The sequence below is a fragment of the Dama dama genome, chromosome 7 (assembly GCF_033118175.1).
Source record: "Dama dama isolate Ldn47 chromosome 7, ASM3311817v1, whole genome shotgun sequence".
NCBI lineage: Eukaryota > Metazoa > Chordata > Mammalia > Artiodactyla > Cervidae > Dama > Dama dama.
In genome coordinates this window covers 22,434,919-22,507,007 of record NC_083687.1, presented here as the reverse complement: position 1 = coordinate 22,507,007, position 72,089 = coordinate 22,434,919, and the positions used below count along the sequence as shown (strand labels likewise).

Here is a 72,089-nt window from a genome sequence, read left to right as displayed (position 1 = left end):
CTCCAGAAGGAGTCTTGCCTGCTTCTTTAAACACAAGACCTTTTATTGGCATGGCACCCTGCCAATCTGACAGGAAGTACACAACACAGAAGCAGTTGCCTTTAGGTCCCATACTGACCAGCACTAACTGTTTTCAGGCTAGTTTTTAGCACGAAGTTTCCCCTTCAGGGGGGAAAAGCTGAACTCAAAGAATACAGGTGACATGTCCCTTTGTCCTGGTAGATCAAACGCATTTACTTCTATCAACAAAAAACAATTTTTAAAATGCATCAAAGAGCTTGCAACTCTAAGTACCCCAATGCATACTTTTCTGACATGAATCATCTGACCATCCCCACTTCCCAAGTTTACCTATTTTGCAAGCGTACGTGATCTATACTGGGGCTTTTTCAAAGACATATAAATTTATCTTCAAAGAACAGGGGGCAGGCAGTGAAGTACAGGAGGTTAGGAAAACTCATTACGCTTTGGAGAATGTTTCAAACTTGACCTCAAAGCAGTGACCAGAAAGCTTGCAGTTCAACCTCAAGGTCACTCTGTCCCACGCTGCTGTCAGCCAGGAAAGGTGAGAGTTCCTTGGGTTGGGGTCAGGGTGGGGATGGGGTCAGGAGAAGTTCTGGGCATTCACAACCGTAGGAAGTGCTTGTTCTCTCTTCATTTTGTTTGCCTAAGAAGACAAAAGATCCCCACATGTCTCTTTGAAGCCCCGCGGGGCTGTTTTCTCTGTGAAAGCAAAGCTCATGATTGTTCCTGGAATGCTGGTCCCACCATTTATTGTCCTTGGATTTAATGCCTGCCTTGCATTTGGAATAAAGATTCATTCATTCCTGTGCCAAGAAATAAAGAGTTCTCTTGTCTCCCTGCCTGAATTGTTCCAAGACGATCTTTTATTTTTTTTTTTCTTTTTCTGAGGCTGACGAGGCCAGATAGCATCTCGTCTGGCCCCATGATCTGGTCTCCAGAGGAGATGTTGTGCCCCTTTTTGATCTGAGCTTCTCAGCCACAATACTGCCACACACAGCGGTTCTGTCCCCTTGGTACCAGGAACTTCGCCCCTTTCACAAGGACCCTTAACAACCTCTGTGGATTGCCAAATCAGACTTACTCTAATTCTCCACCATAAGGACAGCTGTGTCACTCAAATTAGCTGAACCTTGGGTGGCCGCTAATTCCATCCCGGGGGAGAAATGAGTGTAGCTGATTTGCATGCTGTGACATGCTCCATCCCAGAATATTCCTTGATGATTTACCAGAATAAAGGCCGATTTAATTAAAACAAACACAGAAGTGTGAAAAAATAAAGGGCAAAAGAAGTTCGAAGGAAGTTGGTTATCACTTCAGAGGAAAACTACCTCCAGGGGCTGTAGCCTAAACAGTTCCTAACAGAGTGTTCTCATTCATTTAGGAGGTTTACTTCCAGCACATCTGCCCTCCTAAACCTTCTGCTTTCCTCTTAAGTCTCCTCTGCCAGCAGACCTCCTGGCCTCCAGCCTGGGAGAGAAGATGAATCCACTCCCCACCCTATACTTGCTTCCTCTAGTTTCAGACAAAGGCGACCTTTCTCCAATTTACTGCTTGTCCTTCCTGTTGAGTTCTTCATCCAAATGTCTCTTTCCAGAGCCAGTTCCAAGTTATGTCTGCTCTGCATTGTAGCGTCCTTTTTCTTAGTTAGTTGACTCCATTGCTGTATCCTATAAAAATACTCAAGTGTCTCTAATCTTTTGAAAACATCCTCTCCTAACCCATCTTTCTATCTCCCCCACCCCAATCACTTCTCTTTCTCTTCTCTTCCCAGATAAGATCCTTCAAAAGATAGTTTATATTGAACATCCCCACTTCTATCTGCACTTTGCCTGCTTCACTTTTCATCACTGTGGTTTCCTCTTTTTTTTTTTTTTTTTTTTTTAATTTGCTTATTTATGTTTGGCTGTGCTGGGTCTTCATGGCTACATGGGCTTTCTCTAGTGCGGTCCATGAGCTTCTCTTTGACGTGGCTCCTCTTGTTGAGGAGTGCTGGCTCTGGGGCACACAGGCTCAGTAGTTGTGGCTCTCGGGCTTTCTTGCTCCGTGGCATGTGGTATCTTCCCAGATCAGGAATCGAACTAGTGTCCCCTTGTCTTGCATCGGCAGACAAGTTCTCAACCAACGAACCACGAGGGAAGACCCTATGATTTACTCTTTAAGCTCTCTACCTCCCGGACAGCAACTTTATTATTTCCAGTCCCCAAGCCAGGAAAATGATTGAAATAAGACACGAAGGACCTACTTGTCAGGGGCAAAGGAGTCTATACTCAACTTGTTTGACTTTTATGTAGCACTTGTCTCCATAGTCAGTCCTGGCTTCTTGAGATTCTACTCTGGATTTTTAAGATATCACCCCCTCTTAATTCTCCTTCTTCCCTCTCTCTGATGATTCCTCTCCACCTCAACCCTCAAATGCTGATGTTCCTCAAGGCAATTTCTCCTATGTACATGGTTCTTACTTCTACCTATGTACTGCTGATGCCTATATTTATATTTCCATTCCATGTCTTCCCCTAAGTTCCAACTGCTTCTTTGCAGATCTCTTCTCCTGGACACCACACAGGCAACTCAAACTCGACATACTCAAAGTTGCATGTATCTTTCCTATAGAACCTGGTCTTCCTCCTGTATCCCACCCAGGAAATAATGTCACCATTCATCTACTCACCCAAGTCAGAAACCTGGGTGGTTATCCTAACTTTCTCTCTTTCCCTCAGCTCCTACACCCCATCTGTTACCAAGTCTTGTAGACTTGACCGCCACAGCCTCTCTGATATGTGTCTACTCCCCTTTTTTTCCCCATCCCTGACTTTTCTCCTGGGTTATGAAAATACTCTTTTTACCTCCAGTTTTTTCATCTGCAGTCTACCTCCCACAAAGTAGCCAGAGTGAACTGCCTTCAGTGGTGCCCTATTGCTTGTGAGAGGAGGCCCATACTCTTTCAGTTCAGTTCAGTTCAGTCGCTCTGTCGTGTCTGACTCTTTGCAACCCCATGAATCGCAGCGTACCAGGCCTCCATGTCCATCACCAACTCCCAGAGTTTACTTAAACTCATGCCCATTGAGGCGGTGATGCCATCCAGCCATCTCACCCTCTGTCGTCCCCTCCTCCTCCTGCCTCCAATCCCTCCCAGCATCAGGGTCTTTTCCAATGAGTCAACTCTTCCCATGAGGTGGCCAAAGTACTGGAGTTTCAGCTTCAGCATCAGTCCTTCCAATGAACACCCAGGACTGATCTCCTTTAGGATGGACTTGTTGGATCTTCTTGCAGTCCAAGGGACTCTCAAGAGTCTTCTCCAACACCACAGTTCAAAAGCATAAATTTTTCGGCGTTCAGCTTTCTTCACAGTCCAACTCTCACATCCATACATGACCACTGGAAAAACCATAGCCTTGACTAGATGGACCTTTGTTGGCAAAGTAATGTCTCTGCTTTTTAATATGCTATCTAGGTTGGCCATAACTTTCCTTCCAAGGTGTAAGCATCTTTTAATTTCATGGCTGCAGTCACCATCTGCAGTGATTTTGGAGCCCAAAAAAATAAGTCTGACACTGTTTTCACTGTCTCCCCATCTATTTCCCATGAGGTAATGGGACCAGATGCCATGATCTTAGTTTTCTGAATGTTAAGCTTTAAGCCAACTTTTTCACTCTCCTATTTCACTTTCATCAGGAGGCTCTTTAGTTCCTCTTCACTTTCTACCATAAGGGTGGTGTCATCTGCATATCTGAGGTTATTGATATTTCTCCCGGCAATCTTGATTCCAGCTTGTGCTTCTTCCAGACCAACACTTCTCATGATGTACTCTGCATATAAGTTAAATAAGCAGGGTGACAATATACAGCCTTGACATACTCCTTTTCCTATTTGGAACCAGTCTATTGTTCCATGTCCAGTTCTAACTGTTGCTTCCTGACCTGCATACAGATTTCTCAAGAGGCAGGTCAGGTGGTCTGGTATTCCCATCTCTTGAAGAATTTTCCACAGTTTATTGTGATCCACACAGTCGAAGGCTTTGGCGTAGTCAATAAAGCAGATATAGATGTTTTTCTGGAACTATCTAGCTTTTTCAATGATCCAGCGGACATTGGCAATTTGATCTCTGGTTCCTCTGCCTTTTCTAAAACCAGCTTGAACATCTGGAAGTTCACGGTTCACGTATTACTGAAGCCTTGCTTGGAGAATTTTGAGCATTACTTTACTAGCGTGTGAGATGAGTGCAATTGTGCGGTAGTTTGAGCATTCTTTGGAATTGCCTTTCTTTGGGATTGGAATGAAAACTGACCTTTTCCAGTCCTGTGGTCACTGCTGAGTTTTCCAAATTTGCTGGCCTATTGAGTGCAGCACTTTCACAGCATCATCTTTCAGGATTTGAAATAGCTCAACTGGAATTCTATCACATCCACTAGCTTTGTTGGTAGTGATGCTTTCTAAGGCCCACTTGACTTCATATTCCAGGATGTCTGGCTCTAGGTGAGTGATCACACCATTGTGATTATCTGGGTCATGAAGATCTTTTTTGTACAGTTCTTCTGTGTATTCTTGTCACCTCTTCTTAATGTCTTCTGCTTCTGTTAGGTCCATACCATTTCTGTCCTTTATTGAGCCCGTTTTTGCATGAAATGTTCCCTTGGTATCTCTAATTTTCCTGAAGAGATCTCTAGTCTTTCTCATTCTGTTGTTTTCCTCTATTTCTTTGCATTGATCACTGAGGAAGGCTTTCTTATCTCTCCTGGCTATTCTTTGGAACTCTGCATTCAAATGGGAATATCTTTCCTTTTCTCCTTTGCATTCTCTTTAGTGGGATCCTTAAATCGTGTAGCCACAGCCTACCTTTCAGTTCTCCAGTTTCATCTCTCACCTAAACCTCACACACTCTACTCCCCACAGAGACGCAAACTAACCATACTGCCTCTTTTCACCTTGCCAAGAATGGTGCTCTTCCTTTTCTGACCTTCCTCACTTGCTATTGCTCCATTTTCCTCCACCCTAAACCCACTGCAGCATCACATTATCTATATATTTGTTTTAAGACCCAATTTTAAAGTTATTTCACTTCTAATCACTAGGAGACTTCTCCTGAATAATAACCCATCCCTTACCTCCAGGGACAACCAGAAGTATATTCTACTGAGTCTCATGGTAGTCTGTACTTTCTTTAACACGGACTTGATATCTCTTTATTACCAATGTAATTGCTCATTTTTGTTTAGCATTTATCACAGTGCCAAAACTGAATAAATTTTTCTTTGAGTAAATGAATGAATAGGATGTCAACGATTTGCAAATGTAACTTGCAAATCCCAAGTATTAACCACTGAGGAATTCCACTCCTAGAGGATATCTGCTATGAGAAAGGAGATAAAGCCATTTTGTTTTCCCAATGTTTTTAATAATCTAGAATATGATGGTGGTTAATATCATTCTTTAAAAAAATAAAATGGCATCTTTTTTTGTATTACCTTTTATTTTTATCTTATTTTATTTCATTTTTTTCCACTTGACTATACCATGTGGCATGTGGGATCTTAGTTCCCTGACCAGGGATAGAATCTGCACCCCCTGCAGTGGGAGTGTAGTTTCTTAAGCACTGGACCAAAGAGAAGTCCCTGATTAACATCATTCCTTTCGTGATAGATTGTATTTCCCAAATGTATCTCCCTTCCACACACTTTTCTTTAATGTGACCTTGTGATGCCTCCATCCACACGTGGAATCTACTTCCCCTCTCCTTGAGTGTGGAATGGTGTTACGACTCACTTGGAACCCACAGAACTGGGTAATAATCAGTTTGCCAAACTTTTATTTGTTGTTTGTTTTTTTAAAAACTCGATACTACATTTACCTTGCATAGTTGCATGATATATACACTTGCATTTTTAAATTAACCTCCTTTTTTTGAGATAATTATAGGATCATGTAGGTTGTATGAAATAATACAGAATGATCCACTATATTGCTATCCATGCTACCCAAGGGTAACATCTTGCAAAACTATAGTTCAATATCATAACCAAGATATTGACATGGATACAGTCAAAATGTAAAGCACTTCTAGTGCTACAAGGATCACTAATGATCCTTGTAATTGTGTCATTTCAAGGATGTTATATAAATAAAGTCATATAGTGTGTAATTTTTATTGGTTTTTTAGCTCAGCATAATTCCTAGAGATTCATCCAGGGATTGTCACATGGTTCAGTAGTTTTTTTCATGGCTGAATAGTATTCCACAGTATAGGTATATCAATTTGTTTAACCAGTTACCTATTGAAGGACATTTGACTTGTTTTCAGCTTGAAACTGTTATGAATAAATCTGCTATGAACATTCATACATAGCTTTTTTGTGACCATGTGATTACATAAGTGTTCAGGAATACAACTGCTAGCATATGGAAATACAACTGATTTTGCATGATGATGCTACAACTTTGCTAAACTCACTTATAATAAGTGAGTTAAAGGAGGTGTATGTATATGTGTGTGTGTGTGTGTGTGTGTGTGTGTGTGTTAGCTTCCTTGGGATTATTTTATGTAGACAATCATGTTATTTGCAAAGAGGGACAGTTTTGGTTCTTACTTTCTGATCTGTATACCTTTTATTTCTTTTCTTGCTTTTTTGCATTAGAGAAAACTACTAGCAACACACTGAATAAGTGTGATGAAAGTGGATGTCCTTGCTGTGTTCTGATCATAGGAGAAAAGCATTCAGTCTTTCACTACTAAGCATAATACTAGCTATAGGTAGTTTATCAAGTGGAGGAAGTTCCTCTTTATTCCTAGTTTTCTGAGGCACACTTTAAAAATCATAAATAGATGTTGAATTTTGATGTTTCCTTACATCAGCTAAAACGATCATATGATTTTTCTTCTTTCACCTTATCAAGGAAAAATTAATCAGTCAATTTAAGAAATAAATTGAAAAGTTTATTCGCACCAAATTTGAGGGTTATAACCCAGGAAGAGCATCTCAGAAAGCTCTGAGAACCATTCTGCCCCTTAAAAGTCAAAGCACATTTCTACAAGTTTTTTTTAAGACAGAAGACTGTACATCAAATAATCTATAACTGACAGCTTACATCATTCAGATCTAAGTGCCATTCTGGTGGGTCATGTGACCCCTTATGAGATCCAGAAGACATGCTATCTTTAAGGAGTTGTCTTATTGATGCTAGGAGAATGTTGCTTTTCATGGTTGAGCAGGTATTTCTGCTGATGGGGAGGTTTGGTTGATGCCAAATGCAGATACACAATGAACTGTGAGGGGGAGAGAGGAAAGAAGGGCAGAGAACATTTTTGTTTAAATTTTTCTTGTCCTGTCATAAAAATGTTAATTTTGACTGCTGGTCACTGTCACCATGGACCTTCTCCTGCAGTATCTAGGGGCGACCTGAAGGCAGATAGAACTTGTCTGGTTACAGATTGGGTAGGGACTCTTTTTTAGAAAAATATTTATTTATTTGGCTTCACTGGGTCTTAGTTGCAACATGTGGGATCTAGTTCCCTGACTGGGGATGAACCCAGGCCTGCACTGGGGATGCAGACTCTTAGCCACTGGACCACCAGGGAAGTCCCTGGATCAAGACTCTGATCACAAATCTCCCCCTCTTCTCCATCCCAAAGAAGTCTCTGATCACCTCTTCTTACTCTATCTTGTTCCTCCTTAAGAGTTATCATCAAGTCTGCATTAAAAGAAGCAGAGAACCTGGTTGTCTCTCCCAGCATCCTTTCCATTTACAAGAAGTCTAAATGGCAGGGGCTGTTCAGACCTTGCTGGGTATTTCCTTTGAGACATCAGCCAGAGGAAGGGGTGGGAGTCAAGGCAGGCAGGAAGAAAAATGTTGTTGAACACGGCTGGGCTCAGCAGATGAAAGCATGAAGGCCTTTGGCTGAAGATAGCACAAAAAGGGACAGGCAGAGCCAAACTTCAGTCATTCCACCTCAGTGTTTACATCAGCCAGCCCAGGGCACTGCCCGGCTGGCAGCCTGGGTGTTAGTAGCTGTTGGCTCCTGGCCTGACTGGAAAGAGATTCCAGATTTTGGAGGGAGTCGGGGGAAATAAGAACAACATGTCCTGTTTACTCAGAGGATGTGGAGGCCTCAAGAGTGGCTGGATGCACAGGGCACCTGGCTGCAGGGTGATACCCCTCCGCCCCCCACACGGGGCCACACACCTTGGGAGAATCCCAGATCTGAAGCTGGAGGAGGTCCTACATTAAGAAGTGGTTCAACTCTCTGATCTCAGCATGGGAAAATGGGAACCTGCCCGGTTGACAGATAAAGCCACCAAGGCCTGAGCTTATCTTAGGATACGCAGCTAGTAGGTGGATTGAGCGGGGAGGAGGGCAAAGTAGAAATGCAGTCTCTGGTCCCCCCTGTCCCATCCCCTCTTGGGGACACTCTGGCCACCTAGCCAACCTGGGCCATCATAAGTGGCATTGTGCTAACAGTGTTTGCCTGTTTGCTGCATACTTAGCCCAACCCATCCACATGCCACCACTTCCTTTTCAGGAGTTACTAGCATCTGATCAGCCTGTTATCTATCCAAGGCTTAAGTGTGAGGTGTGGTTTATTTAAAGGCATTCCCAGGTGGCTCAGCAGTAAAGAATCTGCCTGCTAATTCAGGAAATGCAGTTCAGTCTTTGAGTTGGGAAGATCCCCTGAAGGAGAAAATGGCAACACACTTCAGTATTCTTGCCTGAGAAATCCCATGGACAGAAGAGCCTGGAGGGCTACAGTCTACGGGGTCACAAAGATTTGGATGTGACCAAGCAGGCACGCACATGGGTTTTTTAAGGGAAGTCATTCCCATAAGAGCTGGAGCAGTCAGGGAGTAGAAAACTTGTTTCAGGATTTAAAGTCGTCATCTGAAAAAAAAAGCTCACAACCTAAAAGTTGAGAATTATGTTTTATTCACATACTTGGACTTGCTGAGGACTTAAGCCCTAGAAGCAACTCATTAGATAGCTCTGAGGGACTGCTCAAAAGAGGTATGGGAAAAGCCACGATACACAGGAGTTTTTTGCAGCAAAAACCAGATAGTTGGAACATCAAAAATTATTGTTAATGAGAGAAAACCAAACATCTCAAGTTAGTGAATTTAGCACTTTTCTGTGTACAGGAAAGATATGAGTCTGGGCTTGTTGAGATCATTCCTTTAATATTCACCTTAATTATCTAAGGTCGGTATCCTTTTTTTCTCCCTCCTGAATCCCCTTAGAGTACACAGTCCAGGGTGGCTGCAATGGCTGATGGCTTGATGGCTGCAACATCCTTTGTTTACTGGCAGGCAATATTTACTTAGAAAAGTCTCCATAGGGTTTGATGAGACAGAAAAGAGGGAAATGGGCATTTCAGGAACCCACTTTTTAAAGCATTTTATTAAATGCTTATTATTGTTGTTCTTTAGTCCCTCAGTTGTGCCCAACTCTTTGTGACCCCATAGACTGTAGTCTACCAGGCCCCTCTGTCCGTGGGATTTTCCAGGCAAGAATATTGGAGTGCGTTGCCATTTCCTTCTCCAGGAGATCTTCCCGACCAAGGGACCTCATCTCCACCAGCACTGCGGGTGGTCTCCTGCATTGCAGAGGTAAAACGCTAGTCATTAGCAAAGCACTCTACCCACATTATCTCATTCAGTCTTCACAACTGCCCTACAAGGAGGCATGAAATGCTCTAGGTTTTTGGATGAGGCTGAGGGAAGGGGCGGTGAAATACTTCATTCAGTATCATCAGATGGTTAACCCAACAGTTGTCTCCTTGAGCCCTTATTCTTAATAACCCCTGTGCTATACTGCTTCTCATGGTGGAGCAGGAGAGACAAGTGGTATCCTGAAAAGAAATGGAGAGTGGAGATTGATTGGCAGAGTGACTGCAACTGACATACATTTTCTGTGGTCAGGCATGGGTTAGGTGTTCAGTACTGCCTTGAACATCTGCTGATCTAATATTGAGCCATTATATTAATGCTGTAGAAAATCCTGCCATCACAATGTAAATGGCAACCCCCAAATTCGGGTTCCTATAATGTAGGATCAATTCATCAGGAGGCTAACGAAATGATCTGGATGAATCTGTTCATCATCATTTCTACTAGACCCAAATTCCTATTATTATAGGTGACGTGGTTTCACTCTTACTATTTGTCCATGTCCTTTATTAATTTGTGTGTTCCCTAAGGATGGGGATTGTTAGTGTTTCACTCAGTAATCGCAGGAACTCTCTCCAATTCCCTTGGTCTTCTCTGTTGGCTTTCTAGTTGAATTAATGAAATTAGATTATTTAGTGACAATCATTTCACAATATATACATATTGTACACCCTCAACTCACACAATTATATCTCAATAAAGTTGCAAAAAAGAAAACTTTTATCTTCAGCCATATGATTCTGAGTAGAGTTACAAAGAAATCAGATTCAAAGCCTCCATTGCCTTGTTCTCGAATGGTTGAACCCTTTTAAGAATCTAAAACAGCAATTTAAATTTATATTCTGGGACCCAAATAAAACCTCTGAAATGATATTTCTTTAACCAATAGGTCCAGAAACTGTTATTCATCGGGCATATTGGAGGGGAACTTCATCCATTGAAATGACTCAAGACTTCTTGTAAAGTTTGCTTTTAACCATCTACTTAAGGTCTTGTGATTTCTAAATTTGCACAGAGAGGCACTAAGGCATGATTTCAAGATCAATGATGAAAAACTTAGGAACCTAAGATAGACAAACCTGACTCCCAGAGTCAGCTTTTCCACTGATTGTGTGACCTTGGGTGAACTGGCTAGCCTTTCAAAGCCTGAGTTTCATCATTGTACAGGAGAAGAAAAAATAGAACCCATCATAGATAATTGCTCTGAAATTTAATTGAGTAAATATATCCAAAGGATTCCCTGGCACTAGGCAGTGTTCCATAAATGTGAAATTAGAAGGTGAAGTAAATTAGTGGTACTGCCTCAGCTATTTTTGTTCAGAGGTTATTTTTGTCTCCTAGGAAGGAGCAGGTGGTAAAGAGGCTGGGTGGGTGGAGGAAGTGTTGTGGCGTGTTTATTGTGGGACAACAGCATGGAAAACCACTTGAGCAGGTTTCATGAGTCAGTGTGGGAAATGCACAGGTGTTGTTATGCCTAAAGAAATTCACTGCTTGCCTCCAAACCCACACCCACTCTTGGAGAAAGGGAGAGGCCTCACATTTTTTCTGAAAGGCAATTCTCCTTGTTTCTTAATATAGAAACCTGTTCTATGAGTCATTACACATCTTTCCCAAAGACCACCCAAGGTGGCCCACCCTCAGCCAAAAGCTTCTCTTCTTTTCCTTGGATGTTGTTTCTTGTATCTTGCACGCAAGTCAACATCTGAAAGTGCTCTAATGATTAGAAGAATTGATATGAGTACCCATCAGTATATTCCCCATGCCTAAGAGGTCACCCTGAAAAGATGTTGCCCTTGAAGACCCCTTGGGATCTTGGGTCACAGTGAACAATATAGTAATGATGCTTGTTGCATGTAAATGAAGGGTCCAGAGTTTAACTAGTCAGTGTTGTTGGGAGTAGTTGGACTTAGTATTGGGCTCTTCTTGGGCTGTGTCCTGGCATCTACTGAGGTTGTAGGAGTCATCTGTGGGATCGGGGTCGCTAAGGTGACCCAAGTGAAGTGCCTGAAACTCTCTCTACCATCAACAAAGGAGAGCAGGGTCTTGATATATTGATGGCTTCTGTACAATGCCTGTAACTCAGTGATCTGATCAATTTCTGATGGGTTAAATAGAAGAGTCTCAATAGAAAAGTATACTTTCATGGTTTTTAAAGAATGCGGTAGAAATCAGGTAAGCCTTAGACAGCAGCATGAAAAATCTAGAATTGCAGACTCTAGGCTGGACAGTTCATTTTATGTGTCAAGTCAAAAGAGTCCCCAGATATTTAGTCAAGCATTATCCTGGGTGTGTTGGTGAAAGTGTTTTTGGGATGGGATTAACTTTTGAATTGGTAGACTAGACAAGGCAGATTGCCCTCCCTAATATGATATGTGGCTCTTATCAGTTGATCAGTCAACTGAAGATCTAAATAGAATAAAAGTCTGACCCTCCTGTGAACAGAGGGATTCAATCCTGCCTGACTGAGATGGGACATTGGTCTTTTCCAGCCTTCAGGCTTGGACTGAAACATCTGCTCTTCTGGGATCCTGAGCCTGCTGGCTTTCAGATCTTTCAGATGGGGGCTTGCTTATACCATTGGTTCTTCTGATTCTTTGACCTTTGGATTCAGTCTGGAGCTACATGTTGGATCTCTTGGGTTTCTGGCTTGCCAACAGTCTGTCATGGACTTCTCAGCCTCCATAATCACATGCAGTGAGCTAGATCCTTATAATACATTTCTTTCTACCTATATAGATGTATTGTTGTCATTCAGTCACTAAGTCATGTCCAACTCTCTGCGACCTCATGGTTTATAGCCTGCCAGGATCCTCTGTTTCCATGGGGTTTTTCCAGAGAAGAATACTGGAGTGGGTTGTCATGTCCTTCTCCAGGGGATCTTCCTGGACCAGGAATTGAACCTGAGTCTCCTGCCCTGGCAGGTAGACTCTTTACCACTCAGTCACCAGTAAAGTCCCATATTGATATATATGTATAACCTGTTGGTCCTATTTCTCTGGGGAACTCTATTACACTTGGTAAATTAACCACATTTTTGTTTGGCTGTTTTAGTATGTTCGGGCATTCAATGGGCCACTTAAATTTCCCACATTTAAGTATCTGCACTCCAAGCCCTGGCCTGCTGCCTAACAGTGAGCTGCTTTATAAAGATCAATTTAGATCTTCTCCTAAAAGCTTCTAAATTTATGTGGATTTTTTTGGCTGCCCTGGGTCTTCCTTGCTGTGTGTGGGCTTTCTCTCGTTACCATGAGTAGGCCCTATTGTTTAGTTGAGGTGCAAGAGCTTCTCTTTGCGGTGGCTGCCCTTGATGCTGAGCATGGGCTCTAGGCGTGTGGGCTCAGTAGTTGTGGTACACTGGGCTTAGTTGCCCCAAGGCATGTGGGATATTACCAGACATTGGCAGGTGGATTCTCAACCACTAGACCACCAGGGAAGTCCTCAAGTGGATTTTCTTTGAAGTTTTTGTTACAAAGTTTTACATGTGACAAATTACAAATTAGGTCCCCAACTTGCAAAGTGTAACCTTGAGAATATATATGAATAAATATATAGAAATCATGAAAGAAGCACTAAGTTTGAGATTACTCTGTGTAAGAATGTGCTCTGAGGTCTAAAAATTAAAATTAAGACAAATTAAAGGGACTCATTTAAGAGGGATTAGAATAACTTCCATGAGATAACTTCAACTACATGCCAAAGACAAAATAAGTTCAGCAAAGGGTGAACAATTTAATGTATGATAACACCGTGATGGTTTATTGAAAAGCCAGAAACAGGAAAGCCAAAAGTTAGAGCCCCAGTCCATGGAAAATGACGTCATAAGACAAATTGGCTGTCCAACCAGGTGGAGGTGAGAGGATCTGCGAGTGTGGCATCGCTTAAGGTGTTGATTAAGTTCTTATGATACTAAGGTTATTCTTCTGCTTGTTGCTTTTATTGAACGTAAGCAGGTAAGAGGCATTGGAAATGTTCATTGTGATGCCTAATATTGTTCTCAATTTTTTTTTTTTAATGAATTAGTGCTGTTTCCCATGCAAAACTGTCAGCTCCTGTCTTACATCCTGGGACCCAGTTTACTTCTAATTGTGTCTCTGACAGTATTTAAGTATTAGTACTTAATGATGGGCTCCGTGCATAGAGTCTTGGTATATACTTTTTGAATAGAATGGAAGTTATCATCCACTCGAACAGTCATGGAAACACTATAATCCAAAGTAGGCAAAGAGCGGTGAAGCTCATCAGGATGAATACAGATTAAAACCAAGGAAGGCAACACCTTGTATTTGCCTTTTTTTTTTTTTAAGGCATTTTTTGGTGGCTGCATTGCACAGCTTGCAGGATCTTAGTTTCCCAACCAGGGATCAAACCTGTGCCCCCTGTGGTAGAAGCACAGAGTTCTAACTACTAGACAACAGGGGAATTCCCAATATCTTATACCTTATACCTTGTACAGCATTGTTCTTGCACAGAACACAACTTCCTTATTATAGCTTACACACCCAGATATCATGCTAAGAACATTACACATCTTTTGAGTAGTATTCCATTGTATGGCTATATCTGAATTTGTTTGTCCTTTTGCCTATTGATGGAAATTTGGATTATTGCCAGATTTGGGCTATTATAAATAAAGCTGCCGTGAACATTGCATAGAGCTCTTTGTGTGGATAGATTATTTTCATTTCCCTTGAGTAAGTATCTAGAAGTGTATTATGAAGCTATAGCAAATAATGCCAAGCTGGTCTTTGAGTAGATAGTGATGAATGCAGAGAATGTGAAGTCCATTAAAGGGCACAAAGAAATGAGGGAATTTCATGTTTAATACAGGTGGTATGTCAAATCAATGAGGAAAAAATGGATTATTCAATCAACAGTGTTGGAACAAATGAGTAGATAACTGGAAAAAAACCAAACATGCATTGTAAGAAAAAGATGGCTGTTCTCAAGGAGGAATGAAAAGAAGAAAAGTCCTCAAACTCCAGGATCTGGTCAGACAGAAGCTATAACTAATTCCCATTTCTAACTAGAAAAAATTAAACCTGATATGGCCTTTGAGTGATTAAGGCCAATTACAACTAAGCCTCATGACAAGGAGCAAGTCAAGAGTATGATGATCAAATCTTGTGCTTAAACATCTGGAATAATTAAAGTGGGTCTAGGTAAATCCTTGCAGTGGACAAAATTGCTCCAGGATTATAGACCTGTACAGTTCTCCCATCAAAGCCTGATACACTCAAGGTAGCTGCTGGGAAAAGAAATGGGGCATAGTGACTGGCACATTGAACTAATTGGAAAAAAACAGATTAAAAGCCAATTATGTTTTTGAGTTACATTGTCTAGAGAGCCAATAGCTGTGTTAAAAGGGATTCTAACTTCTTAACCTAAGACCATGAGCTTATTCAGCATGTTATTATTCGCCAGACAAGTTCTCACAACTGTTTCATGGCATTACATGGATTGCCTTTTTTTTTTCTTTTTTTTCATGGATTGCTTTTAGTTCAGTCTCCTGCAACAGTTTCTTTGCTGCACATTAGCCAGACCAGAAGCAAATGCCATTAATTTTTCAGATTTCTCTTATGGATAGCTTTTGTTCCACTCTTGAACTGATTTCTTTACTAGCCAGTGGAGTCACATGGTGGTAACAATTTCAGAATTTCAGTTGCTTAAAACAAAAGAGGTTTATATTGTGCAGACGTTTTAAATAAAAACAATCCCCACACCTACTGGTGGACTTTTATATTGCTTCCAATTGTCACATGTCAAAAATAATTCTGCACCAGACATATTTATATAGATATCATTTTGCATGTGAGCGAGTATATCTGTAGTTTTTTATATCTAGAAAATTGAATTGCTAGGTTAAAGAATATGTGCATTTTAAAATTTGGCAGAGACTTACTGATTTATACTCCCACTAGCTAGATATGAGACTGCTTATTTCCTCCTACCGGCAACAGTATTATCAACGCTTTGCCCCACCGGAGAAGGGAAACATAATATTTCATTAATGTTTTGCTTTTCATTTTTCTTGTTATATTAGACTTTTCCTTGCTTTTCATATATTTATGTGAAAAAATAAAATAATTGAATTATTTTAATTTTTGTTTTGTTTTTTTCATATCATTCTGTCCACTTCTCTCTCTGGTTGTGGGAAAAACGGTTAAAGAAGACAGTTCAGTTGATACAAACAAGCTTTATTTAACACTTCATGAAGCAGAAAGTCTCCATTCAAAGAAGTGCAAAATGGAAGCTTTACAGGGTAAAGAACAAGGAATAAGGAAGAGCAAAGAGAAAATATCTGATTGACCCAGGCTACAGAGTCTGCTTGCTTGGGCTGAGAAAGAACAAGGAAATGAGTATAGAGCCCAGAGTTGGCTTGATATTTGGCTGACTGGATAGACGGCATTTGAGGTCAAGTGGAGCATTTACAAGGACACAAAATTTACCCAGGTTGGAGTTTGCTAATCAGCGACATCCCAGGTAAACAGTGGGCCTAGAAAGTAATTCAACAGATATAACTTTTTCTTACAGGTTTATGAGAACTATTTACACACTCAAGAGAAGAGTCACTTAAGATATACATTGAAAGTATTTTCCCAAATATATTTATTTATTTATTTCACTTCTTAAGACTCAGCTTTATTTATTTTTATTTTTGGCTGCCCTGGGTCTTTGCTGTTGCGTGCAGGCTTTCTCTAGTTGTGGTGGGCAGGCTTCTTATTGTGGTGCTTCTCTTGTTGCAGGGCACAAGGGCTACGGTGTACAGGCTTCAGCAGTTGTGACCCACTGGCTTAGTTGCTCCTCAGCATGTGGGGTCTTCCCAGACCAGGGATTGAACTGTTGGCCCCTGCATTTCAAGGTCGATTTTTAACAACTAGACCACCAGGGAAGCCCAATTATTTATATTTAGATGCTATTTTTTTTGTATTTTTTTTACCGTGAAGCATCCTCCCCCGCCCCCCATCTTTTTCATATAGTTGAATACCAATTGTTCCTTTGGGTCATGTCTGGGTTAGGGTTTTAATTCGGAAAGATTTTGTCATTAAATCAACAAATTAAGGGATACAAGAGCAACAACTCCCATTTTTCTTTTAGTATCTTTATAGTTTCATATTTTGTTTTGACATTTAACCCAGATGAAATGGATTCCGGTTTAAGTTGTTAAGGGAGGGATACATATTTATATACATCTAACTGGTGAGAGTGTGTGCTTTTGTAGATGACAGTCTGTGGGCTGTGAAACACAAGTTTTAGGAGACTAATTTTCCAACAAATATATTTTTCTAAGTTTGAGTTTTTTACCCTGTTCATTTGAAACCTACCAAAAATTCACTGAAACAGTACATTCTCAGCGGTGATGAAAAAAAGCTACAAGAATATGGGCAGCCTGTACTCAGCTCCAACCAAATGTCACCAAGGCAGGAATAGGGAAACAGTATTGTCAGACATGCCCATTTCAAAAAATGCCCCAATTAAAAAATCTGAATTTGCATGTGAAATCCCCTTATGTTTAAATGTTAGCAACTAAATAGATAGTTTTAAAAACATTGCCTGAGCCAAGTGAAACACATCTGCGAGCCAGATGGGGCCCTGAGGGTGCCAGTCTGAGACCTGTGGTTTAGACTTGCTTTCCCCTAATCCTCAAAGATGCAAGGGCCTCTTCCAGGGGCTGCCGTAGTGTGGGTAGCCCTTATCACAATGGATTTTAATTGATTGTTGGTGGCCTAGTTTTTCCATTAGGCTCAAGCCTTTCTATTAAGTGATAAAGTTATAAATAGAAGTATTCACAGATTTTGAGGTCCCCAGAACCTAGCACAGCATCTTTCACCTAGTAGACATTTAGTATGAAAGTTAGCTGAATTTTAAGTAGATGAATGAGTGAACTCTACTGCAAGTAGACAAAATAGCTCAGATTCTTGGAGATTAGACCACACCCTCTCCTCCCCTCCCCTCCCAGCAAGGTCCCCTGGGCACTCATGGCAATCTGAGCAGTTGTACCTGATTTTGTTAACAGGTGGCTTATTGCACATTGTGAATCTTGGCCGCTAGATGTCTCCCTATGCTTAAAGGACATTCTGATGCCTTGGGGTCAACGTATGGTCAGTAGCTCTGTCATGTCTGACTCTTTGCGACTCCATGGACTGTAGCCCACCAGGCACCTCTGTCATGGAATTTCCCAGGCAAGAATACTCCAGTAGGTTTCCATCGCCATATAGGGGACCTTCCTGATCCAGGGATTGAACCTGTGTCTCCCGTTTCATAGGCAGGTGGATTCTTTACCACTGAGCCTCCTGGGAAGGCCTGGAGTCAACCTGTGGTTTGGTAAAAAGAAGCAATTCTTAAGTTAAAAAGAATGCCTTAATCTCAGGTCACAGCTTCAACAGATATTTATTCTCTTAAGGAAGCCTAAGACAGCCATAATGTCAAAGAAAAAGTGCCCAGGGACAGAATCAGATTTATTTTGTTCTGGGACAACTTTTCATCCTCAAAATGCACCCTTAGGGGCAATGAAATGACAGTCTGTTGGATTTTTAGCCTCTAATCTAACAGATTCACAACTGTTCTCCATCTCTGTGGTGTTACTTTACTCTGCTGCTTCAGCGGGTGGAGAAATACATCTTACTGTTAAGGGTTTGGACTCTAGAACCTGTGTAGTAAAAGCAGAATTCAACGTGGAAAATGTATTAGGGCTTCCCAGTTGGAGCTAATGGTAAAGAACCCGCCTGCCAGTGCAGGAGACATAAGAGATGGGGTTGGATCCCTGGGTCAGGAAGATCGCCTGGAGGAGGACATGGAAACCCACTCCAGTATCCTTGCCTGGAGAATCCCATGGAGGAAGGAGCCTGCTGGCTATTGACCAGCAGGTCACAAAGAGTTGGAGATGACTGAAGTGACTTAGCACACACGCTTGTATTAGTAGGAATTCTTCACTGGGCCTTCCAGGTGCTCGTGTGAATTCCTGAGCATCATACGTACACAAAGGATACGTTCTGGTGCCTGTGGTTGTGTCTTTCATGTGCCTCATGAGGGTCTGCGGGGTCCACTAAGGTGGGAGTCCTTTCTTATTTTATTTTATTGTTCTTTCTGCTGGCCGCACAGCTTGCGGAATCTTAGTTCCCTGACTAGAGGTCAAACCCGGGCTCTGGAAGTGAAAGTCCCAAGTCCTAACCACTGGCCTCTCAGGGAATTTTTTTTTTTTTTTTGGTGCTGCATAATTCTCACTTTAAAGACAGGCAGAGTAGGGGGTAAAAAGCTCATGGACTACTTTTATAGTCCATGGCTCTCTCTTCTCTGTTATCTCTGACATTCAAACATAGTACATTCTGAACTGATTAAGGGCAGTGGTTAGAGGGTTGTGTGACTGTTGAATTTACCCAGGGCCTTGAATTTAATGACTCTTGAAGCCACTTGAATGAAATGAAACTGTGGATTCTATGGCGTTTTGGTCTCCAACTTATTATGGAAAGTTCAGATGCTAAGAATGCTGTGTCTCTTTAGTACCTGAGACAACCTTGCCTTTACCCTTCCTTTGGTTCTTCCGCAAGCGTTGGGCACTTCTCTATGTATTTCTCGTATGTCTTTAAGAAGCAATGAAGGTTCAGAAAATAGACTCTGAAGTCTGGTTGTGTTCCTCTTGTAGCCCATCATTTCCTTAACTGCTCTGTGCCTCTGTTTCCTCATCTGTAAAATGGGGATGTTAGTGGTTACTGCCTCACAGAGTGCTGAAGATATACAAACACATGGAAATGACTCAGAACAGTCCTTGGAACATGATTCAGTCAGTCAGTTCAGTAGCTCAGTCGTGTCCAACTCTTTGCGACCTCATGAATCGCAGCATGCCAGGACTCCCTGTCCATCACCAACTCCCGGAGTCTCCCCAAACCCATGCCCATCAAGTCGGTGATGCCATCCAACCATCTCATCCTCTGTCGTCCCCTTCTCCTCCTGCCCCAATCCCTCCTAGCATCAGGGTCTTTTCCAATGACTCAACTCTTCTCATGAGATGGCCAAAGTATTGGAGTTTCAGCTTCAATATCAGTCCTTCCAATGAACACCCAGGACTGATCTCCTTTAGGATGGACTGGTTGGATCTCCTTGCAGTCCAAAGGACTCTCAAGAGTCTTCTCCAACACCACAGTTCAAAAGCATCAATTCTTCAGTGCTCAGCTTTCTTCACAGTCCAACTCTCACATCCATACATGACTACTGGAAAAACCATAGCCTTGAGAGTAATTTGCAAGTCTTTGCAAGACTATAGGAACTTCTCCCAATCATGTAAGAGACAAGTGTAACAATCAAAAACCTGGAAGTTGACCTAGACAGCAAAGGAGAGAATGAGATGAACTGTCAAGCGTTGAGAATCAGCTGTTTTTACTGAGCACTAAACATGTTAGTTTTGCAAACTCTCTCCTTGTTTACTTCAATGTCTTTTTTTAAAAAAAACTGTTTATTTATTTGGCTGTGTCCAGTCTTAGTTGCAGCACATGGGATCTTCATTGAGTCACTGAAGATGTTTCCATGCAGTGTGCAGGCTCTTTAGATGTGGCATGCGAGCTCAGTAGATGTGACTCACAGGCTTAGTTGCTTCAAGGCAAGTGGGATCTTCCCAACCAGGGAATGAACCCTGGTCCCTTGAACTGCAAGGCAGATTCTTAACTACTGGACCACCAGGGAAGTCCAAATGTCCTTTACATTAATGCTTAGTAGCAATACTATTATTTTGCAATAACACCATCCCCCACAACAGTTTCTCATAAGTCACATTGACCAAGTTTTGTCCTCAGACAGTCTAATAAGTCCCCACCTGCTTCTCTTTAAGTCCTAGTTCTGAGTGGTAAGAGACTACATCCATTTTGATTGTTTTGCCATATTTGTAAGAATTACCACATTACTCACTGTAATTTGCATTTTATAATCAACTCCTCCCTTCTTTACTTCTCCTTTCAGTTTTTTTTTTTTTTGTATAATTATACCTGAATCTTTTTTAAATTGCATTTAACCCTTTCACAATTATGGAATAAAGCCACCGGAATCAGTTCAGGTCCTCTCCCCCGCTTGAATCACCATATCATTTAAGGTAGCCATTTGTGTTTGCTGCTCCTCGATCAGAGCGTCTCAGAAATCAAGCTCAAAGGATATCCAGTACATCAGATGGATGGACACTCCTTGGCATGGGTTCATGTCCTTTGTAGGTCCACCTGCCGATTCAATTAAGATACTGTCTCAGACTCACAACTGTCTCTCCAGAAAGGTTTGTTGAGGTCAGAAGAGTTAGATAACTAGTTTTGATAATACAATTTTGTTTACAATTTCCTTTCTCCCAGACCTCAGGTTTATTGCTGTTTATTCCTGTGACTGCTCTTTTGCTGGAAATGAAGCCATCAGACTGCTCAGGAAACCAACACAAATAGATGGAGTTAGAAGGTCTGATGCTCTTCCTTCTTGCTCTTCTTCAGCATTCGCAGGATGCTGGAGCCAGCCTTGCCAAGGAAGCTCTGTGGTCAAGACCACCAGAGGAAAAAAAGTGTAGAGTTGACCAGATGGACCAAAATGCATTTGTTTAGCTGCCTTTGTACTGTCAAGTGAAGAACCTTGTTTCTGCTTCATAGGTCAGTGTGTGAGATTTGGGGGCAGAAGGAGCAGTCACACCAGAGCAGCAGTGTTTCCATGACTCTGCCTTTGCAGAAGGTGCTCTTCTTACGTTTATAACAAAGACGTGTCATACATGTCACCCCAAGGCTCACACTATGCTTCTTCCATTTTCTTTTTGTTCTCTGCCATGACAGAGGCACCCCATCCCCTAACCAGGAAATAATGAAAAATTCAGCATTGCGTGTGTTAACAAATTATTAGGAGGAAGCTACAAGGGGTGACTAAATGGTTTGGGGTTGAGTCATTGTAGTTAGAAGCACACCCTCTCTGTGACATGCCTGAGCACTCGGTTGCTCAGTCACATCTGACCCTTTGTGACCCCATGGACTGTATGTAGCCCACCAGACTCCTCTGTTCATGGGATTTTCCAGGTAAGAATACTGGACTGGGTTGCCCTTTCATCCTCCAGAGGATCCTCCTGACCCAGGGATCAAACTCGAATCTTCTGGAGCTCCTGCATTGGTCTTTGCGGCACAACCTAAATATTGGGCCTACTATGATCGTCTTCTATCAACTATAGAATTAGCTATTAAACACATTCATTTATTTGGATTCAGAGTTTCACCAGAATCAATGTATTTATGAAACACTGATGTTTACTGGATGCTTAATTTTCTTGTAACAGTAAGCCCCCTATATATTGAAGCTTCAACTTGCAGATTTTCAAAGATGCGTTGAAATGTAGGTTCCATCATCATCAGGTGTGAGTGAAATTGCAGCTTGCCCTCTGTTCCCTATTGCCGCGATCCCTCAGCTCTACCATCTCCCATCTCATCTTCCTCCTCCAGGCAGTAATTCTTCTTGCCTGTTCGCTTGATGCCAGCCCCTGTATGCCAGTTGTTACACGGTACCACTGTATTTTCCAAGATACAATACTGTAAGACTAAAAATGTTTTCTTAATTTTTTGTTTGTTTTTCATGCATTCTTTGTGTGAAAAGTATTATAAACCTATTACAGCACAGTACTGTATAGTCAGCTGTGTTAGTTGGGGACCTAGGCTAACTTTGTTGGACTTACAAATGCACGCTTGGGACAGAACTCATTCATATGTAGGAGACTTACTGTATCTGCTAAATGAAACCATTTCTTTGGTCTAAGAAACAGTAGGGGTCACTTTGGTTGTAAGGGTTATACACCAGTGCCTAGGAAGTTGCTGGGCCTCATGGCACAAAGAGCTGGAGGTGAATAAAGCTGTCATCAGAGCTGCCAGCCCTCACCACGCCTAGTTCTATACTGATTGATCGGTTTTTATCTGTTCACTCTTCCACTGTTTCCTTACCTCTCCCCCTCACCCTCCACCCAATTCTATTGCTACTTTCTCCCTAAGTAATTAGTAAATATTAGCCTCATTTTACAAACACTGAGATGTCAATGACATAAGTGCTCCTACAAGCTCTTGCATTTTAATACAGACAAAAGGAAAAGGCAGCACTGAACTGAAAAGATGGCATCTGATCCTAGAACGTTAGGCATTGGATCAACCAAAGGCACGCACACAGGTCTAGAAGACCTTGACTCTTCGTATTCAATGAATATTTGGCCCCCACTTACCATTGGTGGATCTCCAAAACAGGTAAAATCGTGCTGAAAAGGCACATGAAGAGAAGGGAATTAACTTGGCTGAATTATGACATCAGCTCTATTCCACCCAGGCTAGTGGGTGACACAGGAGGGATGGTTGATGCCCTTGAAAAACTGGGGGTTGTCAGAATGGCTTCATTCTCTTGTCAACTCTTCCACTGGACCAGATCCAGGCCCGGTCATGAAGAGCAAGGATGTGGACCAGTGGCCAAGCTGGGGTTGGAAACAAGAAGATCACTTTGAGGTTAGGTCTGCTTGGCACTGAAGGTCAGTCTTCAACTCGAAATTATGGACCTTGATAGTTTGGGGAATATTGTTCTCTCTAAAAAAAGAGATTTCTATTAGATTTTAGTGCTCCAAGACCTTTTTGTTCTTCCTGAGAAAGTGTATATTTCCTCTCTCTTCTGATAATAAGAGCAGTCTACCAGACTAGCTTCCTCTTTTCCTTGCTAGGAAGCTCTGTTCATAGACTTAAGCTTTCAATTTACAAAACATGACAACTACCTAATAGGTTTTTATTTACATTCTTTCTCTTAGTTGATGCTCTACTTTTATAGTTTCTCTTTTTAATATTCCATATATATATATATATATATATATATATATATATATATATATATATATATAGTTTGTGTATAGAACTATTACAGTTTAAATTTCTTTATGTCTATTCTAGTATGATTTTAAGTGTTAGTATTGTAAGCTGCCTCAAATCATTTGTAAGTTACAGAGTGACTTAGAGTCAGCTACCTCAAACTATTGGTGATTGTGGAGTGTTAGTTTTCAACCTGGATGGGAGAAAGAAGAAAGAAACTTATGCAAGAAGTTAACAAGTTTTAGCATGAGGTTTTCTAAGGACAAACAACATATTAAAAGCATTTTCCCTGTGCGTACATGCCAGGGCCCTCCTTTGCCCACCTTCGTTCTGTAGTATTCCAAACAGAAGTCGGAGGGGGCTTCATCTGGGAAAGTAGCAGGCCAATTATTCAGTGTTGCACAAGAAAATCAGAAAAGGAGAAATAATATCTGCTTCTCTCCATACCCCACTGGTATGACCCACCTCTCCCCACCTGAAACTTACACACGGAAGGCTGCATTCCTTCTGCTTTATGAGGTATGACCCTGGGTGTCCAGAGGCTGGTTGTGGAAGCTGGGCAGAATGACACTGTGAAACACACACATCGAGGACAGAAGTGTCCTGCATTCACCTAGAGCATTTTCCTCCCATTTCCCCTCCGTGATTTCTGTCTGCTGGGAGAATTGTTAGGTCATGGGCTCTGAGCTTCTTCCTCTTACCAGGCCTGATAGGGACGCTAAGTGGGAGGGAGAGTCAACAGAAAGGTATTTTTCTCTTCCTTCTTTGAAGGGGGTGTGTTCTGGGCTTGTCTGCCTACAGGGTAGCAATGTGCTACAGGAGTTACTGGGAAATCAGTGGCCTATACACCTTCCAGCGAGCTGCTGTGGCTCAGATATTACGATTGTCTTTCCAAACAGAGCAAGAAGTGATTGAGCCACGATTACCCCGGAAAAAGGGCTCCCAGGGGCTGTGATGTGAAGAGTGGAATCACAGGTAAGCCCTAACTCTGTGATTTGATTCCTTAGAATGTGTCTTAGCATCATCCTTACCACCTGTTAATCTGAGATTAGTTTTCGATAATTGAAACTCATATTTCAATATCCCATTTCCTGAAGAAGGGTAACTAAAGGAATGGAGAGTGGAGAAAACAATGAACAGATACGATCGAGTTCAGTTTCTTGGTAACTATATAAATTGAGATGTTATGTGAGTCTCAGTCTCAAGGTTGTTGATTCAAAGCATAACCTTCTCTCTATCGATTTCAATACAGTATCCCTTCTTCTTGGAGAGGGGGTGTCTGGGAGGTGGACTGACTGAAATAAAGAAGGTTCCATCCACCAAGGATAACTGTACAAACTTCAATCTCATGGCTTCCACAAATTAGCAATATATTAGTCTTGTTAAGTTACTAAGTCGTGTCTGACTCTTTGCCACCCCGTGGACTATAGCCAGCCAGTCTCCTCTGTCCATGGGATTTCCCAGGCAAGAATACTGGAGCAGGTTGCCATTTCCTTCTCCCTTGGACCCTCCTGACCCAGGAACTGAACCCGAATTTCCTGCATTGGCAGTGGATTCTTTACCACTGAGCCATCTAAGAAGATCAAGTTTATTTTCACTTTAGGATGAATTAATTTAAGATTTGACCTAATTGGTGTATTTCCAGGAAGTATTTCCAATTTAACTTCTTCTCTGGGCTCTGAAAAATTCACAAACTGATGTTTTTAATCACTTCCTTGTCTCTCTCCCCTAAATAAGTACAAAGTGACACGTTATATTTTCTGACAGGCCTTGAAATGTAGTCATTTTTCTTTTCCTTTTTCTTTTTCATGAAGAATCCATGTATGAAAGCCTGATATTCAATGTAATTCATCCATGCCAGAGACTAAATCATGGGAAGTTACCAAAGGAAGTATGGAAGGAAGGTCAGAGGTAGGGGGAAATGATGACTTTGGCATTTCCATGGACAAACCCATTAAATCAAACCTGGTAATAACACACAGTAGGCTGGAGATTACAGAGTCAAGGGAAGTAACAAAATCAGATTAAAATATATTTTGTAATTTATCAGAGTATTAACACAAACCTTTTATGTTTTTAATAAAACAACTACTAATTATTCAACCATAACCCAAATTTAAAAGGATCGTACTTTATACAACCACACAGAGTGCTTTATTCAGCCATCAGTGGTTTAATCACTAAGCTGTGTCTGACTCTTGTGACCCCATGGACTGTAGCCTACCAGGCTCTTTTTTCCATGGGATCCTCCAGGCAATAAAACTGGAGTGGGTTGCCGTTACCAAGTGGCATAATCTTGAGCAAATTATTCAGCTGTTCTTGTTCTAGTTATTTAATGTGCAAAATAGTAGCCATGAGCATAAAGTGTTAAAACTGGAGCATGAACATGTTGAGTCTAAGAGGCTTGACTTGCACGCACTCCTATTTAATGCATGACCACAAGTTGATGTAAATTGTTGCTGACGTGCCTCAGAGGTACATATATCTTGCTTCTCTAAAAAGACAGTGTATTCCTTTACTCTTTTTGAAAAACAGGGACAGGATTCTCATGAAGGGTTTATGTCTTGTTGTGCTGAGGACGAGGGGGCTCGATAGTTTGGTATCCATGTGCCCTCTGATGTCATTCGTTCTGCAATTAAAGAGACAGAAATATACTCTTAGGAAAAGTAAATGAACACACTCATTCAAATTAGGGTGTCAGTGACATTTTTGAGCACTTTCAGTTCAGTCAGTTCAGTCACTCAGTTGTGTCCTACTCTTTGCGACCTCGTGGACTGCAGCACGCCAGGCCTCCCTGTCCATCACCAAATCCCGGAGTTTATGTAAAGTCATGTCCATCGAGTTGGTGATGCCATCCAATCATCTCATCCTCTGTTGTCCCCTTCTCCTCCCGTCTTCAATCTTTCCCAGCATCAGGGTCTTTTCCAATGAATCAGCTCTTTGCATCAGGTGGCCAGAGTATTAGAGTTTCAGCTTCAGCATCAGTCCTTCCAATATATATTTAGGGCTGATTTCCTTTAGGATGGACTGGTTGGATCTCCTTGCAGTCCAAGGGACTCTCAAGAGTCTTCTCCAACACCACACTTCAAAAGCATCAATTCTTCAGTGCTCAGCTTTCTTTATAATCCAACTCTCACATCCATACATGACACCTGGAAAAAACCATAGCCTTGAATAGACAGACCTTCACTGGCAAAGTAATGTCTCTGTTTTTTAATATGCTGTCTAGGTTGGTCATAACTTTTCTTCCAAGGAGTAAGTGTATTTTAATTTCATGGCTGCAGTCACCATCTGCAGTGATTTTGGAGTGCCCCCCCACCCCCAAATAAAGTCTGTCACTATTTCTACTGTTACCCCATCTATTTGCCATGAAGTGATGGGACCAGATGCCATGACCTTAGTTTTCTGAATGTTGAGCTGTAAGCCAACTTTTTCACTCTCTTCTTTCACTTTCATCAAGAGGCTCTTCAGTTCTTCTTTGTTTTCTGCCATAAGTGTGGCATCATCTGCTTATCTGAGGTTATTGATATTTCTCGCGGCAATCTTGTTTCCAGCTTTTCCTTCATCCAATCTAGCATTTCTCTGATGTACTCTGCATACAAGTTAAATAAGCAGGGTGACATTATACAGCCTTGATGTACTCCTTTCCCTATTTGGAACAAGTCTGTTGTTCCATGTCCGGTTCTAACTGTTGCTTCCTGACCTGCATACAGATTTCTCAAGAGGCAGGTCAGGTGGTCTGGTATTCCCATCTCTTTCAGAATTTTCCACAGTTTGTGGTGATCCACACGGTCAAAAGCTTTGGCATAGTCGATAAAGCAGAAATAGATGTTTTTTTTCTGGAACTCTCTTGCTTTTTCGATAATCCAGCGGATGTTGGCAATTTGATCTTTGGTTCCTCTGCCTTTTCTAAAACCAGCTTGAACATCTGGAAGTGCACAGTTCACTTATTGCTGAAGCCTGGCTTGGAGAATTCTGAGCATTGCTTTACTAGCTTGGGAGATGAGTGTAATTGTGTGGTAGTTTGAGCATTCTTTGGCATTGCCTTTCTTTGGGATTGGAATGAAAACTGACCTTTTCTAGTCCTGTGGCCACTGCTGAGTTTTCCAAATTTGCTGGCATACTGACTGCAGCACTTTCACAGCATCATCCTTTAGGATTTGAAATAGCTCAACTGGAATTCCATCACCTCCACTAGCTTTGTTCGTAGCGATGCTTCCTAAGGCCCACTTAACTTCGCATCCAGGATGTCTGGCTCTAGGTGAGTGATCATACCATCCTGATTATCTGGGCCATGAAGATCTTTTTTGTATAGTTCTTCTGTGTATTCTTGCCACCTCTTCTTAATATCTTCTGCTTCTGCTAGTCCATACCATTTCTGTTCTTCATTGAGCCCATATTTGCATGAAAATTTCCCTTGGTATCTCTAATTTTCTTGAAGAGATCTCTAGTATTTCCCATTCTATTGTTTTCCTCTATTTCTTTGCAATGATCACAGAGGAAGGCTTTCTGAGCACTTTGGTTTGGTGCAAGCATGAACTGGAAGAAGCAATAGGGTACTGGGTATGGAAGGATGTGAGCAGTGGCTGGGGTGTGTCCCCAGGGTGAACAACTCAGAAAGTAGACGAATGGCTTCCCCCAACAATGTCACTGAATTCACAGTTTTGCTTAAGGCTATTCATGTTCGCGTCCCTGGTGACTCAGAGGTAAAGAATCCACCTGCCAAGGCAGGAGATGCAAGTTTGATCCGTGAGTCGGGAAGATCCCCTGGAGAAGAAAATGACAACCCATTCCATTATTTTTGCCTGGCATATCCCACGGACAAAAGAACCTATAGTCCATGGAGTCACAGAAGTCCATGGGATCACAAAAGAATCGAATATGACTTAGTGACTAAACAAACAGGAATGCCTTATGAAACTACATTCTACCCGATCTAAACACACATCTTTGCAATTTTCAAAATATTCTGTCTTGTTCTCTTTCCAAAGATTTTTGTCAGGGAATACCCATAGTTACATAGATTGTGTCTGAGCAGAGATGTGCTCACAGGATATCAAGGCCTTCATAGTTCTGGACTGTATACACGGTCTTAATAGCTATGAAAATAATCTAGGAACCTAGAAGGATGGTGCAAAAGATGTAGAGCATTACCCTCTCTCCCATGCCCAGGTAGTTCTAGTCTTGCTGAATTCCACCACTATAGTACACAAAACCAGAGGAAATGTGGGGAGGGGTGTCTCTTAGAGCACCCCACTCCCCAGCAAGCCACAGAGAATCTCATAGAAGCTCCAGTTCAATGGCACATGAAAACCTGGGCTCTGGCATATGGAGGACAAATATCCATAAGAATTAATAAGTGTGAAAGTGCCCTAGCATTTTCTAGAGTTATTGTAAATCTCCTGTGCACGGTCAGTTAAATGAATATAACCCAAAAAGGTGAACAGACATGAAAAAAGTGCAAAATACGGCTGAATTTTGTTGATGAGGATGATCTGCTCGTCACAGTCTCTGGGTTCTCCGTGTAAATGTCAGTCTTTAATCTTCAGAGGCCCACAGACAGTGGAAACTGTTGTTTTGCTTTAAAGAAGGTATTTTGAAATACAGACTTTAAATAAAGTCTTGAAGATAATTTCTTTATCATTTGCCTCTTTCTCATAAGATAAAATTTTTTAAAAATCTGGTCATAAGGTTTCCTCTATTATTTAGGGATAAGCAGACATTTACTATAAAAGTGTGGTGTTAGGACTGGTTCACACCTGCAATGTTTTGGGTAAAGAGACTTTGGATTAAGTAGATTATATTTTCCAGGAAAACCTTTTGGACTTTTTGTTTGTACTTTAGCCCAGTTTTGCTTGATGACATTCCTGTGCTTAATTGCTTAAGAGTATCAGGCTAATCATTTCTAATAAGAAACTTAACAATATAATTCCTAGGCTTATAACATAACACTCTTCTATGTTGTTGACCAAGATACCAATTAAGCAAGTAACTAGCAAAAGAAAAGACAAAGACAGCATAGAATTTTTAAAATATTCAGGTTAGAATTTTATGATGGCAATATGCACCTTTAAACTTGATAAAGATTTTCCCAGGTGGTCTTGATAAAGAATGGTTCAGTTAAGAAATGTAGCTGGGATAGCTAATTATTCATTTGGAGGAAAAGGAAAGTAAAGCCCTTGTTGTTTGGTCGCTAAGTCATGTCCGACTCTTTTGTGACCCCATGGACTGTAGCGCACCAGGCTCCTCTGTCCATGGGATTTCCCAAGCAATAATCCTAGAGTGGGTCACCATTTCCTCCTCCAGGGGGTCTTCCTGACTCAGGAAATGTACCCTTGTCTTCTACTTGGCAGGCGGATTCTTTACCACTGAGCCCCCTGGGAAGCCCTAAAGCCCTATTTTATACCCAAACCTAAAATAACTTCAGGAAGATTGAAGATTTAAATGTTTATAACAAGCAAATGAACTTGCCTAAAAAGTGTGGGAAGTAAATATAAGAGGATTTTTTTTTTACCATATTTGCACAGAAAAAATTTTTTAGCATGACCCCAGATTTAAAATCCATAATGGAAGAGATTGACAGATGTGATTCCATGAACATTCTAAACTTTTGTGCTAAACAGGACAACATAAAAAGTTGAGAGACCACAAACAAATGATGGGCAAATATTTATAACATGAGTGACAAGGAGCTGATATCCATGCTATAATGAGCTCCTAAAAGCAGCTCTTAAGATAAAGGTGAACATTTCAATAGAAACACTTGATATAAAGACTTAAATAGTCAAACCAGAAAAATACCTTATTCAGTTCAGTTCAGTCGCTCAGTCGTTTCCGACTCTTTGCGACCCCATGAATCGCAGCACACCAGGCCTCCCTGTCCATCACCAACTCCTGGAGTTTACTCAAACTCAGGTCCATCAAGTCAGTGATGCTATCCAGCCATCTCATCCTCTGTTGTCCCCTTCTCCTCCTGCCCCCGATCCCTCCCAGCATCAGGGTCTTTTCCAAGGGGTCAACTCTTCGCATGAGGTGGCCAAAGTATTGGAGTTTCAGCTTCAGCATCAGTCCTTCCAATGAACACCCAGGACTGATCTCCTTTAGGATGGACTGGTTGGATCTCTTTGAGGTCCAAGGGACTCTCAAGAGTCTTCTCCAACACCATAGTTCAAAAGCATCAATTCTTCAGTGCTCAGCTTTCTTCACAGTCCAACTCTCACATACATACATGACCACTGGAAAAACCATAGCCTTGACTAGGTGGACCTTTGCTGGCAAAATAATGTCTCTGCTTTTTAATATGCTCTCTAGTTTGGTCATAACTTTCCTTCCAAGGAGTAAGCATCTTTTAATTTCATGGCTGCAGTCACCATCTGCAGTGATTTTGGAGCCCCAAAAAATAAAGTCTGACACTGTTTCCACTGTTTCCCCATCTATTTGCCATGAAGTGATGGGCCCATATGCCATGATCTTAGTTTTACATATAAATGGCCAATAAACATCTGAAAAAATGTTTTATTTTATTAATAATCAAAAGCCTAGAAATTAAAACAATTAGATTAAAATTTGCCAATTAGTTTGGCAAGCATTATAACCATGTTGGGACCAGTGTGATGAAACAGGCATTTCTACACCTTACCAGGGACTATAACTGGATACAAATTAAAAGGCTCATTTGGCCATGTCTATCAAAACTCAAAATAATCTGGAATGAAGGATGAACAAGAAAAAGGTTAATAGAAGGGACATTTAAGACAGATTATAGAAGTCTAAATAACAAATTTACCATGATATGTTTGCTTTTCATCTATGCATAATATGAAGGTGTTTTAGTTTTGAATTAGCATGGTATTTGCAGGATAGGAGGAATGCCAGGCAACTGGTTTTATTTCTAGAAAAATCATTTGGGGAATATGATAGTAAAATAGGCTTTTACTTACTAGGAAATTATGATGAAAATACTGTTAATACATGGGTAGGGAAACTTATAGAATGAGTGTTTTTTTGGTAGATTTGAAACAAGGTTTATCAATGTGAGCCCTGAATGAGAAGTCAGATATTGTTTTACTCATTTAAGAACAGATCACCTAAGAACAGTTTGTAAGATCTTTAATTTGACCTTTAACCCTTGAAGACCCCACAAAGTCTGTTCTGTAGGTTCTTCCCAGTAGGCCTGATGAGTTATGTTTTCACTCTTGAAGAGTTAGGTTTCCTTGGATACAAAATGACATTCACATTTGTTAGGAAGATAGCTTTGAAACATACATTCTTCTTTTTCTTGCACAAAGAGAGCTTAACTGAGTTCCATGTGGAAACAGCACAGTCATCTCTAAGAGCCATCTTCAAATTGGTCATCAGGTGTCTGACCAACATCATCTCGGTTGTTTGGGGTATGGTCAATCTTTAGTTCCAGGTCCATTTGTTCCCATTTCTTTGCAGCCAGTTCTTGAAACTGTGGCAGCTCATATCCTGGGTAGAGTGGTCATCTTGTCGTTAACTTCTCCCACCCGGTGTTTTAATATCTGTGAGACAGCTCACAGGATATGTCTCTGAATATTATCTATAGCCCTTGAGAAAGAACTAAAGGTCCTTGACTTTAATGACGGTATTATTATTATTTAGTCTCCTTTGACTCTTTTTCTTTGTTTCAGCATTTCTCATTTTTATGATTAAATGTATTCTTTGACTAAAGTTTTCCGCAGACAAAAGGCAGGCAGAGGACATGCGGGGCAAGGACCATAGGGTCTTGTTCCGTTTCACAGCGAGTTCCTCTTGGTGTTCTGCTTCGACCTAGATGAGTGGGATGGGGGAGGAGCTGGAGGGGGTTTCAAGAGGGAGGGGATATATGTGTACATATGACTGAGTCACTTCATTGTACAGAGGAAACTAACACAGCATTATAAAGCAATTATACTCAAATTTTAGAAAGACCTTGGCCCAAGCATTAAAATGAACCGGGCCCAGAGTCTAAGAGAAATATGAGGTTCTTTAGGGAGAGAAATTTAAGGAAATCATCGATACAGTCTTTTTATTTAGAATTTAGGTTTACTCTTCTCATTTCATACAAGTGTGAAGCCAAAATAATTCCCACTTAACTGCCAAAATAATCAAAGCAATACATATGAAAGCATTTTGTAAATTAGAAAGAATTATCCTTACTTCTTCTTATGTAACTATCCCCTCCCTGGAGTGCTATTCAGGTACTTTTTTTCAAGTAAACAGTCCAAGAGGAAACTCAAGTTCTCTGGGCTTTACTGATTGTCAGTAGGCAAAACCAAGCGGGGAAGATGACAAATAATGACCGGGGGATTCCAGGAAGGCTGGGTCCCCATTGCTAAGCTGAAGTCTTGGCTGCAAGAAAGAGCTTGGCACACCTCCTCTGGAGTGTCATTAATCATGTTTTAAGGGCTTGGTGGTAATTTGTGCTCTACTGAACTGTGAGTGACAGGAGAAAACCTTCAGTTACCGGGGGTTGGAATAGACCCAACCCTTGAGGCTGGCAGTCAGGCTTTTTACAGCAGAATGGAGCTAGACTTATCTATGAGGGATAAAGTAGAACACCCGGAGAAGTATTGGGCGATGAGTTAAGAACGACAAGTCATTCTGTACCTCTTTGCCAATGCAGGCGATGTAGGAGACTCGGGTTCAGTCCCAGTGTTTGGAACATGCCCTGGAGGAGGAAATGGCAACCCACTGCAGTAGTCTTGCCTGGAAAATTCCATGGACAGAGGAGCCTGGTGGGCTACAGTCCATAGGGTCGCAAAGAGTCTGACAAAACTGAGCAAGCTTGCAACTCTTTTAAGATGTAAAGTGGAGATAAATGAACTAAAAAAAAAAAAAAAACAACAAACACCAGAATCCATGTGAGGAGGGAGCAGACAGCTGAGCTATGCTGACAGCACCAGCGACAGGAGAAATGCTCTCTAGCTGAAGTTCCAATTCATGGCAAAGGACACAGAGACTTGTGAAAAAAAAATGTATCTTAATTTTTGAAGGAAAAAGGATCAGGGAAGAAATAGGGTCTTAAGCCGGACTCTGAAAGGAGATCCATTCAGTGAACCATCGGAAATTTAAATAGGGACTTTGGAGGAGAGAAATTCAAGCAATGCAGCAGCTGTTTTCAAAAGTAGGTCTGATCACGGTTCTTGGAGCTTCCCCAAGTGGGTGGAGCTACAATGAGCAAACACCCTGCCTAGGAAATTGGAGAGAGTGATCGGACAAATTAAAGCTTTGCAGGCTGGTGAAGTGTCCCAAGGGAAAGGCCAGCTTAGCTAAGTAGTCTCTTTTATCTCTTCCAACCTTGGGAGTTCTTAAAACACCCCACTGCTGTTCTCATCCAAAGGACTTAATTCTAAGTAGATTCTCAGCTCACCTTAAAAGATGTTCAGGTATGATAATAACTAGAGAAAATAGGAACAGAGTCCAGTAAAAAAATTTAATCTCTCCAAGCTCAGATTCAGTAACTGATCGACACTAATGTAAAGAACAATTACATAAATGATATATAAATAGAAGCTGCCGAATGAGCATATAATAATGGAATCTAAATGAGAACAGATCTGAGTGCATCTTATTTTCTTGCTTACTTTAGGGAAGAGGAAGTTGAGTCCAGCAAGAGTTCTTTTTAGCTTGTACATTTTCTAGCAGATAAAGGACAAAGTTGAGGTTAGGGTCTAATTCATCTAGGTCTTTTCCCAGCAAGTTTATTAAATATTAACATACTGAAAACATGCTAATATATAAAATATGTGTCTAAATTGTACTGGGGACACAACACAGACAGACACTGAAATTTTAAATATAGTCCTTCCAGAAGAAGTCAGTCTAGCTCAAAAAAATTACCAAACCACCAAATATTTTTCCAAGTGTGACACTGGTTGTCTTTTTTGTTTCCCACCTATATTTCCACCTGTCTTCTCTACTGTATCTGCCTATTGAAAATCACAAAGAAATTCTCAAAGGCAAATGGCTCAGGGATTCCTATACAAAGGCAGATCCCAATGAAAACATGACCAAAAACTCATAAAAAAAAGAATAAAATAAAACCAAGGTTTGGCAGGCTCTCATCTGCTAACCAGTTCTATTTGAATCATAAAGTCTTTTCTCCCAGTTGGAGATCTGCTCTTCCCGTATGTGTGTGTGTGTGCACGTGCGCATATGCGTGCATGCACATGAGTCCAAGACAGAGAGGAGGGTGACGATTCTACTGGGAATTCTTTTATTTATAGAGGAAGAAATATAATCCCATAAATACTGATGCCAGAAAGCCATCTGAGTTCAACTCTGCCTAAGAATAGATTGTTGCTAAAAATTCTGGAAACTGTAGGTGAGAGCAGTCCCAGTTCAGAACCACTGTTGATAAGGAGATAGCTGTTGACATAAATAAATGATATTTGATCCATAAATACATAACTGGAAGACTGGAAGACAATGGGCAGCTGTCTCCAGAAGCATAATAGCAAATGCTAATGATTGTTCTCCAAAAACTGAAGGACAAGGATTATCAGGAATGAATTCAACTGAATGAATTCAAGGAAGTGAAGGGGGTCCCACTATGGCCAAGCCTTCCCATGGATGCCAGGGCCGACACAGCTGTAGGTCAGGTATCACTGACCCCCAGCGAGGTGTCATGTAAACAAACACACACACTGATGACAACAACAGCTCCTCATCTATGGCAAGGGCACTTGGATTCTGAGAAATTTTCTTTTTTTAAAAATAATCAAGACACTTCCAACTGAGAAGGGAAGTGCTGAAAATACCATGGGGCTTACCTCTAGTGAAGGCAAATTTAAGTAGGATTTAAGATTACACCTGCTTAACACATGGAGAAGGAAATGGCAACCCATTCCAGTATTCTTGCCTGGGAAAATCCCACGGACAGAGGAGCTTGGTGGGCTGCAGTCCATGGGGTTGCAAAAGAGTCGCACACGATTTAGTGACTAAACAACGACTCCTCGACACACACACACAATTAACCGTCTTTAGAATCTGTTAACTCACTTATTGTAAACATGTATTTTTACTTCCTTGAAGCTTGGATCCCTCCATTGATACCGTGCTGGGCATCAACCCAGGAGTACCTTTTATTTGATTAGTTAGTTTGACTCAGATTGAAGTCAAATTCTGGAACAATCCAACAGTTACTATGGAAACTGGTGGTGAGATTGAAATACTAGTTATGCTAATATTAGCAGCTATCAATCATTGAGGCTCACCATCTGCTGGGCATTGCTCTAGGTTCTCTATATGCAATTACTCATTCAATTCTCTAAAGAATCTCTGAATTTGATAAACTTTCTCCATCTTATAGATGAGCAAACTGAGGCATAGAAAGATTAAGAAAATGCCAAAGGGCATCCAATTAATAAATGTCAAAGCCAGGACCTGAATCCTGGGCAGGCTAACCACAGAGCCTGTTTTGACCCATGCACCTTGAGTTACCCATGTCTACGATTAGTTGTCAAATATAGGATGTCCAGTTAAATTTATTTTTATTTTTATTTATTTTTGGCTGTTCCAAGTCTTAGTTGCAGCACACAAAATCTTGGGTTGTGGGATGTGGGATCTAGTTCCCTGACCAGGGATCACACCTGGGCCCCTGCACTGGGAGTGTGGAGTCTTAACTGCTGGACCACCAGGGAAGTCCCTTAGTTAAATTTGAATTTCAGAAAAACAACAGTCATCCTGGACAATGAATAGTGTCCCAAATATTGTGTGGCCCATACCTAAGACTAAAAAATTATTCCTTATTTATCAGTAAGTCTTCTAACCCTACCCTAGAGGAAGCTGAGTGTACCAAGGAAGCAAAGAAAACATTTTCGTAAGTTGGAACTTGGGTCTCAAATTCCAAAAGGAGAATTCATATCACAGGATTAGCCTCAATTGTGGTTGTTCAGTCGCTCAGTTGTATCTGACTCTTTGAGACCTCATGGACTGCAGCAGGCCAGGCTTCCCCGTCCTTCAATATCTTCCAGAGTTTGCTCAAACTCTTGTCCATTGGTTCAGTGATGCCATCCAACCAGCTCATCCTCTGTCACCCTTTTCTCCTGCCCTCAATCTTTCCCAGCATCAGGATCTTTTCCAATGAGTCCGCTCTTTGCATCAGCTTCAGCTTCAGTCTTTCTAATTAGCCTTGGAGCAGAACCTTTTTTCCCTCTCCTAGAAGCAGTTTAGAATAACAGCTCTCAGAGCTGTCTAAGGGTCAGCCTCACTTGGGAAGCTTTAATAACACACATGGCAGAGCCTGGTCTGCATAAGATTTAGTAGGTTTATGGTGGAATGGGGGTGCCTGTATTTTCAAATGGGCCCTGAAGTGTTTCCTTTTCTCCTTCCCAATGCCTCCCCCTCCTTTTCATAGCCTGGCCATTCATGATTGGCCTCTGGACCAGTGACTGGGAATCCCTGGTCTGAAACCCTGATTATAAGTTCCAGTTTACCATTTCTAGCAAGTCCAAGGAGACAAATAGCTCATGCCCCACCCTCCAGCGGGGGAAGAAGAGGGAATAAACAGGCCAAGAGGATAAGAGAGTTTCTTCACAACACTTGGAACTATAGCCCAGGCCTCCTCACATTGGGTTTGCAGCCTCAGGCCTGGGTGCCATATGTGAGAAAGAGATTTTTCAGGGAGAGAGAGAAATGGAGAGAAAAAGCCATGTGATTGCCAAGCCTCCCACATGGAAGCAGGCCCTGGCACAAGAGAACAAGAGGAGATCAGGTTACAAATCATCCCTGGAAGTGGAGAAAAAGTGGGAAAGGGGCTAGAAAGAGCACCAGCTCCCTCTGCAATGTGACTTCACTTCAGGAAGGTACTGGAAAATTGTCTTAGCAGAATGAGGTAAATTGGAACTTAGGATCAGGGTTTCAGTTTAGCAGGATGTGGCAGTTCACCAACAAATAAGCAATAACAACATACGTGTAAAGAAAAACAAATAGAAAATATCCAAAGGACATAGGAAAAGAAGTTCTAGTTCATAAAACTATTAAGCTATTTTACATCTATATGACATTTCATTATGTATGAGTGTGTATATACACATGATACAGATATAGATAGACATGTTTTATTATGTATGTGTGTATCTATCTATGTTTACATCTATATTTTTCTTTCTTTCTTTTTTTCAGTTGCTCAGTAGGTCCAGCTGTTGGCAGCCCCCATAGATTGTAGCCCATCAGGCTCCTCTGTCCATGGAATTCCCCAGGCAAGAATACTGGAGTGGGTAGCCATTCCTTTCTTCAGGGGATCTTCCTGACCTAGGGATCAAACTTGGGTCTCCCAAATTGCAAGTAGGTTCTTTACCATCTAAGCCACTAGGGAAGCCCCAATATAAATATGTGTGCATACCTGTGTGCTGAGTCACTTCAGTCATGTCCGACTCTGTGCAAGCCTACGGATCATAGCCTGCCAGGCTCCTCAGTCCATGGGATTCTCCAGGCAAGAATACTGGAGTGGGTTGCCATGCCGTCCTCCAGGGGATATTCCTGACCCTGGGATCAAACCCACATCTCTTACCTCTCCAGCATTGGCAGGCAGGTTCTTTACCGCTAGTGCCATCTGGGAAGCACCTATATACATATACTCATGTTTTATAATATGTCTATTTTTATGGAGTCAATTAAAAAAATTTTTTTTAATTTCATTTTAAATTAAAATTTTAATTTTATTTATTTTTTACAAATTAAATTAAAATTTTATTATTGGAATATAATTGCTTTACAGTGTTAGTTTCTGCTATACAACAACATGAATCAGTTATCTATCTATCTATATATATATACACACACACACCCACACCCACACACATATTCCCTTTCTCTTGAGCCTCTCTCTCACCCCCTCCATCCTACCCCTCTAGGTCATCACAGAGCACCAGGTTGAGCTCCCTGTGCTATACAACAGCTTCCTACTAGCTATCTATTTTACACATGATGGTGTATATGCATAGTGTATATTTGAAAAAACAACCACCCTAGAGACAAAAACCTATCACTTTCAGAAAGCAAGAAGCACAAGTCAGAGGGACCAGGACTCAGAGCAGATAGGTTCTGGGAAGCAAGATGGAGAAGAATGATCTGGAGTCCGGATTGCTGCCCAAAGAAAGTTAAAGCAGTCTATTTAGGGGGAGTCTTGGGAGGCAGGGGATGGGGGCATGTGAGCACCATTCACTAAGGGGGGCAGGTAAATACAAAAGGGGCGTGTGTCCCATGGCTTATTTTTTATGCTGCCCTAGAAAGCCCTAGAAAAACTCTACTAACATATAGACCATATCTGTGGCAGTAGTTGTACTGTCTTTAATGTCTTTTTTCTTTATTTAATCAATATTAAAAAAAATTTTATCTATTTATTTGGCTGCACTGGGTCTTAGTTGAAGAATTCAAATCTTCGATTTTCAATTGGCATGCAGAACCTTTAGTAGTGGCGTGTTGGACCTTAGTTCCCTGACCAGGGATTGAGCCCTGGGCCCCCCTCTGTTGGGAGTGTGAAGTCTTAGTCACTGGGAAGCCAAGGAAGTCTCTTAATCAATGCATTTTTTTTTAAATTGAACTATAGCATCCAACCAGTCCATCCTAAAGGAGATCAATCCTGGGTGTTCATTGGAAGGACTGATGCTGGAGCTGAAACTCCAATACTTTGGCCACCTCATGCGAAGAGTTGACTCATTGGAAAAGACCCTGATGCTGGGAGGGATTGGGGGCAGGAGGAGAAGGGGACGACAGAGGATAAGATGGCTGGATGGCATCACCAACTCGATGGGCATGAGTTTGGGTAAACTCTGGGAGTTGGTGATGGACAGGGAGGCCTGGCATGCTGTGATTCATGGGGTCGCAAAGAGTCCGACACGACTGGGTGACTGAACTGACTGACTGATAGCTGATTTACAATGTTGTATTAATTTCTGCTGAATAAGAAAGTGATTTAGGGATTATACTTATATATATATTCTTTCTTATATTCTTTTCCATTATGCTTTGTCACAGGACATTGAATATAGCTCTCTGTGCTATGCAACACAGGAGACTCTGGTTTAATTCATGGGTGGGAAAGATCCCCTGGAGAAGGGATAGGCTACTCACTCCAGTTCTCTGGGACTTCCCTGGTGGCTCAGATGGTTAAAGAATCTACCTGCAATTCAGGAGACCTGGGCTTGATCCCTGAGTTGGGAAGATTCCCCTGGAGAAGGGCATGGCAACCCACTCCAGCATTCTTGCCTGAAGAATCCCCGTGGACAGAGGAGCCTGGTGGGCTACAGTCCATGGGGTCGCAAAGAGTTGGGCATGACTAAGTGGCCAAGCATACACAGCGCAGCCCTGTGCTATATGGTAGGCCTTTGTTGTTAATCCGTTATCCATATAAAAGCTTACACCTGCTAACTCCAACCTCCCCTTTCATCCCTCCCCAACTGTTGTATTTTCATGTAGATCAGAGAGCAAAGCTCAGGGCAGTGCTGTTGGGATGGCAAAGCATGCATGAAGTTTAAAGGGCACCCAGAGAGGAAGGTAAGTGCTGGGCTGATCTTCTGTGTTGCTGACTCCAGGCACTGATTCCAATGCTGGGGAATCATAGCTCTTCATCTTTTCCTGTGGAGCTGTAAAGGGCATTTTGTGGCCATGACTGTGGGCCGAGTTGTGTCTAAATTATTCTGAGATAACCATGAACTGGAGGACAATTTGTTGCTAACCACACAAACTATAAAGAAGGAAATTTGACCGGTTCATGACTATTTTTATGCTAAAGTACTCTATCTTAATATTAGAGTTTCTAGGGTCCTTGGTTATTTGAGTGTATGTCTTTACTGAGATGAAAAGAAAACCTCAGTGAAATATAAAAGGCTGGATGTTAAATGCACTCAGTTGCAAAGTGAAGCAAGTCAAGATTTTAAAATAGCCTGTGTTGAGTCATGTAAAAGTGTTAGTCACACATGCGTGTCCAAACCCATGGACTGTAGCCTGCCAGGCTCCTCTGTCCATGGAATTCTCCATGCAAGAATACTGGAGTGAGTAGCCATTCTCTTCTCCAGGGGATCTTCTCTACCCAGGATCAAACCTAGGTCTCTTGCATTGCAGTCAGATTCTTCACCATCTGAGCCAACAGGGAGGCCCTGTGTTAAGTCATATTTGATCACTTAGAAGAAATTCCAGAGAAATTGTCTAGTAAGTTTGTAAAGAGAAAAATTCACCAGTTCTACAGTGAGAGTAGAAGAGATGGTCTCTCTGGTGAAAATAAATAACCAAACCCTCAGAGCTTCTGATGAGCCCACTTAGGTTTTACCCCTCTGGGCGTTTTATTTTACTTGGAGGCACCAGGTCTTCCCTATGGCATACAGGATCTTTGAGCTGTGGCATGTGGGATCTAGTTCCCTGACCAGGGACCCAACCTGGGCCCCCTGCATTGGGAGGTTGGAATCTTAGCTACTGGACAACCAGGGAAGTACTCCCCCCTCCCCACCCCCACCCCCACCAATGCATTTTAAAATTTTGGTTTGAATGACTTGTCTTCATGTCTCATCCTTGCAGGCACACACGTCTAGCCACAGACTGTGACTCCAGGCCCAGGAGGGACCATCAGAAGATGAGATTTCATCCTCTCTGGCTCTTCTCCTTCCTCACGATCACCGAGGGCCGAGATAGCTTCCTAGAGGTGAGCTGGCCTATGTCCGGTTTTCCTCTCTGTCCTTCTGCCACTCTGAATCCCCATCACTCTCTAGGCAACTGAAATGACATAATTTCATAGACTTGGAATCAGAAGTGCTGGGTTCTTGTCTCAACATTACTTGCCTTAGTTGTGTGGCCTTAGTCGAGTCATTTTATCTCTTGGAGCTTAGATGATTTGACTGCAAAGCCAGCATCTTGGACTAAGCCATCCTGGAGATCACATCCAACTCAGCACATCCTCTCCTATGGCCTCTTTGATGGAGAAAGAGCATATAAATCCACATTAATCGACATTAGCAATTCTTGGACTCTTCCCTACCTATTCTCACTTTCTTTTTTTCCAATAGTCATTTTAAAAATAAGGAGTTGTCTATTTTTTAAATTTACTTATTTGGCCATGTCAGGTTTTAATTGCAGCTCACAGGCTTAGTTGCCATGGGGCAGGTGGGATCTTAACTCTTTAATCAGGGATGGAGCCTGTGTTCCCCACATTAGAAGATGGCTTTGTAATTGCTGGATGACCAGGGAGGTTCCCATTTTTTAAAATTGAAGTAATAATTTACGTATTTTAGTTAAGCTTACACAGTCAATTTACAACGTTGTGTTCAATTCAGGTATACAGCGAAGTGATTGAGTTGTTTAGTTGCTAAGTCATGTCCAACTCTTTTGTGACCTCATAGACTAGCCTGCCAGGCTCCTCTGTCCATGGGGTGTCCCAGGCAAGAATACTGGAGAGTGTTGCCATTTCCTTCTACAGGGGATCTTCCCAACCCAGGGATCAAACCCATGTCTCTTGCATTGCAAGTGGATTCTTTACCACTGAGCCACCAGGAAAGCCCAATATATATGCATCTGTATTCTTTTTCAGACTCTTTTCCATCATAGGTGATTATAAGACATCGAGTATAGTTCCCTGTCCTGTACAGCCCTTGCCGCAACCCAGAAAGATCTACAGGACCTGCCTCCCCAAAGCTACTCTCTGACCTCACTTCCTGCCCCCTCCCCGACACCACATAGCTACTCTGGCCTTCACATGCCAGGCATGTTCTTATCCCATAGCCTTTGCACGTGCTGTTCCCTCCTCTTGGAAAGTTCTTTCTCGGAGATCCTCCCTTTCCCACCTCCTTCAGATCTGTGCTCAAAAGGTGTCTCAGCCATGTCTTGTCTCGTATCCACTCACCATCCCGCTAGGTTTTAGATATATAATTTTAATTAATCTGGGAAATCCAACAAGGCTTTATGAAATACAACATGACAAACCCTTGCTGTAATTCTTTTTTTTTTTTTTTCTTTTTAACAGTGGGATGATGGCATCAAAACAAAACGAGAACTCATTGTGAATAAGCAAAAGCCTCCAGGTAAGACTCATATACACTGGAGGCATTCACTGGAACCAGGAGTGAAGTAAAAGTGTTAGTCACTCAATCATGTCTGACTTTTTCAGGCCCATGGGCTGTAGCCTGCCAGGCTCCTCTGTCCATGGAATTCTGCAGGCAAGAATACTGGAGTGGGTAGCCATTCCCTTCTCCAGGGGATCTTCCTGACCCAGGGATCAAACCCAGGCCTCCTGCACTGCAGTCAGATTCTTTACCCTCTGAGTCACTGGAGCTAGGAGAACAGGGTTTAAGTCCTAGGAGTGCTTCTGATGGGTTGTATGATCTTGGGCCTGTCGTTAAACACCTCAAATCTGTAAAATGATAATAACAGTAATTCCTTGTGAGGATGAAGTAATATAATAGAGGCATAGTATCCTATCCCGTGCCCAGCCAGTAGCTGCCCCATATTCTTTCTTTCCTTTCTCATCTTGACCCCAATAATATAATTAAAGGCACAGATGTCAATCTAGAAATGAGTTGTGATCTGAAATTTGATTTGCAAGTGTGATGTCTTGAGCATTTAATATATTTCCGCATGGAAACAATACACACAGATGGTTGTTAGATTCCTGGGTCAGACCACTAAAGCTTTGTTACGGTGCAGTGAATCTTCAACCCCAGTCCGTCTGGACCTCCCTCGTAGCTCAGTCGGTAAGGAATCTGCCTGCAGTGCAGGGGCCTGGGTTCGATTCCTGGGTTGGGAAGATCCCATGGAGAAGGAAATGGCAACCCACTTCAGTATTCTTGCCTGGCGAATCCCATGGACAGAGGAGCCTGGTGGGTTACAAGTCCATGGGGTCAAAGAGTCGGACACGACTTAGCGACTAAACCACCACAGAAAACCTGCCATCCGTCAATATGCTCACAGGGTCATAGGCCTTCCCACATTGTTGCAAGGCCACAATTCTTTGGGAAAATGAAATCAGAATTTCAACTTGGAATGCCATAAAATGGTAAATGCACAAGTACACGTTGAACTGCTACAAATGCCAGTCACTATTTTAGATGTGTTAGGTGAATTAAATTCCCACATGGATCCTATCAGTTAGGTTCAATCACCATCTTTATTTTACAGAGTGTGAAACTGACAGAGCCCAGGGAGGGGCAGGGGTGGGAGGAAGCGTGGTTCAACCCCAATCTGTCTGGTTCCAGAACAAGAAGCATTAACCCCTGACAGCTTGGCCAGGGTCAGCCTTTCCCCAGTTCCCCACCTCTGACCTGTCTGGGCCATGGCAGTGGATATCTCCTTAGCCCTCATCACTGGGGGTAATTCCCAAGGCTGGCATAGAGTTTCCAGACTGAAGGAGACAGGGGAGAGGTGAATAGGTGGCAACCATGACAGACAGGAGTCTCCTGTTAATGTCCCAGGGCAGGCTGCAGCCTCTGGATTTCCTTCCAAGAAGCCTAGGGATTGTCCTGTGTGTGTATTCAGTCACTTCAGTCATGTCCCACTCTTTGCCACCCTGTGGACCGTAGCCTGCCAGGCTCCTCTGTCTATGGGATTCTCCAGGCAAGAATACTGGAGTGGGTTGCCATGCCCTCCTCGCCTAGGGATTGATTCAGCTGCATTTCTTCCCTATAAATCTTCCAACTCCCCAGGGCCCCTAAGAAATGAGACAGTTTCATAGGAGCCCTCCCCATCTCATCTGTGCCCGTAGAAAGCACGGTGGTGTCCTGAGAAATCTACAGGATTCTTAGAGGTTTCTTTGCCAATGGCAATGAAATGAGACTCAGGGGAAAAAGATATTCAGCTTTTGCCTCTTTGTCTCTGAAGTCCTTGACAATCTCAGTCTGGGGTCCACAGAGGACCTTGGGAGGCTATTAAGACCCCATGGAATTTGATGCCAAATTTCATGTGAATGTGTCTAAGTAAATTCTGGGTGAGGTTCCTCTTCTACACCAGCCCAAAGCACCTAATGGCCTCTCCTTAAGGAAACGAGGGTGCTGCTCAGAAACGATAAGGTGGAGGTGAGAGTGCGTTAAGGTTCAAGTAAGGTTTGCTTTGGTTTTACTTTTGCGTTTCATCTCAGTATCAGACTCAGCTAACTAGTGGAACATTTGTGCGTGAGAGGGAAAGGCTCTTTGGAGAGGAAAGAGGGGACTGGGGGTTTTATTTATTTATTTATTTATTGAAGATTTTCCTTTTGTGGATCATTTTTAAAGTCTTTATTGAATTTACAATATTACTTCTTTTATTTAATTTCAAATTTATTTTTATTAATTGAAGGATAACTACTTTACAGAATTGTGTTGGTTTCTGTGAAACATTTACATGAATCAGCCATAGGTATACATATTATTGCCGCCTCTGTTTTTTTTTGGTTTTCTGGGATCTCAGCTCCCTGACCAGGGATTGAAACCACGCCTCCTGCATTGGAAGGTGAAGTCTTAACCACTGGACCACCAGAGAAGTCCGGACTGGGGGTTTAGTATCAGAGATGCCCTCAGAAGATCAGAGCTGAGGGAGCAGGAGGGGAGAGTGACTAAGAGTTCCTCACCTCTTGTCCCTTCAGTCTTGACCCAGAAGCTTGACTCTGGATGTGACCTGAGAAGTAGGGAGAATCAGGATGTCAGAGCTGAGCTGGATTGGCGAGCACGGAGCAGCTAGTCTGGCAGAAGTCAGAGAAGAGATGTGTCTTGGGCCTGTGTGGGCGGTCTGCATGCTTTACTCTGGAGGCGTATTTTTAGTCCATGACTGGATGAGTGGAAGTGAATACCAAGCAGCGTCCGTGAGCCCCACGCTGAACCTGACCTCTCTTCTGTGGTCACTTGCCCGGCAGTATCTCCCTCCCAGCCCGAGAAAGGATGCCTCTGACTGTCTCTCCTCTTCTCTAGGCTCAACCCAGGAATACGAGTTGCTGCTTCAGGTGCACTATCGAAATTCCAAGGAGAAAAGAGAGCTGACGAAATTTCTGAAGTTTTGGGTGCCTTATTCATTTTTCTTACCTCAGCCAGTGAAGATCATCAGAGCAAAGGCCACCACGTGTGAGTCCGTCTCTGTTGACTGGGAGGAGAAACGGGGAATGTGATGCCTGAGTCGGGTAGAGCTTAGGCTATCCTGTGGAATCTGTCACTCCCACAATAGCTATGGCTGAAAAGAAGGCTGTTTAGTTGCTAAGTTGTGTCCAACTCTTTGTGACCCCATGGATGTAGCCTGCCAGGATCCTCTGTCCATGGCATTTTCCAGGCAAGAATATTGGAGTGGGTTGCCCTTTCCTTCTCCAGGGGAATCTTCCAACCCAGGGATGGAACTTGCATCTCCTGCTTGACAGGAGGATTCTTTACCACTGAGCCACCTGGGAAGCCCAACTAACAACCACCACAGTGGGGTTAGGAGAAACTAAGGAATTTATCTAAAACAAGAGTTCTCAGGGTGTGGTACCCAGACTGGCGGTAGCAGCAGCAGCAACAGGGAATGTTAAAAAAAAAAAAATGCAGATCCCAGACATTGCCTCATAAACTTTGGAATGAGACCCCTCCCAGAAGATTTTGATGCACGATCAAGTCTGAGAACCACTTACTGTGCACAGTTGTGTGTAATTTCACAACACTGTCTGGTGACTTTGCCCCAGGTTTTTTTTTTTTTTTTTTTTGGTCTGTTAAAAAGGAAAGATTTTTGGTGGGAGTTTTAGGTCAAATAGAAACATACAGGTTTGGTTAGTAGAATTTTTCCTTATAACTCTCAACAGAAAGGTCTGTCTGTCTTTGCCATATGGCTAACAGGGACTTTGGAAAAGTGATGCTAGGCTGATGAGAGCCTCCAGTAAGACAGTGGACAAATACCTTCTAGAATCCTTCAAATAACTCTCAGGTTGTCAAACCTTCTTCTGCTTCCTTCTCCATTCAAAGGATATCAATGGAACATACACCCTTCTTTTTGATGCTAGTGGCTCAAATGGTAAAGAATCTGTCTGAAATGTGGGAAACCTGGGTTTGATCCCTGGGTTGAGAAGATCCTCTGGGGAAGGGAACAGCTACCCACTCCAGTATTCTTGCCTGGAGAATTCCATGGACAGAGGAGCCTGGTGGGCAACAGTCTATAGGGTCAAAAAGAGTTGGACACGACTGAGCGGCTAACACTTTCACTTTCACTTCTCAAGATATTTGATTGTTGTTTGCTGGATTTCTGATCCAACCTCAGTATCTATGGAGCAGGATGTTTTCTTAACTTTAAACATGCTTGTTTCCATTTTGGTTTCATTCTTCTAGCTTTTGGAGAGAGATACCTCTAGCTTTTGATTCATATTCTGTGTCAAAGCCAAGGATGAGAGCTCAGCTATAGCCAGTTTATGAAAAAGGCCCGGTGAGACCAAGCTCTGTTTTTCCTGCAGACTGTGGCTACCAGAACGGGGTCCTGCGCTGTGCCTGTGAAGACAGCTACTCTTGGTTTCCTCCCCAGTGCCTCGACCCCCAGAATTGCTCCCTTCTCAAGGCAGGATCACTCCAGAGCTGTGACTGTCATCCCAGCAACCTCACCCAGAGCGTCTATTTCTGTGAGAGAACAAGTAAGCACCTATGGATACCCAGAGGGGAGCCAGGGCGCCTCCCACCTCCACAAGTGACAGAGAGGAAAAGGACTCCTAGATCTGCGTCCCGATGTTTCTGTTTGCCTCCCAGAGGAGAGCTAGTGTTTACAGGGAGATGGAAAAGCAGTGATGACGTACCGTGTTAGGCTTGGCTGGACACACTGAGAAATTTGGAAGTGCAGAAAATTCAGATATGCAAGTTGGTGTTTGGGTGCCAGTTTATCCTGGAGGTACATCTAGTTCACCTCTACAATTCTATGATTCTTCTGAAATTTAGGGAGATTCCCTGGGATTCCAAATCAGGGAACAGCCTGAGTAAATAACGTTTTCTTTCCACTTCTTGGGCCAACATCAATTTCCAGAAAATAAAAATTCAGAGGTGTGAAACAGGGAGGGTTATCTAGTAATTATAGTGAAAGAAATGCTCTAAATTGCCAACAAATATGTGTACTGAATGAACTGCCAAAACTAAACGGAAGTTGAAAGTCTAGCTTAGGAAACCAGTGGATGCTGAGGCAGCTACTGCCAGCTTAGGTTGATGTTCAGTGTATGCTATGGTGACCCGGATGACGTGGGCCCCCAACAGACCGAATGACTTTAGGAAATGTCCCCAGTGACTAGTCCAGTTATCTTGAAGCTCCAGAGTTTAATAGAGTGGAGCAAAGAGTAAAGGAGGGCCTGAAATAGCCCAGCTTCCCTGGGTATCCCTCGGTCCCTTTCCCAGGACCACAGCAATTCAGGTTAAGGTGATGCTTATTTATTTACTTATTTATTTTTAAATCTGTATTGAAAAACAGTTGATTTACAATGTTGTGTTTAATTTCTACTATACAGCAAAGAGGCTCAGATACACACACACACACACACACACACACACACGTATGCATCTGTGCATGCCAAGTTGCTTCAGTTGTGTTTAACTCATTGCAGCCCAATGGACTGTAACCTGCCAGGCTCCTCTGTCCATGGGATTCTCCAGGCAAGATTACTGGAGTGGGTTGCATGCCCTCCTCCAGGGGATCTTCCTGACCCAAAGAGTGAACCCATGTTTCCTATGTCTCCTACACTGGCAGGAGTGTTCTTTACCACTAGCACCACCTGGGAAGTCCATATACATATGTATATGTATATGTGTATATATATACATATACATATATTCTTTTCCATTATGGTTTATCAAAGGATATTGGATATAGTTCCCTGCGTTATACAGTAGGACCTATTGATTATCTATCTTATATATAATACTTTGCATCTGCTAATCCTAAATGACTAATCCTTTCCTCCCCAAATAACATGTAATTATTAAGCACCATCTTTATACCCAGATCAGGAGCAAATTCTGGGAGGTCGCTATAATGCATTTCTATTTAATGCATTATATAGATGCACCACTATAATGCATCACTATAATGCATTTCTCTTGCTGTTGATGAATTAGCAAGCTGCTTGCGGTGGCCAGATTGTTAACACATGTAAAAAGACAATGTCATATTTTCAATAGATTTTGATGGAATCCTACTCTTTGAAGAGTGGTCCATTTCTGATCCATCCTTGGGGGAATATAAACATGAATCAGACAGGGATTACATTCACAAGGATCTTTCCCAAATAGAGTTGGAATGTATACACATGAGGTGTGTTCACAGGTAGATGTGTAGGTGTAAAGGCTGGAAGGGAGGTATGGATAAAGTACTGTAGGAATTTAAAGGAGAGAAAGACACTTTTTATATGGGACCTAGGGAAGGTCTTGCAAAAGAGATGCATTTAACCAAGTCCTGAATGAAAGACACAGGATTTGTCCATCCAGAGGTAGGGAATAGCCTGTCCCAGAGCAGAAAGGCACCAGTGATATGTAAGCAAGGGTTAAGTTGGAATTAGCAAATAGTGATTTTTTTAAAAAGTTTTTTTTTTCAATAGGGACAATGTTTAAGCTCAGTGCCTAAACTGAGATATATTTCATTGCTAGTGACTGTTGTTTGTAACCACATATGAGTGCTTACTTGCTTACCTGCTTATCGGTCATCCCCTTCATCGGTCACAGCTTTGCCATTGCAGAGGGGCTTATGTAACTCAATGAGGTCATGAGCCATGCCACTGGAGGAGGAAACAGCACCCCATCTCAGTAAAGGAGAAAGGGAAAGATACACCCATCTGAAGCAGAGTTCCAAGGAAGGGCAAGGAGAGATAAGAAAGCCTTCTGAAGTTTACACTACAAAGTAATAGAGGGAAATAATAGAATGCGAAAGACTTGGGATCTCTTCAAGAAAATTAGAGATACCAAGGGAACATTCCATGCAAAGATGGGCACAATAAAGGACAGAAACAGTATGGACCTAACAGAAGCAGAGATGGCAAGAATACAGAGAAGAACTATACCAAAAAGGTCTTAATGACCCAGATAACCATCATGGTGTGGTCACTCACCTAGAGCCAGACATCCTGGAGTGTGAAGTCAAGTGGGACCTAAGTGCCATCACTACGAACAAAGTTAGTGGAGGTGATGGAATTCCACCTGAGCAATTTTAAATTCTAAAAGATGACGCTGTTAAAGTGTCACACTCTACATGCCAGCAAATTTGGAAAGTTTAGCAGTGGTCGCAGGGCTGGAAAAGGTCAGTTTTCATTCCAATCCCAAAGAAGGGCAATGCCAGAGAATGTTCAAACTACTCTACCGTACAATTGTGCTCGTTTCACTGGCTAGCAAAGTAATGCTCCAAATCCTTTAATCTAAGCTTCAGCAGTAGGTGAACGGAGAACTTCCAGCTGTACAAGCTGGATTTTAAAAAGGCAAAGGAACCAGAGGTCAAATTGCCAACATCCGTTAGATCATAGGAAAAGCAAGGGAATTTCAGAAAAGTATCTACTTCATTGACTACACTAAACCCTTTGACTGTGTGGATCACAGTACACTGTGGAAAATTCTCAAAGGGATGGGAATACTAGACCACCTTACCTGTCTCCTGAGAAACCTGTATGCAGGTCAAGAATCAACAGTTAGAACAGGACATGGAACAATGGACTGGTTCCAAACTGGGAAAGGAGTATGTCAAGGATGTATATTGTCCATGCTTATTTAACTTCTATTCAGAGTATATCACATGAAATACAGGGCTGGATGAATCACCAGCTGGAATCAAGATTGCCAGGAGAAATATCAACAACCTCAGATATGTAGATGATGCTTCTCTTATGGCAGAAAGTGGAGAGGAACTAAAGAGTCTCTTGATAAAGGTGAAAGAGGAGAGTAAAAAAGCTCGCTTGAAACTCAGCATTCAAAAAACTAAGATCATGGCATCTGGTCCCATCATTTCATGGCAAATAGAAAGGGAAAAAGTGGAAACAATGAGAGACTTTATTTTCTTGGGCCCAACATCACTGTGGATGGTGACTGCAGTCATGAAGTTAAAAGACGTTTGCTCCTTGGAAAGAAAGCTATGACAAACCTAGACAGTATGTTAAAAACTAGAGACATCTCTTTGCTGACAAAGGCCCATATAGTCAAAGCTAGGTTTTTTTCTAATAGTCATGTACAGATGTGTGATTTGGACCACAAAGAAGGCTGAGTGCCAAAGAATTGAAGCTTTCAAATTGTGTTGCTGGAGAAAACTCTTGAGAGTCCTTTGGACTGCAAGGAGTTCAAACTAATCAATCCTAAGGAATCAACCTTGAACTTTCATTGGAAGGACTGATGCTGAAGCTGAAGCTGTAATACTTTGGCCACCTGATGCAAAGAGCTGTCTCATTGGAAAAGTCCCTGATGCTGAGAAAGATTGAAGGCAAACGGAGAAGGGGCTGCAGAGGATGAGATGGATAGATAGCATCACTGACTCACTGAACATGAATTCGAGCAAGTTCCAGGAGATAGTGAAGGCCAAGGAAGACTGAAGTGCTGTAGTCCTTGGAATATCAAAGAGTCGGCCATAACTTAGTCACTGAACAACAGCAAAAGGTAGTCTTGATTACTGCAATTTCCCATTATGTTCCAAAGCCACAAAAGAGAAGTATTTTTCTTCCTGTATTACTTACTTTAGGGGAACATTCATCATAAAAAGAAATTGACCAAAAAAAATAAAAAAAGAATTGAAGTACCACTGTCAAATAGATGGGCTGAATTAGACTTGTAATTTTATGCTATATCAAGTGAGTAATTTTCATCTCTGTAAATTTCTTATTTTCCATAGAGGTTTGGGGTACTTTCAAAATTAATGAAAAATTTACAGAAGACCTTTTGGACTCATCTTCTGCTATGTACGCCAAATATGCCACTGGAATTGAAATGCAGGTAAGCATTTGCCCCTTATTATATAAGAACTTATTGGTTAAACATAAGTTCAGATGTTTCTAATTCAACATGTTTATTTAACACATATTCTTCATTCATTTTTCAATTAGTTCTTACATAGCAGTTACTCTGCCCACAAGGAATATATTTTAAACATATTCTTTCAAGGAGTGTTAAGCAGCTGACCTCTTCTCATTCCTTTAGTGCTTGGTTTTGCTCATTCATTAGCGTAATATTAAACCAAGCCTTATTGATTATTTTCTGATTTTTATTTGTCAAAAGAAAGTTTTCATGATCTGAGTGCAATTGTCAACATTTGGGATTTTTTTCCTTAAAGAAGTCTCTCTTGTTAGAAGCTAAAGAGAATTACTCTCCAAAATTCTGGACTTCATACTGAAGTCACATAAAACTACCTTCGTCTAGGCTGGTGGTTCAGGTGTGGTCCTAACTGAAGTCATGCACAAATACTTCACAAGCAGATTCAGTTTAGGCATCTGTTGAAATAAATGGCTTATTTAGGGGAAGGAAAAGATGGGCTTGGGGTGAATTTATTATACTGTCTGGTACCCAATTCATCCTCTAATCTAAGCAATTGCTTCTCCGTTCTTTATTAGCCACCTCAAAATTACAGTGTATGTGTGTGCACAGGTGTGTGAGTGTTCATTCTCTGCTCTCATTTTAATAGTATTTCTGCAACACACAATTACCTCCCGCCATGTCTCTTTCCTTTGCTCATTGCTTCAGTTGGTTTGTTTATTGTCTGCATCCACTTTTTTGCTCAAATGTCTTTCTTGTGTGGGGACAAAGATCAACACATTGCCCTTTGCTCTCTTTGTAAAGCTAAAGGAAGCATACAAAGAAATCCAGGGTTTTGAATCCGTTCGAGTCACCCAGTTTCGGTAAGTACCACAGTGGTCTTAGAAGGGCCTCCCCAGGGCCAAGTAGGATGTCTCATGCTGTCTCCAAGTGACCATGACAGAAAATAGGTCAGAACTGGTCTTTGATGTAAGATTCTCGCTAAAGCTGGATAAAAGTCTGTGATGCTTGAAAAAGTCTGAAGAAGAAAGCCTATATTCTCACTTAAGTGTTTTTGCAAGCATAAATATTAAATGTCATTCTCAAAACTATGAATCAGAAACTAGAATCAGAAACCCAGATGGCAGGGCAGAGCTTGGAAAGAAGCAGGAAGGCATGAATAGGAAGGGGTGAGGGGTGGGGATGAGGGTCGTGGGTTGTGAAGGAATGGGAGAGGGTGTAATGTTGTATAACTGGGACCCAGAAGGGGCTCCTTGGGTAAAATATTAAATTTTTTGTGTAGATATCATGTATGCACCATACTTCAAAGCCCAGTAGTCATTGTCTACAGCAAATAGAGAGATATTTAGTAAATTATCCTTTTGTTTATACTTTAATTCAAAAGCTATTTGGTTAGTTACCCATGTGTGTATTGATTACCAGCTATTTCTAGTCTGCTAGAGGAAGTGACTTAGAGGTCAGAGAATTCAGCTTCTTATATATTTTTTCCATAGTTAAAGAATAGTTACAGGAAATTTTCAGTAACATTTGTTACAAATATATTGTTTTGACCATTATCCTTTAAGTCTTCTCATATACTTACAAAAAGGCTCACATGTATAATATTCCTTAAAATTTAGTGCTAGGAAACACTCTGCTTCTTTTTTCTTATATCAAGATCTATATAATTCATGTAACTTCTATTTCTGACTCTGTCATTATTGAATTCACAGACAAAATTGAAAAGTAGTCAACAGTTTTGTATTCAATATTCACATTTTTCTTTTCCTTGGTCCTGGTTTTCTATTTATATTTCTAATTTATATTCCACCAAATTTTCTATCTTACAAATTGTCTCCAATAATTCATAGACAAAATCACAGTAGAAGTGGATTTGTCTATAAAATGCAACTATTTGGGTCTTACTGTTTACATATATGATCTAAAGTAAACCTTAATCTCTCACTCTCTCTATTTATCTGTCAAACAGAACTATTAATAGCTCTGAAATCTGATTGAAAGTCAATTACATAAAATGAAATAATAGGTAGAAAAATACTTTTCAAACACTATAGAAGAGCTGTATCAATGAAACAATACTGTGACCATTACAACCTAAAATGGTATTCGGGTTTATTTATTGTGAGTTCAATGTACCTCAATGTTAGTTCAATGAAGTGATTAAGAATTTGACCTTTGGAGTAATTTCTTTTTTTTTTCTAAAAAAAAAAAAAAGAAAAGAAAAAAAATTGAGCTTAAGAGAGCCAGAGGTTCTTATCCATCAGTTAATAACTTTTAAGAAATATTAATTTATTTGGCTACACCAGGTCTTAGTTGTGGCCCACAGAATCATTTTAGTTGTGGCATGCAAACTCTTTGTTGCAGCATGTGGGATCCAGTTCCCTAACCAGGGATCAAACTCGGGCCCCCTACGTTGGGAACTTGGAGTCTTAGCCATTTGACCATCAGGGAAGTCCCCATCAATTAATAATTTATGACCTGACCCAACTTCTTTTTAGGACTTTGTTCCCTTACCTATAAAATGAGAATAACCCTAAGCCTAACCCTCACTGAATCGCAGGATTAAATTAATATATATTATCTCACTGGCTTTCATAACTTCAAATACCATCTGTATGCAGGTGGGTTCAACATGTGTTACTTGACTTTAGCCTCTCCCCTAAATTCCAAACTCAAATATCCAATGCCTATTAACATCTCCAATTGATTTCCTAGTAGACATGTCAAATGTAACACGTCCAAAATGGGGGTCTTCCATCTCCCCCCATCATAACCTTTCACATTCTTCTCCCGCCATCTTCCCCATCTTCCAGAGATGCTATTCTAATTGTACAGACCCAAATCTTAGAGTTCTCCGAGCTTACTTTAGGGACTTTTTCTGGCTGTGTCACGTCTTAGCTATAGCACGTGGGATCTTTCACTGCAGCACACGGATTCTCAAGCTGTGGCACGTGGGCTTAGCTGCTCCACAGCATGTGAGATCTTAGTTCTGTGACCAGGGATGGAAACTGCATCCCCTGCATTGCAGGGTGGCCTCTTCACAGTTGGACCACCAGGGAAGTCCCAATATGCTTTTTAAAAGACCTGGATGAAGAAACTTTATTTTGAAATTTTTATAGGATATAGTTGATTTACAATGTTGTCTTAGTTTCAAGTATACAACCAAGTGAATTAGTTATACATACATTTATCCACCCTTTGTAGATTATTTTCCCATATAGGTGATAACAGTGTATGGAGTAGACTTTTCTGCGCTATACAGTAGGTGCTTATTAGTTACCTATTTTATATATCAGTTCAGTTCAGTCACACAATCCTTTCTGACTTTTTGCAACCCCATGGACTGGAGCAGGCCAGGCTTCCCTGTCCATCAGCGACTCCCCAAGCTTGCTCAAACTCATGTCCATCAAGTCGGTGATGCCATCCAACCACCTCATCCTCTGTTGTCCCCTTCTCCTCCAGCCTTCAATCTCTTCCTAAAATCTGGGAAAGATTTTATATATAGTGGTGTGTATATGTCACTTCCAGGCTTCCAATTTATCCTTGCCCCCATGTTAAACCCTGGTAACCATGTTTGTTTTCTCTATCTGTAACTCTATCCCTGAACTTGTCTCTCATAACACTTAACAAAATTTAGAATTATATATATTTGTATATAGTGGTTATTTGTTTCTATTTTCCTTGCCTTCTCCATCAGCATGTAAGCTCCATGTAGGCAAAAATCAAATCTGTTTGATCTATTCCTACAGACCTAATGTCACCCCCACAGAGTAAGCTCTGAGAGACTTAACAAGTAAATCTCATTTTTCTTTCCACATCATCACTGTAGAGATGGAAGCATCGTTGTTGGGTATGAAGTTGTTGGTTCCAGCAACACATATGAGCTCCTGTCGGGCATTGAGCAGATGGTTGAGAAGGCTAAGACATATCTGCGCCAGCTGTATGCACTAGAAGAAGACTCTTTCAGAGTGTATGGAGAAGGTAATGCTGGATTCTGTAGAATTAGGTTGCCTGTATATGGGCTCAGACACTCAGTCATGTGGGACTCTTTGTGACCCTGTGGACTGTAGCCTGCCAGGTCCCTCTGTCCATGGGATTTTTCAGGCAAGAATAATGAAATGGGCTGCCATTTCCTCCTCCAGGGGATCTTCCCAGACCAAGGATTGAACCTGCATCTCCTGCATCAGCAGGTGGATTCTTTATCCCTCAGCCACCTGGGAAGCTCCAGGGAAGTAGGTTAGGGGAGCCTAATTAGGAGATTGTGTATTGGAGATGTTCCCAAAACAGAACTGATCTAAGACTGACTTTATCAAGCAGCTGTTCCCTCCTCCCCAACTCCCACCAGGATGAAACTCAATTTCAGCTGACTATTTCAGACTCTTGCTCATGGGTATCTGACCTCTTATTCTTAATGTAAGTGTCATGCAAGACTGATTCACTGCAGGCTCTGTTGGAAATGACTCAGCAATAGTTTACTGGTGTCCATGTTGAAAGAGCCCTGGGACTGATGACATTCCTAAATTATAATCCAAGGGACCCAGGAAAGAATGCATTTTTTTTCAGGTCTTTCACATACACAAACACACACAGAAATATGCAGGCACACACACTCCACTTCATTTCTTCAAATGTTTGAAAAATTCTTTGCATTCAATTTCAATCTCTCTTACTAAGATTTTTGCCACTTTCAGCATGTATTCAACAAATATTTACTAAGTGTACAAAGTGCTTAGACACTTAAGACAGAGCAGTGAGGAAAAGAAACAAAAACCATAGTCCTTGTGGTTCTTCCTTCTCCCAGTCACAATCATGGTAAGAACATATTATGAAGGGCCTGGTGCAAGGGGAACTAAGTGTCTGGTCATGATGTAAGAAGCTTTTAAAGGGGAACAGAGTGGGACATGTCACCCCCAAATGGCAACTACCTGTCTTTTAACCCTTTCATGCCTACTTTGTCCCACAGTATCTTGAAGCTTATCTGGTATTCTAGCATTCCCTTAAAGAGGGTAGGTATTTTCTGGGAGGGATCACACCTTGGCTTGTTCTCAGCGAATATTTACTATTTGATAGCTCACTTAAAGTCATTGTTGGCCTAGATTACATACCTGGAGGGAAAGGGGGCCAGACATGGGGAGGGCAGAACATCAGGAAAGAGGAAAAGGGACTGATGGGGGTAAAGCTGGACATCAAAGATAAACTTCTCCTACTCCTGAATTTTGCCTAGGTTTGGCTCTGAAAATATGACTTCTAAAGCATTGCTATTAATATATAGTTTATATAGAGAGTGTCAAAACATTCTAAAGCACTGCTATTAATACATAGTTTATAGAGAGTGTCAAGACATTCTTCTACTATTTCTATTCTTTTCTCTATTTCTAATTTTTTCCAGCCCAGTGTAACAGCATTGCCTTTGGATTTGGGTCTGAGAATGACGAGTACACTCTTCCCTGTAGCCGCGGCTACATCGGAAGCATCACGGTCAGGTGCCAATCCTCTGGGTGGCGTATCCTCAGGGAGATGTGTGTGCTCTCTGAGCTGGAAGAACTGAAGAAGGTAAAACAAAAAAAGGCATTTCCACTTTGCATACTTGCCCTGGTTTTGAGTTTCACAGTGGGTGTCTCCAGTGAACCCTCCTGTAGGTAGGTAATATGTATCAGTTTGTCTCATTGGTCAGATGTCGATGGTGTCAGACCCTGGGAAACCCAGGGAGTGTAGCCATGAGTAGTGAGTCTAAGTGGCAGCTGAGAATGCCAGAAATGTCGGATTGGATGGTTTTGGGGGGAGGGTGCTGCAGAGGCGTGAATCAATGCTGTAGAGGGCTACCATAGATGGCAGAACAGCAACTGAATCCAGAAAGCCTGGGAACTGAAGATCTAAGTGAAGGTGTTAAGTCCGAAGCCATAACCTTAGTACAAGTGAAGATGTCCATGTGTTAGAAATGGGGGTAGGGAGTGGGTCAGCCAGAGGTGAACCACATAGAATGAGAACCGCAATGGCTCTCTAGGACCATGCACCTTACCAATTTCCTTCAATAGACTGGAAAAGGAGAGACTAGGAGCCTAATGGTCCCTCAGGTAGCAATAGTGTCGAACTAGAAACGTGGTCACTTGATTAGGGCTATGACCTTCATATGATGCTCTTTTAGGAAGATTCAAGCACTTAAGACTTGATAAATAGAAAAATGGAAGCAAATGGTGACAAGTTAAAACTCAGGTGTGGAAAAGGGACTCCAAGACCAGTTCACAGATATCATCCTGCAAATAGACCTTCATAGTGAACAGGGTTTCAGTCCCAGACAGATACCCTGCTTCAGAAGCAAAGAACCCACCATGGTATTCACCAAGGGACTGTGGAAGGTTTACTGCTCCCTTTCCGGACCTCAGTTTCTCATCTGTAAACTTGGGAGGGAGGCTGGAGCAGATGACTTCTGGGGCTTATCCTTTTCCTTGCCTTCTTTGCTTCAAGCTCTGGACATAACCATAGCTGGGACTAGGCCACCCCAGGGTATAAGGACAAGCAGATCTCCGGTGCCTGAGGCAGAGAACAGCTCTGTCAACGAGAAGAGTAAAAAGGAAAACGGAGGGATCTGGGTTCCTGGGTTGACAGTCTTTGAGTAAGGAGACTATCCCTTCTAGCTGCCTTCCAAATTAGCTCAGTGTTGAGGCTTCAGGAAAAAGTAAAACCCCAACTCCAGTGACCAAGTGTAGTCAAATCTCCACATACATCCCTTTAAATCCTCTATAGCATTGGTCCCTAACCTTTTTGGCCCTAGGGACCAGTTTGGAAGGCAATTTTTTCATGGACTGGGAGGTAGAGGAATGGTTTCTGGATGATTTAAGCACATTACATTTATTGTGCACTTTATTTCTATTATTATTACATCAGCTCCACCTCAGATAATCAGGCTTTAGATTCTGGAGGTTGGGGACCCCTGCTCTACAGGGATTTCTCAGCATAGTAAAAACGGATATAACATTTAGTGCCAAGCAGACCATGCCTTTCCGCTTCCTAGCGGGGTACTGTTTGGAAAGTCACTGAATCTCACTGAACTTCAGGTTCTGTATAATTAGGGTAAGAATTTATGTAAAAATGCTTTTTAATGAAACTCTTCAAATTTTAATTTCCTTAATCAAAATGAAAATAAGCATGGTACTTCTTTTAAAGGGTAGTGTAAGGACGAAATCAAATCAGTGAATCCCCAGTGAGGCATTTAGAACAGTGTATGGGAAACAGAGAGCACTGGATGACTGCCACTGCCGTGTTACTGTCATCGTTATATGATTATCCTAGGTTATCACGCACCATACAAGAGTTAGTTATATGTGGCCATGACGCTGATTTAAGTCTGACGAAGCACAAGCATTACATTGTGTCCTAGAATGTGACCATTTCTGTTCCTAGAATTTAAGTGAGCTTGCCAGCAACAACACTGACACTGAGGCGGCTGTGTCGTCTCTGGTGCAGAAGCTTGCGATGGTCATTCAGCAAAGCCCGTCAACCACAGCTGGGAACCTGGCTTCCGTGGTGTCAATTCTGGGCGGAATCTCATCTCTGAAGGAAAGCTTCACGGTGTCCAATTTGACAATGGAGGTAAGGTCTGCATGAGCTCGAACGGCTCACTTTAGATGTTCGATCTGGTCAGAGGAATGGCAGAAGCCCCAGTTGATAAGACGCTGTTGAGAAGGACCAAAGAGCCATGTAACAGTCTTTGTGTGAGCTTCGCTGCTTCCTCTGCAATGTGTAAGAAACCCCTGGGGTCAATTATGTGTGTATAAAGTAAGAGGGAGCTGCCTCCAGGCAGGCCGCCTGGGTGGCACCTGGCTAAAGGAAAGGTGTAAGTCTCTGCCCTGCCTGACCCTGAATGACACAGGTGCCAACTTTCTGATACTTAATATTGAGTCTGCAGTTTTTCCTTCCCGTGGCTGTAAACTCTGATTCTAGCATATTAAATTTAGTGCATTTTAAGAACTCCATTTCTTGAGTGGGGAATTCATGATTTAGTTTGGATATTTTAAAATTAACTTTAAAAATTCCTCAAATAAGACATGCTCACTATAAGATATGCAAATAAACAAAAAGAAAAATAAGTGATATGTAATTTTGTCACTCTAGAATGGCCACGGCTTACATTTTAGGTGTTATCTCAGTGCCTAGAAGATTGACAAGAGATGCGCAGCAGGTACTCAATAATTATTTGTTAAATAAATATCCTTCCAAAAATTTTGGATGAGTGCATTTTATATGTTAAAGCATATAATATTTTACAAAATTGGGTTTTATATTATGTATACTGTTACATAATCACACAATGATCCTTAACTATATAAGGTGAACGTTATATGTCAGAAGTGACATTAAATGTGAATAAGTTAAACTCCCTGAAACAAAGATGCTCAGATTTGTTTTTTTGAAAAAGCCTGACTATGTATTAATGAGACCAAATAAAACAAAATGACACACAAAAAAAGTTAAAAATGAAATAAAGGGGAAAATAGAGGTGCAAACACAAACCAAAAGAAGGCAGAGGTTGCTGAAAGCAGTAAAAGAAACCCACTATGGGATTTGAGCCAGGAGTCACAGAGGGTTCAGGGTGAGTCTCAGCTAGAGTGACAGATGCCCAGAGCAGATGCCTGGGGACCAGAGCCGTTGAGAGTGAGTGAGGCTCCTGGGAGAGAAAACACTGCCTTTCAGGGATGTTTGGAAAAGGAACGTCTTAAATTAAGACTGACCCTTAAAACCCACAACTCAACTCAATGCTTCCTTGTTGCATGTCCAGGGTTTAAGAATTTTTGCTTTTTAGTTTCCTCTGTTAATGTCAGAAATATACATGAATTAAAGCTTGAATATTTGTTACATGAATTTAGAACTTCTGATGTTAGCAAAAACATAATATGGTAGAGTAGTTACAAGGAACATCTCACTCTTGGACCCTCAGCCTGAGGAGTCCTGCAGTCCTGTTTGCTATCTCAGAAGGAAGAAAATGCACATTTTGCAGCCCCCATTGCAGCATTCTCCTCCTTCATGCCTAAACCCTGTTTGGTTTATGAATTCCTGGCAGGTGTTCACCCCAGAACTGACATGATTCTGTGGATCCTTTTTCCTTAGCCCAAAGCTTTCCCTGTGTGGAGCACCATGCTGTATTTCACTGCTAAGTTTTACTGTGTGATCCTCGACTGAGCCAATTCTCTGGGCAATTTTCTTGAGCTTAAGATTAGTGACTATCCATCCATAGTCCTCTGACCAGTTTACTCAAAATCCAAATTGACTTTCATCCTTGTATTTCAGAATGTCATCAATATAGCTGATCACATCCTTAATTCAGCTTCGCTAACCAACTGGACAGTGTTACTGCAGAAAGAAAAGGATGCCAGTTCCCAGTTATTAGCATCACTGGAAAACATCAGCTCTCTGGTACCTTCAACAGCTCTGCCTCTGAATTTTTCTCGAGACTTCATTAACTGGAAAGGGATTCCAGTATCTGCAAATCTCAGCAATCAAGGTTACAATTATGAGACTGAATTTCCCCGCCAAAATACCCCCAGTCCCATCACAGGCCATGTGTCTATTGGCCCAGGACAATTCAAGAAGCCCCTTCCATATACTATCATCAGCATGACCTCTTTGACCCTGGGGAACATTCTACCCATTGCCAAAAATACAAATGCTCAGGTTAATGGGCCCCTGATATCCGTTATTATCCCAAACTCTTCCATCGATGAAATTTCCCTGACTTTTTCTAAGATGAAATTGAATCTAAGCCAACCTCATTGTGTGTTTTGGGATTTCAGTCATTTGCAGTGGAGAGATACCGGCTGCCACCTAGAGAACGAAACTGCAAACTCGGTGACATGCCTCTGTACTCACCTGACCTCCTTCTCTGTGCTGATGTCCCCCACTGTCCCCCCTGCCATCGTTCCCACTGTGAAATGGATCACCTTTGTGGGGCTGGGGGTCTCCATCGGAAGTCTCATCTTATGCCTGACCATCGAAGGTCTGTTTTGGAAGCGGGTCAACAAAAACCAAACCTCACACAGCCGTCACATCTGCATAGTGAACATAGCTCTGTGCCTCCTGATTGCAGACGTCTGGTTTATTGTCGCCGCTACGGTGGACACCACAGCAAACTCTTCTGGCATCTGCACAGCTGCCGTATTCTTTGCACACTTTTTCTACCTCTCCTTGTTCTTCTGGATGCTTCTGCTCGGGTTCCTGCTGGCATATCGGGTGATCTTCGTGTTCCATCACATGGCCACACCTTTGATGGTGGCTGTTGGGTTCTGCTTGGGCTACGGGTGCCCTCTCATTATATCCATCGTCACCATTGCAGTCACGCAGCCCAGCAATGGCTACAAAAGGAAGGATGCGTGTTGGCTTAACTGGTCCAGTGGGAGCAAGCCTCTCTTGGCCTTTGCGGTTCCTGCCCTGACTATCGTGGCTGTAAATTTGGCGGTGGTGCTATTAGTTCTCACGAAGCTCTGGAGGCCAGCTATTGGAGAAAGGCTGGCCCAGGACAACAAGGTCACTGTCATGCGCATAGGGAGGAGCCTCCTCGTCCTGACCCCTCTTCTGGGGCTCACCTGGGGTTTCGGCATAGCAACAATGGTGGACAGCCGGAATCTGTCTTGGCACATTATTTTTGCATTTCTCAATGCATTCCAGGTAAGAACAATGAGAATAACCTATTGTATAATCAGGTAACTGGAGTGTAGAGAATTGAGGATGGGGAGATCACTCTGGAGATGATCTCATCTCCTTGCCTCCAGCAGGACTATTCCAAACAAAACTGCCTGCAACAGTGAACAGAAGAAAAAGATCCATTTTTCCCCCAATAGTTATTCTCATACTGAGGCAGAATATTAGGCTTCTTCAGTAATCCATTCCAGGGTTTTACAAGTTCGAATTCACGTAGCTAGCACTCACCTCCCTTGCTGTTGACTCAGTCGGCTTCATCTTGTGCTGATCTCTATGAAGGCACTCAGGGAAAGGGAAATAAATCAAGAATACTTTTTGAGTCTGAATGGTGCCAAGGAAGTCCCTAGTGTGCCACAGAGCAGAGCCTGGCCAACTGCAGGCAGCGCTGTTTTTATAAATAAAGTTTCATGGGACCACAGCCACGCCAGTTCATTTACACAGGGTCTGTGACTGTTTCCCTTACACGGACAGAGCTGAGCAGTTGTAAGAATCTGGATGACCTGCAAAACCAGAAATATTTACTCTTGGACTCTTTACAGAAAAGGTTTGCGGACCTCTGCTGCCAAGCACAGGTTTTATACGCCATGATCAGGGAGTGTTCAGTGAGTAGGCGGGCAAAATATTCCTTAGATTTGGAGAATCTGGAAAAGAGTCCTCAATCCTGGTTCAAGGAACATTGGCTGGGTCTCCTACCCTGTACAATGTCTCAGGGTAGTGGTGGTTAAAGGTTTGTGCTCTGGAGTTAAATAGCTCTGGACTCAAATATATCATGTTATCCAACTGTGTGACCACTAACAAGTTCTTTAATTTTTCTATCCTCAATTCTTTTATCTGGTGAACAGGGATAATATTATTATCTGTGTGCTCTGGTGGTGATGCTCAGTCGTGTCTGACTCTTGAGACCCCGTGGACTGTAAGCTGCCAGCCTCCTCTGTCCATGGGATTCACCAGGCGAGAATACTGGAGTGGGTTGCCATTTCCTACCCAGGGAGTCTTCCCCACCCAGGGGTGGAACCCAGGTCTCCTACGTCTCCTGAATTGGCAGGTGGATTGTTTACCACTCTGCCACCTGGGAAACCCAATTATTACCTGTATCTTAGAGTAAATACAAGGGTTCAATGAGATCATTCAGCACTTAGCACTGTGCCTGGCACAGAGTAAGTGCTCAGTAAATGCCTCCAGAAAGCAGTTGGTTCTCCACCTACTTCAGCAAACCGGGGTTCGTTTAGGTGGTGGCCCAAGGACTGTCATGGAGAGCACACACCTCATGGGGACACGTGTAGGGAGCTTTCATCCAGGGCCCTTGGTGACATGCTGTCTGAACAGGCACCAACTGAGGGTGCTCTAACCAGAAGGAGGGTTTCAAGGTCCAAGAAAGACGCCGCCGAGGATTCCCCAGGGGCTGGACCTGATGGAAAGCGTTGCTGATATAGTCAATTTCCTCCACTTGGCCTTGGACTTCAGAGCCGGCTGACATCATAAGATGCTGAGTTGGCATTTGTTTAATGTCTAAAGAAAGCCTAAGACACAGAAGCAAATGGAAGTTCTTTATTTGGGGTTTAGGATGACACAAAGGGGAACATGAAGCTCCACATGTGTTTCAAACTTTATTTACTCAATAATTTAATTAGTAACAACAACAAAAATGTTTGAGTACTTTGTGTTAACCCAGGCACTGTGGAGGTTTCATAGTATCCTTCTCTTCAGGGAACCCACAGCCAATAGTGGGACAGACAAGGAAATAATTTCAATGTTGGAGGGTATAATAGAATAGTAATAATATAAAAACTTTCTTTCTGGAAATGGAAGAGATAATATATGTGCTTTATTCCTTCATTTAAAGGGTCTTTTCATCTTATGTTTTGGAATTCTCTTGGATAGTAAGGTATGTATATTCATTTCTCTCTTCCTCCTTTAATCCAGGAATCTAATCCCTCCCCTTCAGTTCTAAGATCCTTATTCATATATAAGAGGTTAGACCATGGGTACTTTCATTAAAAAGTCTTATAATTTTACAAAAGGCAGGTTCAGTCAGGATACAAAGAAACTAAACATTCTTTGCTGATAATGGAGCTATAGTGAATCAACCACAACATATAATGTGACCATTGTAGAAAAAAGGGGGAAACTTGACTTTACTTTCAAATTTTGACTTGGCATAATTAGCTAGCGAAAAAACTTTCCTTATGCTGGAAAAGCCTATTTATTTCTATGTTTCTAGAATTTTATATAGTAAATATTTTGTAGCCTCTAACATGAAATAGAATTCTTAATGAAGGATGACTAATGCAAGTAAAAGATAATAGAAAAAAACTTATACTACTTTCATTATTTTTCCAAGCTTTTAGTAATTCTGCTGAGAGAAGTAAAGATAGTAAGTTAATAAATGTAGCCTTTGTTTTAATAAGAAGATAAGGATATTTTATAAATATTATAATTGTTGTTGTACATGCCCCCAAACCCCTGTTTACAAAGAAGTAATTTGCTTTCTTCTGGATTGGAAGGATTGTAAAGAAATAATTAAATAAAAATAAATAATTCTGTGGTTTTCACCATTTAGTCAGTGAGGAGACTCTTCACTTCAAAGATAAACTTCAAGTTAGCAATTATTGCCAATTACTAATGTCTAGAATCTGAATTATTATAGCTTTTGGTACTGTCATTCTTTGTTTCATTCTAGATTTGTTTATAAGAAAAGACATAAAAGAAAAATCTTTTCATCAGATCCCTATGCTTTACAGTCTATTAAATACCGCTGGGAAATACTATTACTAAATAACAATTTTACTAGTTTTGTTCTTGATATATCTATGTGTGACTGCATATGGGTAGCTCCTCAATATTTATTTTTTGCCCTATAGCTGCGACAGCTGCTGCTCAACAAGTTGTCTCCTTTAAGCTGCTGGGACCAGGCATCAAAGGTAATTATCTCCTGCTACCATGGAGGCAGTTTGTGAAGTTTTGTACTTTTTACACAGTCCCACAACAGGCCCAGTTTTGTGTAAACCCATTTAGTTTCTGTTGCCATTATATTCCTGGTATCTGGCACGATGTCCAGCATACACTCAATATTCACCAGAAAGTTTTTCAGTGAGTGAGTGAGTGAGTGAATGAGTGAGTGAATGAATGAATGCAAATGTGTGGAAAGCTTCAAAGATGCTCAGGCATGGGGGTCTGCAGTGTTCTTGCGAGCAAATTCATTTGAAGCGTATCACTTGCTGTAGTCTGACTTGTCTCCCAACATCTAGAATCAATGGCGTCTTTCTCTCTGCCTAACTTTCTGGATCTCCTATAGACCCCTTTTTCTACTCTAGAAAAGCAGAGTGGAAAGTCTTCATTAACTTCTAATATAAAAAATTCTCCCTTTGAATTTTCTCTCTTATGCTGGTATAACTAACTTTATCCCTTGCAATTTTAGCTCTTTAGTCTACAAACTGCCAAGTTTGTATGGAGACAGGATTTCTGTTTTCTTTGCCACAAATGTGCAATCCGTATAAGGAACCATATAGTTAGAAACAAAAGTACTTGCCTCCCTATTTAGTATTTTTGACATTACCTCATACTTTTGTCTTTCAGTAAGACATGGAGGGTCTTTCAGAAAGGATTCTAAAGCAGAAATTTCTGTGTTTGATAAAAATCAATTGACCTAAGTGCATGAAGAAAATACATAGATATTTAGGGTTCTTTTTAATATGGGATAATATAAACTTTTGAAATAAAGAAACAATGAGGCAATTCGCTCCTGGCGTTAAAGTGATTTTCCTGGGTCTGCATTTCACTGGAGGGTGCTGTGAATTAGGACCCATGACTCAGGAATTGAAAGACCTGCCCTGTATTTCTGACTCTGTAACTGACTGATTGTGTGATCATAGGAAAGTCACTTAGTACCTTTTGGTCTCATGTTCTCAAACTGCAAAAATTCAGTGTTGGACTAGTTACTCAAAGCAAAAGTTCTAATGCACTGTGATTTTAATTGTATGTCTCGAAGAACTAAAATGTCTTGAGCCAGAAAATGTGAAATTAATGAATCATTCTCTGCTATTAAGAAAAGAAGGTTCATTATTAGAGAAATGCAAATCAAAACTACAATGCGGTACCATCCCACACCAGACAGAATGGCCATCATCAAAAAATCTACAAACAATAAATGCTGGAGAAGGTGTAGAGAAAAGGGAATTCTCTTGCATTGTTGGTGGGAATGCAAATTAATACAGTCACTATGGAGAACAGTATGGAGATTCCTTTAAAAACTAAGAATAAAACTACCATGGCTTTCACCGTGGCTCAAACTAAAAAATTTGCCTGCCAATACGGGACACCTAGGTTCCATCCTTGGGTCAGAAAGATCCCCTGAAGAAGCGAATGGCAGCCCACTCCAGTGTTCTTGCCTAGAGAATGCCATGGACAGAGGAACCTGGCATGCTATACTCTATGGGGTCACAAAGAGTCAGATAAGACTGAGTGACTAACACTTTCACTTTTCAAAACTACCATATGACTGAACAATCCCACTAGTGAACTGAGAAAACCATAATTGAAAAAGACAAATGTACCCCAAAGTTCATCGCAGCACTATTTACAATACCTAGAACACAGAAGATATCTAGATGTCAATCAACAGATGAATGGATAAAGAATGTGTGGTACATATGTACAATGGATTATTCAGTCAGTTCAGTCACTCAGTTGTGTCTGACTCTTTGTGACCCCATGGACTGCAGTCTTCTCTGTTCATCACCAACTTCTGGAATTTACTCAAACTCATATCCATTGCATCGGTGATGCCATCCAACCATCTCATTCTGTGTTGTCCCCTTCTCCTCCTGCCTTCAATCTTTCCCAGCATCAGGGTCTTTTCCAATGAGTCAGTTCTTTGCATCAGGTGGCCAAAGTATTGGAGTTTCAGCTTCAGCATCAGTCCTTCCAATGAATATTCAGGACTGATTTCCTTTAGGATGGACTGGTTGGATCTCCTTGCAGTCCAAGGGACTCTCAAGAGTGTTCTCCAACACCACGGTTCAAAAGCATCAATTCTTTGGTGCTCAGCTTTCTTTATAGTCCAACTCTCATCTCCATACATGACTACTGGAAAAACCATAGCCTTGACTAGACAGACCTTCATTGGCAAAGTAATGTCTCTGCTTTTTAATACGCTGTCTAGGTTGGTCATAACTTTTCTTCCAAGGAGTAAGTGTCTTTTTCACAATGTCACAATGGAATATTATTCACCAGAAAAGAACACGTTTGAGTCAGTTCTAATGAGGTGGATGAACCTAGAACCTATTATACAGAGTGAAGTAAGTCAGAAAGAGAAAAACAAATATCAAATATTAACACATATATATGGAATCTAGAAAGGTGGTGCTGATGAGCGTATTTGTAGGCAACGATGGAGACACCGATGTAGAGAATAGACTCGTGGACACAGTAGGGGAAGGAAAGGGTGGGATGAATTGAGACAGTGGCGCTGAAACATACACATTGCCATATGTAAAATAGAAAGCCAGTGGAAATTTGCTATATGATCCAGGGAGCCCAAACCCAGTGCTCTGTGACAGACTAGAGGGGTGGGATGGAGTGGGATGGAGGCTCAAGAAGGAGGAGATGTGTGTATGTTAGGTATACCTATGGCTGATTTCAGGTTGATGTATGGCAGAAACCAGCACAGTATTTTATAATATATCCTCCAATTAAAAGTAAACTAAAAAAAAGAGAAGGAGTTACAGCCTGTGTGACTGCATTAAAGATAAACCTTTAGTAAAGTAAGACAGGACACCCCCCCCCCCCCCGCCTCCATCCTACAAAACAGGGAGTCAGAATTTTCCTCATTGGATAATCAAAGAAAGAAAAACACTCAAAAGGAGAATAAAACAAACTCAAAAGTAAAGATGCCCAACAGTGTTTTTTTTTCTCCCTGTTTCTAATATAAAGTGTTCACTTTTCAGAAGGCAGCTGTGGTCAGTGAGGGCTTCACATCTTCTCCGTTTGTACTCCTCCAGTTTCACTTTCTGGAGAAGGCAATGGCAACCCACTCCAGTACCCCTTGCCTGGAAAATCCCATGAATGGAGGAGCCTGGTGGGCTACCGTCTATGGGGTTGCACAGAGTCGGACACGGCTGAAGCGACTTAGCAGCAGCAGCAGTTTCACTTTCAAATTAGGTGACAAAAATGAGATTTTTGTCTCCTGAGTAGGTGACAGAAATGAGATTTTCATCTTCAAAGCACATTTGGCAGAAGAAAAGATGCGTATTTGTAATCTTCTGAGGGAATGTGAAGGAATAAGGAAGCACGTGAAAGAATACTTTGAATGCCTAAGTGACTTGGTTTTCTTTGGTGCAGCAGAAGTTATCAGATTCATCTGTCAAACTCAGATTCGAAAAGACTTTCAACCCATTCCAACCGAAAGGTGAGTAAAAACAGACCAAAGTTTCCAAAGGGTAGGAAGAAAGAATATGAATCTGTCATGGGTAATTCACTTTAGATTCTGATCAAAATTCCTTGAATTTCAGATAAAGTTCAAGTGTCTTAACTTGAAAAAGCATTTCCCACCCCAAATGCTCAATGTGGTCATCCGAAAGCTTTGCGTCCTGGTATCATTGCCACCAACCAGTCTGAGGGCTTTTGTGGGCAGCGTTGGGGGATAATATGTTGTTTGTGTAATTAAAGGTCTTTGGGTTAAAATAAAGGAATGCGTAGCTATACATGACAAAAAGTACACCAAAATCAGCCTGAGGGCTTTTAATAAATCTCTTTACCTTTTTGGACATTGATTCATCATCAGTAAAATGAAAAACTAAGAGACCACTAAGGTTCCTTCCAGCAGTAACCTTCAGTGGTCTCAAACCTTTATCTCACTCCCCAGGATCTGAAAATGTGGGGTTTCTCTTCTCAAATGAGAGAAATCTGAGAGATGTAAGCTTCGATGGCATTAATAAAATGCAGGTCTACACTAAGTTATTTATGAAACTGTCAGAATTGTAAAGAATTGCATAGGCTTACTCTAATTTTGATCTTGTGCTTGTTCCAACATAACAGCAATAATTCTTATTCTCTTTTTTCCTCTTTTAGGCCACTATGTATTTTCCTATACTAGAGAATCCTCACATGACATCATGCTAACTCAGTTTTCATCAGTTGAACAAAGCAGGGAATCCTAAAATCAAGGATAATTTTTTTTTTTTTTTTAGTAAATCGACATTCAGAGCTCAATGTCAGCAAAGAAATGATATTCAATGGAATTTTCTGATTTAAAAATCTGGAAATAAAATAAGGAGCTTTCAGCAGCTTCATGACCACCATCTTTTATCTTCAATTAAATGGAGAGATTTACTTCTCTACGGTTTGATTTAAAGGAATCGCTTCATAAATGTAGAAGATTAGTTTTGTGTCAGAAATTTTGTCAGTTGTACTAGCTTCTCACTGCCACAAACTGTGGTTTCCTTTTTCATAAATTAGCATTATGCATGTGACATTTCCAATTATCTGAATTGGAATAAGGAAATGTCATGAAATCGCTTTAAATACATTGATGGACCATGTTTACTTTCTCATAAAAAAAAATCACTGGTGAAATATTCTAGAGAAAAGGCATTTTCTTCCCCAATTTCCAGTCAAATTTTATGCTTGTTCTTGTATTTTTAGATTCAGTCACTGAAGTCTGAAGGTTAATCAGAAAGAAAATGGAAAGTGTTCATTTCAGACAGCTTTGTAGCCATGACTTAGAAACTATAACAATGTGATTTTATATATATATATATATATATATATATATATAATGCAGTATTTGTCAGTTTACAAAGAACTTTGATCTGGTCCCCATCCAGTGACGTGAGGTGTCTGGGCAGACAGAATGAAGGGATGAGGAAACTTGGGCTTGGACAGGTCAAGTGACTTCCCAAGCATTGTGATGACACTAAAGGGGTATTGGGCACTTTTAGGACTTTGGTTCCTAGTCCATTTCTACAGCCCCATAACAGCCTCGAAAATTACCTGCAATCCTAATCAAACCTTGTGAGGTTAAGTTCTTCATTTCTTCCTCCCAGAATTCTATGTCAGAGGCAAAGTGAGGGAGAGTTTGATTGTCGGTTTTCAGGAAAGCCTTAAAGCACCCTGGTTTTCTTTCATAATACACTGTAGGCGCTTACTGGAAGTTACTTACACGTATCGTTGGTGCTACTTTTGGATGAGATAACAAAGCAGCAGGTGAAGACACTCTAGGAAGTGACATTTCCCTTCCATACTGCCATCACTTTGGGCTCACCTGAATTCCAGCCCTGAACATAGAGCCCAGAAGAACTAAGCCCTTTGATTCATCCTTGCTTCCAGAGTTTCCTAAAAAATCTGCAGCAGGATTTCTTAAAGCAAGTGTCTATTCCTTTCAATAGCAGTAGTGATAATAATGATGCTGACGGCGATGGTAAGAAATCAGAAAAGAAGAAGCAACAAGTGTATGTGCTCACGATGTGTCAGGCTCTACTCTGCATTTATTTATTTTTTTTTATTTTTAATAGCTTTTAAATTTTGTGTTGGGATGGAGCCAATTAAAAAATAACGCTGTGACAGTTTCAGGCGAACAGCAAAGGGACTCAGCCATAAATATACATGTATCTGTTTTGTGTTTAATCTCATGTAATCTTCACAATAAGCTTGAGAGGGAGGAATATTATTATCCCTGGTTTATAGCTGCTGAAACGAAGGCACAGAGAGAGGTGAGATCATGTGAGCAGGGCAACATGGATGGCAAATGGCTGTGCCAGGATAGAAGTTATAGAAGTTGAATTACAGTAAGAGGGGGGTTATGCAAATCAGTCTAGCCAGACTGACATTGTTTATTTAATTGTAATTAGAATCCTAGACTGCTTGGTCTGCAAGGGAGCTCAGGTCTCTTCTAGCCACTATTTTACACATAGCCCTGATGTCCTAAGACCCAGCAGCTTGTGATTATGAAAGCAAATCATGTCCATATTTACGGCTATCTGTAGGAATATATTAGTCAGCTCAGACTGCTGTAATAGAACATCCCAGACTTGTGGTTTAGACAACAGAAATGTATTTTCTCACGGTCCTGGGCCTGGGAAGTCCAAGTTGAACGTGCCATCGGACTTGTCTTCTGGTGAGACTGCTCTTCTGTCTTGTCTGTGTCCTCACATGGCCTCTACTTCATGCACACAAGTGGAGCTCTCTGGTGTCTCCTCCTCTTCTTATAAGGACACAGGTCTTATCAGATTAGGGCCCCACCTTGATCAGCTCATTCCACCTTAAGTACTTCCCTACTAACCCTATCTCCAAATAAGCACATTGGAGGTTAGGGCTTCAACATAGGGATTTTGAAGGAACACTATTCAGTCCATAGCAAGTAGCTAGAAATGTTTACTTGCCTGTTTTAACTGAAATTAGGGTCTTTTAAAAGTGTGTCAGGTCACATACCATATGCCATTGTTGTCTAACTCACTGATTACACACACATTCATCTCAGCTTCTTTCTAGTATGCAACTGAAATAATGATAAAAGAACTTAAGGAAAGTTCCCTGGTGGCCCTGTGGTTAAGAATCTACCTTCCAATGCAGAGGACACACGTTCAATTCCTGGTTAGGGAACTAAGATCCCACATGCTGTGTGGTACAGCCAAAAAATAAAAAAAAAGAAACTTAAAAAAAAAAAGAGAGAAAGACATTGGAATAGCTTCTATATATAAAAAACTGCCACAAACTTAGGGGTTTAAAGCAACATGCATTTATGATCTCATAGTCTCCCTAACTTGGGAACCAGGCACAGTTTAACTGGGTCCTCTGCTCAGGGTCTCACAAACTGTTGTGAAGGAGCTAACTGGTCTTCATTTTCATCTGGATGCTCAACTGGGGAAGAATTCACTTCCTACTCATTCATGTTATTGGCAGAATTTATTTCCCTGCAATTGTGGGAATGAGAAGCTTGGCTTTTTGCTGACTATTGGCCAGAGGTTATCTTGTGACCCCAGAGGTCACCTAGACATCCCTGCCACTGGGATTTTCCAAGT

The 72,089-nt window shown here is 41.6% G+C and overlaps 1 protein-coding gene across 1 annotated transcript; it reads left to right on the top strand.

Moving 5' to 3' along the window:
* The first annotated feature begins 41,042 nt into the window (after positions 1 to 41,042).
* On the top strand, positions 41,043 to 69,230 carry ADGRF1 (adhesion G protein-coupled receptor F1). Its single transcript, XM_061146246.1, has 14 exons — positions 41,043 to 41,144; positions 42,459 to 42,516; positions 45,370 to 45,519; positions 46,866 to 47,039; positions 51,245 to 51,345; positions 52,186 to 52,244; positions 55,211 to 55,362; positions 56,771 to 56,934; positions 58,783 to 58,971; positions 60,667 to 62,040; positions 63,917 to 63,958; positions 64,935 to 64,994; positions 68,413 to 68,479; positions 69,142 to 69,230. The coding sequence occupies exons 1-14, from the start codon at positions 41,076 to 41,078 to the stop codon at positions 69,228 to 69,230; spliced, it is 2,748 nt and encodes a 915-aa protein (XP_061002229.1). The 5' UTR covers positions 41,043 to 41,075.
* The last annotated feature ends 2,859 nt before the right edge of the window (positions 69,231 to 72,089 follow it).

Coding starts and splice junctions, on each gene's coding strand:
- ADGRF1 (XM_061146246.1), top strand. CDS start 41,076: ATGAGATTTCATCCTCTCTGGCTCTTCTCCTTCCTCACGATCACCGAG. Junction 45,520..46,865: donor CAGAGCAAAGGCCACCACGT/GTGAGTCCGTCT, acceptor TTTTTCCTGCAG/ACTGTGGCTACCAGAACGGG. Junction 56,935..58,782: donor AGCTGGAAGAACTGAAGAAG/GTAAAACAAAAA, acceptor TTCTGTTCCTAG/AATTTAAGTGAGCTTGCCAG.